The 60948-nt window shown below is 40.2% G+C and overlaps 2 protein-coding genes across 4 annotated transcripts; both read right to left on the bottom strand.

Moving 5' to 3' along the window:
• Positions 1-240: 240 nt before the first annotated feature.
• KDSR (3-ketodihydrosphingosine reductase) lies at positions 241-22414 on the bottom strand. Its single transcript, XM_066325995.1, has 10 exons — positions 22253-22414; positions 15140-15229; positions 13996-14052; positions 9064-9129; positions 8819-8914; positions 7663-7854; positions 5876-5959; positions 3378-3461; positions 1456-1557; positions 241-1094 (listed from the first exon to the last, which is right to left on the bottom strand). The coding sequence occupies exons 1-10, from the start codon at positions 22358-22360 to the stop codon at positions 975-977; spliced, it is 999 nt and encodes a 332-aa protein (XP_066182092.1). The 5' UTR covers positions 22361-22414; the 3' UTR covers positions 241-974.
• Positions 22415-37941: 15527 nt separating this feature from the next.
• On the bottom strand, positions 37942-56967 carry LOC136365472 (vacuolar protein sorting-associated protein 4B). 3 transcript variants are annotated; one of them, XM_066325982.1, is made up of 11 exons: positions 56814-56967; positions 54001-54112; positions 52461-52611; positions 51096-51163; positions 49300-49419; positions 48920-49076; positions 47315-47463; positions 47058-47139; positions 44783-45002; positions 42007-42144; positions 37942-40256 (listed from the first exon to the last, which is right to left on the bottom strand). In XM_066325982.1, the coding sequence occupies exons 1-11, from the start codon at positions 56838-56840 to the stop codon at positions 40155-40157; spliced, it is 1326 nt and encodes a 441-aa protein (XP_066182079.1). In that variant the 5' UTR covers positions 56841-56967; the 3' UTR covers positions 37942-40154. The 3 variants fall into 3 exon arrangements, with proteins under 3 accessions (XP_066182079.1, XP_066182069.1, XP_066182062.1); XM_066325972.1 differs by lacking the exon at positions 56814-56967 and adding an exon at positions 53675-53771 and having other exon boundaries at positions 54001-54106; XM_066325965.1 differs by lacking the exon at positions 56814-56967 and having other exon boundaries at positions 54001-54172.
• Between the last annotated feature and the right edge of the window lie 3981 nt (positions 56968-60948).

Genomic DNA, 60948 nt, shown 5'->3' with positions numbered 1-60948 from the left:
CTCTGCCCTAAAAAGCTACATTCCTGCTACTGGAAGAGCCCGGCATTTTAATTACAATTGATCCTAAAATCAACTACTGGTTTGGCTCATCATTTGCAGCTTTGAAATTAATGTGCAGAACAGTAGCATTAAGCTACTTTCCTTTCCAGAGCAAAAACTGGCAGATTAGGTATCTGTAAAAATTGTACATTGTTTCAATGGCTTAAAATGCTGAGTCACAACTGACACACTTGATATTGGTTTGATTTTTTGTTGTTGTTGTTCACAACATACTTCAAAGGCCAGAAGAGCTACAGACCCAATGACATCTCCTAGCATTTCTCTGTGGGAACGGGTTCTTCATCTCCCTTTAGAAAGTATGCATATATTAGACCATACTTTTTAATTACTCCCACACTGAGAAAGCTTGGATCATACAAACGTATTTGCGATCTTCAGGTTTCCACAGTCGTATGTTGGACAGAATAAGGAAAGCCGTCATTGACAGAAGGATCTGTAGATTGGCCACTGCAAAAGTTAACATTCTAAATCAAAAGCAGTCCCAAAACGTTAGCAAAAGGTACCAACTTGTTCAGGGGACTTTAATCTACTTCAGCCCGGTCTGTCATGGTACTTATTTCATCCATAAGCACCAAAGTGAGAAAACTTAAGTATTTGTCCAGAATTACCGCACATAGTCCATCCTCAAATTCTACTCTGCAGATCACTTACAAGCTCTCCAAATTCTTTCCAGCTCAAATCACCAAAAAAAAAAAAAAAAAAAAAGGTATCTAATCCTCATTCACACTTTTGCATAGTTTGGCATTTTCTGGATTTGTACTTTTGTTTTTTTTCTTTCATAGCTTTTGAGGGGACTCCTCTGTCACACACGCAAGTACTTCCAGCCTAAATCCTTCAGGAGCAAAACTGAGTCCCACTTGAGCAGCAAGCTGTCCAGGACTGCTTGACATTCTTCTTTCCACTCAAAGTAAAGATTACTCAGTTTTATCTGCACTTTCAGATTTTTCCCTTTGCATCATGCAGCGACGAACTATGCTGTCAAAACTTCCTAGGTAAAATAGGCCAATGATGCGAAAAATGCCCATGCAAACAACCTGGAAACAGAGAGGAAACAGCTTTCAATTCTTTTTGGATCCTGGATTGCACTATATTATTGAGTCAGAAAATTAAAAAGAAAAAAATGTTCTAAGCAGGCATGTCATATCTTCAGAAAACAAACTTACCAAACCAAGCTAACTATGCAACAGTTCAGGACTGAGTAGTAGGGAATACTCTTAGCCCACTCACCAACTTGCTGCTTCAGCTTGAAAATACTACTGCAGTTTCCTAAACTCAAGTGCCACAGTATTAACAGTCTTTTGATGAAAAGATAATCCATGTTTGCATAATGTTCTACATTTGGAAATTATTTTAAGCTATCAGAAATTATGACAACAGGTACTTCCCAAATCCTACCTGCTGAAGACCTTCAGTAATAGAAGTGACTGGTGACATTCCACTTGTCAATATTGACAGCATGTAACCATCTGATCCAACTGAGCTGTTGAAGTTCCCTTGCTGGAGGGAAGGATTAAGAAAACAAAAAGTAATTTACTCACTTGTGGCAAATCATGACATGTCTTATGTTAACAGCTACTCTTGATGGACACAGATAACTGGTATCACTAGCAACCAATATTTTAATGTAAAAAAATATTACCACAATTAAGAAACAAAATAATCAAAAATATTTTGGGCTATACAGCAACATTCCAAAAGGCATTCACTTAAAAATGGTAAAAGGAGCTAACTTCTTTTTAGAGAGAGTGTGCTAAATTACTGCAGATTTTTACAAGATATAAAGGCTGTGAATGTCTTCTTGAGGCATGCTTACTTGTATAGAAAATACATGACAGTCTTCACAGCTATAAGCATATTTCAGAAACAGAATGATACCCTAACTCTAACATCACCAACCCCTACTGTAACTGTATGACAAATACAGCTTGCCTTTTGTTAAAATTAGCTTGCTTATCATATGAGATTTGGAAAGCGGGTGTATTTCAAATGCTAGGTAGTAGGTTCTCCTTCACCTACATCAAGGATTTTTAACTGCAAGACACAGCTTGCTAAACTATTCAGAGGGGAGAAAAGGTGGGGGAAGACACCACAAAGAAACCCCAAACAACTTTAATTACTTAACAGTAAAATTGCAGTTCTACAACTCTTACTCCCAGGCTTCTCTTATTTGTTTCCATTTGACTTTATGCCAGAAAACAGACTTTCTGAAACACTGTGGGACTAAATCTATGGAATGTGGAAGTGTAAGGAAAAGGTGGAGTTCCTGAATCAGTTAGGGGTGAATCTATGCAAAGCAGTAGAGGCTATTAGAGCTGATTATTTCCCAACACACACCTAAGAGTACACAAACACCTTTTTGTTTCTATTTCAGTTTCTCTGCTGATGGCCAGAGTGCATAAAGACCATATCTGAACCAATTTATGATCCAAAGTGTAGAAAATATGGTATAGATATACCAGATGCTTAAGATGAGAGAGAAGATTAGTTTTCATTAATCACCAGAGGAGAACACTGTGTTGAGGTAGTACTTGCTTTTAAAACAAAATCAGACATAATTTTGTGTTTATGTGTTGTATTTGTGCAAACACTGTAAAACTTCACAACTGAACACCTGCTGTAGATGTAAGCCACGTTGAAGATCCAGAGCATTTGGAACTGCAAAGTAATTGCAGATTTTAGGATGCAATGGGTATGCTTTATGATCATGAAATTTCATGTTTGTTTCTATTCTGAGGTGCTTTACTAGCACCTCAGAATAGAAACAAAGCATGGAGGAGGCATTCCCTAGCACAAAACATTGGAAAAAAATCCTCAGAAAGGCAGTATATTAAGAACAGCATTTTATGTATTTCAATCACTCATCAATCACATACTTCAGATATTAAAAGCCAAAAAAGTCAACTGCCTTCTTTCACTGTATAATTATTTTTATATGAACTCATCTTTAAGAAAAATAAGAGAGTACAACAAGCTTTTGAGGTTAGACAAATGGTATTTGATACATAAAATGCCAATAGAGTTTAATGGTTTCAAGTCAGTCATAATCCATCTTTGAGACATCGCATCATACTGATGCATCATTTTATTCTGTCTATGTACTTTTCAGATACTTTTGACTTCCGAGAGACTGTATAAAATCATTTGTGGGCACAGTGGCAAAAGAAGAATAAAGAAAAGAGCTCTTGTTCAAACCAACCTAAGAGAACTGCTCTGTGGTAATTGGATTTGCATTTAGCTTAGCCATTATCTTACAGTCTCAAGCATGTGATCCTAGTCTCTTCAACAGAGAACATGCTTAAAAGCTACCATTTACTTACTATGGCATCTTTCACTATAACTCTGGCGACTTGCTCTGCTTGGCAAACAGATGAGGTTTCAGAAATCAGCTTCGTCTCTAAGGGCTTTAACAGAAAAACACCAATTTAAGTTTGACTAAAAAACACAGGAGAAAAATACACGAATGTCAAATTTTGGGTTTGGGTCTTTTGTCACAGATGACATCACTGCTAGCAAGTGTCACCTAAAACACCCACTTAAACAAAGGTATAAGCACATTCATAAATAACAGTCCAATTTTACAAAGGGAAATGACGTTTCCTTGAGTAGTACCTCTTTGTATATACTTTATTACTACTATGAAAGTGAGTTTTTTTCCCCCAAGTATTTTATTTTCTGTAGAATCTATCAAAACACTTCAACTATTTTTCCTCAACCCTTACACTCGTTCATATATGGTTTTTTGCCAGAAATGATGTATAAGATAGGCCTGAAATATTTTAAGATCCTATAAAACAGCTTGCCTTTTTTTTTTTTTTCCAAGCCTACTCTAATAACTGGGACTAGTTTAATTCTGGATTATTTTTTAAAAAAGCACTTCTAAGGAAAAGTTGAGCAACTACAGGTTTCTCATCATCAATTCGAAGTACTACAGTAATTAAATTTCACAGAAAGGGGCCTATTTTGAAATACTTAGAATTATGAGTTCTGATTTCATTAACCAAGCTTACTGAATTTTGTTTTTTTAGTAGGTGGATTTTAAGGGTGGCCAGGGGCACATCAGTGTCTTTGCCAGCAGAAATCACATACAAAAGCCTTTTACATTAATTCCTACAGTGACATGGTTCATGTCATCAGATCTCCATTTCACAGCCCCTTACTTACTTTTGAGCTTACTGGCCAGCATCAAACAAATCTGAACGAGACACAGGGTTATGAACAGTAATTAAAACACTCTAAATCTGGGAAAAAAATAGCAGCTGCTCAGGAACAACCGCTAAAGATCATGACATGATGGGAATAAGGCAGGCAGAAAACAGCCAATAAATGCTCTGGCTACTCAGCTGGCCAAGGCACAGCTGTCACTTGTAAGGCAGCTACCTCAAAAAAAACCCCAAAAAACCAAACCAACAAACAAACAAACAAAAAACCAAACAAAAACAACCACAAACAAACAAAAACAACTTACTGATTAAACACAAGAAAGCTGTAACCTAGGTCCTGATGTTTTCTTTTACTATATTTGATGATTACAGATAAAATTGAGATGCAAGATAGAGGCGTATGTTCTAAGTAGTATTAAATATTAATATTAATTCAGCAGTATTAAATAAATGCAACAATAAATGAGTATCTGAATTGTCAGAGCAATGCAATATTGCAGAGATTTAAGGTACATTATCATGCTAGGAGCAGGTCATCCAAAGAGGTCCTGTAGGCTAAAACAAAGGATAATTCTCTCCTAAAAAACAAGACTTTTTTGACAAATGAGAAATCTCTCAATCTCTTTCAAAGAGAAATCTTAGATGAACAGTACATTTTGCTGGTGCCTGCTGGTTCCCTGAAATAGGCTATTATGAAGGAAAAAATCCTAGAGAATATGCAAGCTCTACAAGTATCTGCAGATGTCTAATTCTGGCACTTTATGCGGATGTGTGGGAGTATACATTTAATACAGAATATCTGTATCAAGAAATGATGAAGTAAGAATTGTGTTATACAATCCCTACTGATTCCTATTCAAAGGGTGAAAGACAAAATGGAATTCAAACTCAATTTCCAATTATACGTGATGGTGCATGTTGAAAAGATGATAGCCTTAGATACCAGATTTCTAGGTCACAGTATGCAAATATAAAATAAAGAAATGTTTTTCTGGTTACCTGATGCAGTAAGTCTGAACAGGGGGCCTGAATGTGATTTTTAGAATTGTACTTCACACATATGGACATGGAAAATGACAAGAGGTGACTAAAGGTCATTTTGACTTTCACTTTTAAGGTAATCCAAATGAAAAAGGCCTCCTGCTGCTGACACATCTTTCTGAAAAGTGATACTGCCATTTCCACTATGAACACAGTGTGAGAAAGAGTTTCTTTTCTACTGTAAGATGACAAAACAGCCATTACTGAACTGGGTCATTACGTGCACTCATACAACACGATTTGGTCGCAGGCTCCACTGAAGGAACTGAGGTTTACTTCAATCCATCACATCTATTACAACAGCCACACATTATCAAAGATATAAAATAGGAATATTATTTTTGGTTAATTAATCTTTAGCATCAAAACAAATGGAGATTTTACAGTTTAGCATCCCACACCAATACTGTGATTGCGTGCAGGAATACTCTGCAATACTCAGATCTTAAAGGCAAGTATTAAAGCCTCAGAACAAGAAACTACACAAAATTATCCCACAAGCTATATAACTCGGAATAGTTCAAAAGTGGAAAAATTCGAGTGTTTAAAGAGTACTTCTTAAAATCTTAATATGCTTTAAAAATACTGATTTCAAAAACTGAAGGACAATTTACCTTTGTTTTACTTTCTTCTGCAAAGCCAGGAGTATCAGTGTCTGGAGGATAGGCCACTGTTACGTAGACATTGTAAGGTTTTACCTGTGTTTTACAAAAACATTGTCTTATCTTAATACCGACAGCCTTTACATGTCCCTCATAATTTCATCAATTTCGCTTGTAATTAAGAAGTTCAGCAACCATGAATTCAAATTGCTTCTTGGGTTAAGTACTCACAAATTTCAAGACTTGCAGCTTTGTCAACTGAGAAACAAGACAGCAAAGGTTTTTAAAAGGTGGTTGTGGTGCTTTTTCTAATAAAAGTCCCTAGAGACTTTGCAAATTATTTGATGAATCTCAGTGATTTAAGACATTTAGGGAGAATATCTAAGCAGTTTACGTCCATAATTTTACCAATTTCAATTTCTAAAAGAAGACTAAACCACTGTCAAATAACAGTTCCCAACATTTACAAACACAAGGCGAAAAAGGCTTTCACCGAGGTAAAAAACCAAGAAAAGTGTAAAATTCAAATTTGTTATCTTTTAAGAGGTAGTCTCAAGGCTTTTCAACTCATGGTATAAACTTGCAAGAGGTTGAAGTCTAAGGAGACAAAAAATATTTGCAAAATGTGAAGGAAAATGGAAGTCTTACATCAAGGATTGTATTTAGTTATGTATTTGTATGTACGTGTCATAGGATTACATCACTTAGGGAAATCCTATTCAAACTGCTACAATGCAAATCTGTACTCCAATACAAATAAAAAAAGCTTTTAATGAAAATATTCAGAGGGCTACAATAAAGCAAAATGTTGTAAAACACTGAGCATTTTTATTTATATCATGAAACGTTCTATATTGAAAACACTTCCTGAAATACCACACCACATGCCCATAAATGCCCTATTTTTAGTCTTGAATAATTCAGTCTTCACAAAAGTATCTGTCACCAGTCTGAAGAAAGTCCCTGCACTCACACTATTCTATTTGGCAGACCAGAAATTATTAGAGGCAGTTTAACACTACATTTTATTCCTGTTCAAGGCATAAGACAGGGACTATGCAAGGGCATGGAACCAAACAAAGGCATTTTATATAAAAACACTTAATTACTCAAATATACATTCTTGACAGGAAAATGACAAAAGTAATTTTCAAATCAGTTTTATCTGTCTTACTACAACGTATTTAACCACCTTGTTCCATTGAATAATGAAAATAGTGTTTGCTTGGTTTTGGTCTTAAACATAAACTTAGATCACTGCAGGATAAAAAGCTCATATATATCAAAATATACAAGGGTGAATCACTGCAAACCCTTTTTTTTTTTTTTTTTTTTTTGGACAATCCTCTAATTCTACCTTCGAGTTTTACAGTTTCATATGGTTCACGTACCACTTACCATAGACTCTTAAACAAACTGGCAATCATTGCATCCATGTCATATCTTCAGTATCATTTTGCACTTAGAACCTTGAAGAAGGCTTTTAATCAAAAGCCTTAAAAATCTAGTCCTTTTAATTAAAATGAAAAATTTAAAATATGTCTGCACATGTGGTCATACTCAGTTTTAGGAACAGATTCTATCTATTCCATCTTATGCACCCGAAATCAGGTTAGTTTTTTCAAGCAATGCAGAGCAATAGGATTGTACTGCTGCCAAATGAGGGCAAATAACACACAGATATTAGCAATGCTGCACAATATAAACTCCCCCAACCTATTTAAATGAAAATGTCCTGTGGTGGCAGTTGAAAGAAAATTGTTTATAATCAAAATTACTTAAAATTATTGCACACATACCTCCATTTGCAGGGCTTCAGCCAACCCTCGAAGAGCAAACTTGGTTGGAGAATAAGCTGTATATCCAAAGAGGCCTAACTGCCCAGCCTGGGAGGATACAAACACAATCCTTCCCATCCTGCGCTCCTTCATGGTAGCGATCACTGCTCGGCTCGGGTAAACACTGCCCAGGTAATTCACTGCCATTAGTCTCTGCACAAACAAGATTAATGCTTGGGTATTTGAGCCACAGATCCAGAATTCTTCAGCTGTTTGCTCTTATTTATCAAAAAAACCCCCTTATTTCAGTCTGCTGTAACAATCAGCTTCACCAGATCTTTTTTTTCTGGCAAAAGAAACAACTGTTTTCTATTCTACAGCTTCATAAACTGTTTTATAGCTAAAAATCTCACTCCAAGCCAAAAGAAATCCTGTAAGTCTTAATAGCATCCAGGATACTGATAATACTGTGAACCAGATGGCCTTGAAGGAAAAAAGAATAATATTTCAGGGAAAAGCTAACCTGAACGGCCTCCAGGAAGCAATCCATTTATGCATGATGCATGAAAACATACTGAAAGTTTAAAGAGCTTTCTAAAACAGGAAACAGGAAAAATGCTATGTATTTTCATGTTCCAGAGATTTTATTCTTTGCCAGGATAAAGGGAAGTCTTTAATTTCATTCTCCACAAGAACTAAAACACAACTGATAGCCTATACAAGCAATAAAATAGATGCAAATTTATGATAAAATTATGCCCATTTAGTACTTTCAGATGATTCAGCATTATCTGTAGATGAATGGAGGCCTGAGGGCAAAAAGTAACCAAAATATAGGTGTTTTGAGGTTTCTTTTTTGTCTTTTCATCAAATCAGCAGCTTCTCAAGCTGAAACAATTTGTGCATCTCGGAACTGAACACTGAAAACAGCTGCATTTTTCCTAAACAGGTCAAAAATATTTTTGAAAAGTCTTCAACAGAAAAAAAAAAAAAGGAACTCTGAAATCACTAGGGAAGAAGTTAGAGGCAACCCTTGCAAATTTGAAGAGATTCTCACAGCTGGCACAAGTCAAATGTAACACTGTTCAAGTCTGCAGACACAGGAATGCAATCTAATTGTTAGAACGGTTAAATAAGAAATTATCATATGATGAAATAAAAAAGTATGCTCACTCACTTCAAAAGAATTCACTTCAATATCCTCAAATTTTCCTGTAACTGATGTTCCTGCACAGTTTACAAGCATGTCAACTGGCCCCAACTTCTCCTGAGCCTGGAAGAGGGGACAGAGGTTAAGATATTCTTTATCAGAAAAAAAGTCTTCCTGTATCACCATACCAAATAAGAAACTATTTCCAAGAGAAATAAAACACACAAAGACAGGTTTCTTAAGGTATGTAGGTGAATCAGTTATTTCCTCACCTGTTTTAGAACGTTCTCCACCTGTTCGTAGTCTTTAGACACATCAACGGAAATACAAAGTACAACCTAGAAAATAAAAGCAAAAGCACATTTTCACAACACACAAAGTCCAGCGATTGTTGACTTAGAGCCTTTCAAAATGAAACAAGGCCCATGTCATATCTTTTCCACAAAAAAAGTATTTTTGACAAGATATTCTGCATTTCTTCCACACTGGTGAAAGCAATTTCTGCTACCTCCAAGCTGCTCCCGCTCACACGCAGGTTCTAGTATAATAAAGATTACATAAAGAACAAATAAACACTTCATGATTTTCAAAGCAATGACTCATGTGCAAAGTACAATTTCTAATTTACTGTACTAAGACACACCATTGACTGAGTTATTTACATGAAGTTTAGTAAAAGCTATTTTAACTAAGACAATCAAAACTCCCCAGTGACACATTTAAATTTCATCAGAAAAATATAAGTCAAACCATTTGTATGGCTTAGGCTCATCTTTAAAGAAAAAAATGTTTTTTTCCACCTCATAGCAAGGCATGGTTGCAGTGCTAACTTGAAACGGCAGAATCAGCACTACAAAAAAAAAAAAAAAAAAAAAAAAAAAAAAAAAAAAAAAAAAATCTGTTCCAAAATTTAGAAAGCAAGTGTTAAAAACTTGGTAATTTTAGCACTTGCAATGCACACTACCTCCTTGTTTCATGATTTATTTTTTTCAAGAATAGTAGTAAACCTAGTTACATAATATTTAATTAGGACACCTCAATGACAAAATGAAAACAAAAATTCTATGAGAAACTGACTCATTGCACAGTGTCATAAATATCTCAAAATGTGAAGGCACATGTACATATTTACTCCTTGTCTGAAAATCAGACATTAAGGGGTTTGGCTTGAAAGATACAGAACAATTAAAATAACCAGGGAAGGAAGAAGCAGAGGGGATGGGTGGGCAGGCAGAATGAAGTAAAACAGATGACAACAGATTATATGGTTTTCTTGCAGCTAAAAAGATAGGCCCTGTTTTCCTTGAAAGTTACTGACTGCTTTCAGCAAGACGGTCTCAGGTTCTAGGTTTTCAAGCACCTTCAAATCAACTTCTGGCCAAAGAAAGCACTGCTTCTTTTGAGTTACCACTTCCAGACTGTAAGACTGCAGCAAATACCAGGTATTGACAAATATGCTACTCTCTCTGCTAAGCCATCAACAGAACTCTGGGGCAATTCCTCATCTTGAACAGAAAAGCCATCTCCTATTGTAATAACAGGAGGGATTCCTGAATTCTTGTTCCAACTTCTATCCTTTCTGTTACTTTGGTCAATTAATTTAAAAGTCAGAGATGAAATAAAACAAAGTCATCAGTAGTTTGTAACAAGTATGCTCATGACCACTTATCATGGAGCATATGGGCAAACACACACACACACAAAAAGGCTCACCACAGTGTAACTAACTGCTCTGGCAGCCAGTGATTCATCAGTCCTGCCCCTGGTCAGACTGTGACACTTCTTAGCTGCATAAACACAATCTGCCTGCCTTTCCTGTACAGCAGGTTGGCTATTCCTGCCTCCCAGCATCGTGTGTAGTTGGACAGCAGAGTAAACTTGTGGCACAAGTTATTGGCAGGAATACCCTTAAGGCATTTATTACATTTTGGAAACATTCATATTTTTCATAAGTTTAAGAACAAAAACAGCAGCTGAACACAAACAACACTGAATTATCATTTGGCTATCTTTGCCAAGATCACTAAGGAGATTAAGTAAATCACAGCTCTCTATAAAATTGGACCAATTTGTTAATTTAACAGATTGCATAGATTAGTTACACTGTGAACAACACACTCGGGAACTACCACAGCTTTTACTGACTACTATCACCTTTTATAATTCACCTCTTTGCTTCTATTATCATACATTCTTTCTGCTACCATATACTAATTACCTTTACTCCAAAATATGGACCATAGATCCACATCTAGGACACAGAATATGCTGCCAGGAGTAATCTTATGCCCAGCTCTGCTCATCACATTTTGTTCTAAATATTGTATGGTGTTGGATCATTGATAAAGCTTTCCCCAATAAAGATCAACTCAACCCCCAGTAAAGTAACTGAGAATATTCTAGATCAGAAAAAGCATTTAAAAAATACTGGAAAAAAAATTCTAAGGGTAAGGATTTTGTTCCAGTGCACACCTACATCGGCAGAGGATGCACCATCAGCACTAAATCACATGCAAAGGTGAAACATTAAAGGTACATATAGGCCAAACTGTCAATGCAACTTGGTTTCAAGCATGTATCCAAGAGCTGAACAGTGACAGCACATGCCCAAGAAAAAAATAATCTTTCTGAGGATCTCTGCCTCTTAGCTTGACATGGGACCATTCAGTGTCTTCAACGACACAGTCAATGAGATCTGCAGGAAGCCTGCAGATGACACCAAGCTTGGTGGTGCAACTGACACACCTGAAGGACAGGAGGAACAACGTGGACAAGTTTGGGAAGGGGGTCCTTCAGAATCTCATAAAGTTCAACAAGACCAGGTACAAGGTGCAGCACCTGGACTGGGGCAATCTCCCCCACTGATGCAGGCTGGGAGATGAACTGACTGAGAGCAGCCCTGCCGAGATGGATTTGGGGGGGCTGGTGGATGAGGGGCTGCACATGACCCAGCCCAGAGAGCCAAACGTGTCCTGGGCTGCATCCAAAGCAGTGTGGCCAGTAGGGAGAGGGAGGGGATTCTGCCCCTCTGCTCTGCTGAGACCCCACCTGAAACACTGCATCCAGCTCTGGGGTCCAAGCACAGGAAGGACATGGAACTGTTGGGAGTAACTCCAGGGGTGGCCACAGAAATGACCAGAGGGCTTGGAGCACCCTTCCTATGAAGACAGGCTGAGGGAGGGGTTGTGCATCACGGAAAAGGCTTCAGGCAAACCTTACAGCTGCCTTTCAGTACCTAAAGGAGGCCTACAAGAAAGCTGAAGCGGGGCACATAACAACAAGAAATGGCTTTAAATTGAAAGTAGGTTTAGATTAGATATTTATTAGGTAGAAATTCTTTACTGAGAAGCACTGGCACAGGCTGCCCAGAGAAGCTGTGGATGCCTCATCCCTGGAAGTGTTCAAGATGAGGTTGGATGGGGCTCTGAGCAATTTGGTCTCATGGAAAGTGTCCCTGCCAAGGGCAGGGGAATTGGAACTAGGCAATCTTTAGGGTGCCTTCCAGCCCAAACCATTCCATGATTCTGTGATCAAGAGTCTGGATATGTAATCTATATCAGACATCACCTTTCTCTATAGCCTCTCAGTAATCTTTCTGTACTGCTTCTCTGTTCATCTACTGTGACTTTATAGCTTTTCATCTGTTGTTCTGGTGCCAGCTCTGCCCCAGACTCCCTGCCTTCTCCAGTTCTGCTCTTTCCATTCAGATCAGTCAGGCTTCCCTGAGACCACATTCCAACCCAACAACAGCTACGGAGGAGCCAGCCTGCCCATCACCTCCACTGCCAGCTGCTTAACCTGGCTGCAAACCTGAAACTGCTTCTGCAAAAAAAGTCCTAGTCAGTGCACACTGGAGCTTGCTCAGCCTTGAAGGAGCTTTTGGAGATGCTCCTGAAACTCTTAGGTACATCTGCTGAATAATAGTCTTTTTAAAAGTCCGCATCTATCAAGCTAGGACAGATTTTAACAAGAATATCCTGACACAGTGTTTGACAAGGGATTAACAGTAATCCTAAGCTTGGGAAACTGCTAGAGCAGCTAAAAGAAAATGGTTATCAGGTTGGGTTTTTTTAATGGGCAGAATACAGCTTCTCCTCACCTCAAATGGCTTAGATTTTCAAAAAGAGTTCATCTGAGAAAGGCAGCATGCACAGAAAAAAACCCCCAAAAACCAGCTAGAGCTGTTTGACAAAAGCATAAGGAAGCAAAGACAGAATCTTACCTTAAAAATTGAGGTATTAAAAATTTTTGTATCAGCTGCTATACAAACATTTTTGCCCGCAAATACTCAGCTTTTTTTATTGCTTCTTTTCAACAGAATATCTAATTTATCAATTAAAATCTCTAAAGTTCTTGAAAACTTTAAGTTTTCAAGTGTAAGCAAATTATCAAATTGGCTGGGATTGAGGGCCTCCCAAAAATTATGGACAAAAAAATTGCTTCTATTAGTGATCGTGAAAGGAACTTAGCTATTAAGTTCCTCTCATGATCAACAAAGTTCTGAAACACAAAAAGTCAAAGATGTCAATAGTTTCCCTCTCCTCTTCATTATTAGTAGTGAGAAAAAGTTATTTCAATATTTCACCTCAAGGTTGCATGTTTTCAACCAGCAAACTTAGCTCTTCTAAGCTAGTATTTCCACAAGCTCTAAACCATTGCCTTCATGCACAAGTGCATTATCTATTCAGCAAAGAAGCTTCTATGTTTAGAAGTCTCATAACTTCACAAATTTAACTTGTGTAACTGGTACAGTAGTTTGTCAGGAAAAGGAACCAAAGTATGATGTAGTGAAATAAACCTGGGAACAAGCAACTAAACTTCTTTCCCAAGATGAAAGATATTTATGAATTACAAAAAACATGGTATTCGAGGAAAAAAAAAAAAAAAGGCTCTTCCAGTTCATTTGCAAGAATAAAATGCTTATCAAGTGACAGTAAATTGCAGCTATCCAAGAAAGCATTCTACACCTACAGACGAAGACATCTTTTTCTAAGAAAAGCAGGCTAATGCACTGGCAAGGCAACATCAAATCTAGCAAGAGCTCAGAACATCTCATGTAAACAGACTGGCATTCCTGAATCCAAATACTGAGTCCTCACTCAGTTTTGTCAAACATCTTTGTTTTAAAGGCAAGACCAGTGAACTGTGCTCTAGTCACTGTCTTAAACAAAACACACAACAGCCCCTCTTGGCAGTGACCTTACCTGCTTGTCATTAACAGAGTATTTTTCTATTTCCTTCTTTGTCTGCAACAGCTTGTTCTGAAACGGACACAAAGACAACTGAAATGCAGTTCTGAGAGCAGTATTAGTCCTCAGTACTTCAACACGGCTTAAAAACATTCCCCAAAGTTATCCTCAACTAGTTACAGCATTTTACTAGCATTTTGAAGACTTACAAAGATATGAAAACATGAAATTTATCAAGGACTCACATCTTTGTTTTTCACTTTGTGTTCTAAAGCCAGTAACAACTTATACAGATTTAATGCTTTTCTTTCATGCTACAGAGAGCACCTAAGACTCTAAGCATTGATTATTTTCCATTATTTTGGCTCTATTTTATATTTATGTGATATTACATAAACAGTCCTGCAGGATAATCACTGTCATGAAATCATCAAACCCCAAAAATCTCGTAAATTCAAAGTGTAATAATCTATTCAAGAAAAATTATCTTAATTCTGACTATATTCAAGGTTATGTAAAGTAAGTTCTCAGGTGTAAGTGGATTATCAAATCAGCAGGGAATAAGGACCTCCAAAAAATTAAGTGCTTTTGTTTCCAGAATAATTAGGAGTTTTGTAAAAAATAAAACAGCCTGTTCTGAAAACAGAGTAATTCCAACTAAATTCTGAATACCTCTTGTTTAAAAAACAACAAAAAACCAACAAAGCAATGATTTTTCTTCCAAAGCTGTCTTGATGAAGAGTTTTTCACTACTTAAAAAATATGATCTAATGCTGATTAGACACAGTATAGTTTGTGAATTTTAGAGATGATTAAACTCCCACATGTCACTTACTGTACAGAAATTCTACAGTTTCAACCAATATAAGGGTTTTCCTGATTTTGTGCTCTGGCACAGATCTAGACAATGTTATAACAAATGCTAATAACAAAAACAACAGCACTGGCGAAGTGTTAAGGCAAGCTAATCACAAATTCCATGTTGGGCTATGCTTCTTAAAAAGGCAGCCACCTCTGCTATTCAAATGCATTAATTTGAAATGCTTAGGGTCCCCTTAAAATATACACTGAAGAAGTATGAATAATCATCAATTCCAAAATTATTCCCCCATACAGATTTTGTGAACAGTGTAGCCAGTAAAATTACACATACACTTACCTCATCCCTTGCAATCAGTGTTATGAAAGCACCTTGCTTATAGCATTCAATAGCAATACATTTTCCAATTCCACTGGAGCCTCCAGTTACCTAAAAGTTATTTGAAAATATCAGTGTTAGTCCACTGTTCTCATCCCTTCTCACACATGTATGAGTCAAATCACATGAAAATTCTAAAAACATTCTGAGGTTAAAATATCACCCGATGAGATACGAATACAGGAGAAGCACTAAAGTTAGCTTACTTATGGAGTATGAATGAAACATAAGATCTGAACAGATCAATGAGCCTTTGTTTCTGCCCTAAAACCAGTTTTACCTCAGCGGTAATTTTTGGTAATTTCTGTTGTCAGGCACACCTAGACCATGCTCACGTGGGTGCTCTCACATGTTCCATGGGCTATTTCTAAAAGTGTGTTGTTAAAAGTTTGAAATCACTCTTAATACCATGATAATGCCATTACATACTGCCCCTTCATACCTGGCCACAGCAGAAATTACTTGTAATACCAGCTATTGCAGATTGTTTTCTTGACATTGTTGAAGATGTCAACATGTAAACATAAACAGAAAGCACCATCTTTCTTATCAAAAGAAAAAATAGCATTAATTCAACAGTTAGCCCTTTGTAGTGTATTTTTCAGTACCCTCAATCTGAACCTTGAACTGGCCCCATTCCATCCTGCTATTTCAGTTTAGTGGGGATGACAGCACCTAAACCTCCATCACTTTGTCTTCTTCCTCCAAGCTGTAACACCTGGATAGTCTTGTATGCAAACAGGAGGTTAATATTTTGTAAATATTAGACAAATACAGGTTGATGGCTACAATCCTGCATCATATGCTGCAGAAAAGTACCTTGACAAATCATACCAACATACAGGTGAAGGTCACCTTATCACCTCCCTCACTACTCTCAATAAACCTACTTATGAACTGCCTGTGGAGCAAGATGTAGATGACAATCCTGACCTCTCTTTTTGACTAAAATAAAAATGTCTGCCTGACATCTTTAGATGACTTGGATCAGTCTCAGTCTGCATGTGCCTTCAGTTCCAGGACACTGATATCTTCCTTATATACCCAAGTTATTTGAATTTTTCCTTAAACAGCATATTAGAAGTCATATTGAGAAAATATTGGAACAAAATACCCAGAAGCAGTTACTTTAAAGAAAAACATATTGATGAAATGAGTTCAGAAGAACTGGAAGAAGATGAAATTCAGATTTCTTTGGACATGATCACCTTTTGCCCTTTATCAAAACCTTTCCGAAGACTCCAGCGAATGGTTACCTCATTCATTTTAAGAAAATGGAGGTATCGAGCTAATAAGGGTAACAGCAAAGATCCCAATCTCTAACTACACGTCCTATCAAAAGCCTTGTGTTGTCTCCTCATTAGGCAATGTCTCAGTTTTGTTTTCAGAGATGCATTATCCTCAAAATTCTTTCCACTCCCGGAGGCAGTAAAGTCAGAAGAGGCAGAACTACATTCCCATGAGTCACTAAACTCTTCTTTCATTTGAGTATTTTACCACTAGCTTTCAAAAACAGCTTAGTGCAAATAAAATAATCCCAGCAAAGATTTACAACACAATCCACAGTTTCTGACTGGTTCATCTTAAGCCACAAATGGGCCAAGAATGGGTGTAGCACTGACAAAGACTAATTTTGGCTCTTTAGGCTTCCTCTGTTATTAGAGAGAACTGCTTTGGATTAACTTCTAACTGACTCTGCAAGATCAGCTTCACACTACCCAAACCTCTGAGGATAACTCCAGGATGTGTGTCCTGTTCTAGAAAGGCAAAACCCTGTCTGTAGTACTATGAACCAAGGGTGACAGCTTTCAGAGTAAATAAGTCTGTAAGAGAGCGAGTGTTAATTATTGATTTGGAACTTCAGCAGAACCACAGAATTAATTTACTGCTTCATGAAGGAAAGAAGTAACAAATACACTGAAATTCTTAAAATAGATTGTAATATTTCAATACATATCTGAAAGGATTAAAATAGTTTGATACATTCAGGCAGATCCACAGTAAGTGTGAGATCCTTCTACAGGTCAGCAGCAGGTACACAAGCACTAATCAGTGGGCATGGAAGACTGCTCCAGTTCCAGTTTTTGGTGAGAGCTGGCTGACTACTACCAGCACAAACTGGTGACTACCAGGAGTCAACTACACCACTGCTTGAGGAATTCTCTGCAGGTGAAGGTACTGGCACCAAGCCTCCAGCTTGTCAAACAATGCTAACGCTCATTTCAGAAAGACAATGTCTGAAGTCATGCAGGGAACAGAAAAAGGAAGTCTTTATTTACAGTCACACCCAAGAACACTGGATAGAGCTCATGTCAGATTGGTCAATGATAAAGTGCAATATCAATTAGCTGGGAATTTTAGCATTTAGGTGGGAGGCTGCTAAAAGCACATGGGAGGTTGTTACTAATACAATCTTTAAGGAGCATTCACCACAAGTGCTAATGTAATAGAAAAAAAAAAAATCCTCAATACCAGTGAAAAGTTTGCTCTGTGCTATAATGAAGTTAATGTAAGCAAATCCATGAGGTCTGTTAGGTATGTTCCTAAAACACATTCAGAACTAGCAGAAGAGCACACACCTACTCTGTTATAGACAGCATTATTACAATTACTTACCCTTCTGGCCAGTGGTTCTACACTGCTACTGCATTTCATTAATTCCGGACATTTGGGTTACCACAACCCCATTTTTAAAATTTACTGTAGCTCAGCCTCAGAGGAGTTACAAAAATAAAAATCTGGCCACAGCAACTCAAATGACAATTAGTATTTTGACAAGAAGGCACAATTAAAACTTAGCATTAATTCCAATGTTCAGAATGCAGTACTACCAGCCCTTGAGCAGTGTTACTGAGCTGTTTCTATGCTTAAAAAGAACTCAAAAAGGTATCAAACTAGGTATGCCAAAAAGTGCCTGGCTCCAACTTCTTGAGCTATGATCCTTGATAACAGAGTTAAATTTTTAAGAATCATAGGATTTTTTTCCCCCTTACACGTGGAAACGGTAGGATGAGGTAGAGAATTGATCTATTAGAGCTTCAAATTTGACATACTGGAAATTCACTTCAATAGATGAGACAGTTCAAAACCCAATTAACTGAACTGTCATTAGAAATAATCAAAATCAAGACTTGAAATGGCATCTCCAATAGAACTCAGTAACTTTTACTTAGAACTGGATGCAAGCTGGTTTCATGTTTTTAGATAGTGCTCTGATAGATGGTTCTACTGAAACAGAAGCATTCTACTGAAACAGTGCCTTTAATCTGCTCTAAGTGGTTAGCAGGCCTGACTAGACTCAAAATGACCAATTGTTGAACCACTGGGATGTGTCCAAACCACAGATCTTATCATCCCAGGGCAGGGGTGACAGTGCTGTGACACCAAGATGGGCCTTCCTTAAAGCCAACCACAGTTACCGGGCCAGGTTCTGCACAGAAGTGGGGAAATTACCGGACCAGAGATGACCCACATGCAGGAGGGTTCAGCATGATCATCCTGAACTACATCCACATGAAAAAGGGCTCTCATCAAACTGAATGGGAGACAGTCCCAAGCAGATAACACCTTTCCATTTCCTGCTATCTCTAATCCAAATTCTGATAAACTGCATTCATGACGCTGAGACCTCAGGGGTTTGGGTTTTTCTCCGAAATTCGACTTGGTGTTAGAAAGATTAAGGCTGAAACAAGGGGAGAGGATTAGCATTAATATTTCAGCAAGGAGTTTTTAAACATCACTCAAGAACTTTTGTAGAGAAACTTAAGAGATAAAATGTATAAAGCAGGTGTAACATCCCTGACAAAGGGCAATTAAATGTGGTCCGAGTGAGCTCAATGCAAATACAGCAGAGGTGACTGCCTTAGCCTATTTTCATATTCCTGCCTACTGTTACAGCCAGCTACCAAAATACTAGCTTATTCTCACAGAATCCATGACATGTACTAGTCTGTAGCCTGGGACCAAAGGATAGAGATAAAGCCACTGGCAAAATAAGCAATGTATGAAACTGCCTTCTGAATCTCAAAGCACAAAAAATCTTGGCACATGAAGCAGCATCTCTACAGCACAAAAATAATTTTTACACCCTTTCTTTGAGAATGTTTTCCTAGTTATGCAAGAAGTAAGACAGTATTAGGCATGTTAGAAGCATTTTGTTTGAAATAAACTAAACCTAATGCCTGAGCCAATTTAAGAGCAGAGAAAGCCCTTACCATTTAATGGTGCTAGCTGGTGTAAAGAGAATGCACAGCAGATAAGGACGGGGTGGGGAGAGAGGGGGTGAGGAACCCGCAAGGTTAGACGATGAGTAATTTGGAGCTCTCTAGACTCTCACTCTGAATAGCACTACTTTTCTAAGAAAAAGAGATTCTTATAATTCTATGATTTCTCCAGAAACTATGTCTCGCCTAACATGGCAAGCCCTTCCATCATGCAAATGACTGTGGGAGAGGACAAAGGGAAAAGAAAAAAAAAAAACAACCCAAGTTTTCTGATTCAAATTCCTATCCCAAATGGCAGCCAGAGTAAGTTATTTAGCCATAACTCAGTTATCTCCTAAGCATAACTGCTAGAAGTAAAGAAAAATAATTTTTCTGAAGGATTAAAAGTGAAAAGAATGCTGACTTCAGTCGAAAACTCAATAACTGGTATGCAACAGCCTCTGAAATTGCCCAATGACCTTCCTTCAGAAGCGTAGCAGATAGTTTCATTATACTTTCAATAGACCCCTGGAAAGAAATGTTTCTAGGGAAGACTGACATTTTCTGCCTCAGTAAAGCAATTTAATCAGGTATATTTTGAATTTAATCAGGTATATACATTTATAGTGTGCGATGACAATCACCTGTCCTCTTGAAAGGGCTCAACCAGCTATTTACACAATTTGTAGGTCATTATTCTTTTACTTATTTCAGTAGTGGGTTTAACTGAGGCCTGATACTGAAACAGATTTTGATCTTTTTCTGTGAGAAGACTTCGGAGAAGCCCTTACATAATGTTATGGTGCTTAACTATTTTCACGAACTCTCAGTCATTCCAGTAGCAGAGAATGTTCACTCCCAGCATATGATTAGAGAATTCACTTTACACACACAACATGAAAAGTCTTCTTGAACAGTATTTCTCATTTACATTACCATCATCCAATACTTTTCCTTATGCATGACATCAGGGAATCTGAAACCCACAACTACCAGTGTCCAGCATTATTAACAGCATCTACACATCTAAGAACTCGTGACCTCCAAACCAACTGTTCTATATTTCTTTAGTTTGCATAAACACTTCAGGAGCATAACTGAAGTCAAAATAAAACAAGGTGACATCAATAAAACTGTTTGCCTGCAGATTTTTATTTGTATCATCAAGTTGGATATATCTCACAGCCTTTTTCTTCATCCATATATTCACAGAGTTAGTTTTCTAGTTGAACTTTTAAATTTACAAGATTTGCAGGAATACTGTTTTTCAGATTTCCACTATTACCAAATTGAGCTTAAACTGCAAACTAGCAACAGTGGTTACAGGGAGGTTTCTCCAACAAGAACAGTCTCATCGTTTTCCATGTGAACTTGTTTAAATGAACCCTTCTGATTAGAACAGCTGGCACAGTAGCTTTTAAAGAGTTTATTCACTATACAGAATGAACAGAACTCCCTGTAATCACTGCATAGATAAATAAATAAAACCAACCAAAATCCATTTAACTTTTTATGTTTGCTATTCTTTTTCTCCATAAAAGTCACAGAAAGCCCGTAAGTCTCCTTCACCTTTGCCTCAATAACCATTCTCCTGCAGGGAAAGAGCCATAACCCAAGAACCTTAATGCAACCTTGAACACACCTCACACAGAATATGATGCTGTAAAGCCAGTTACAGCACTCAAGTTAACACCTACTGCATAAAGCAACTTGGGAGCACTGTTGCAACTTGGAAACACCTTAATCATTCCGGGGACAGCTCCATCCTCCAAAGAGGAACTCCAAAAAATAACAATGAAAAAACCGAACCAAAGCTACTCACTTACAGTAAATTTAAACAGTTAGCTGCAGCTTCTCTGCACGAAACATACCCCGAAGATTTGGAGATAAACTAAGAGGGCTGATTCTAGGACCCTGAATCTTTTGAATTGCTTAACTCATTCACTGTCATGTGCCCAAATTCACTATTTTCTGATCCCTCTGAAGGCACCTGCGTATTATTCCCCTTTCTTCTGTCCCCCTCTTCCCAAGCCACATATAACTCATATCACTCATATAACTTCCAGTGATGTACTACACATGGACTCTTTCAACACTGTGCTCTTCCAAAGACTTCCTTCTACCAGCCTGTCAAAACACTGCTCAAAGACATCTACATCTATGTGTTTAAAGATGAAAGGGTGCCCAAGTGTCATCTGACCACTTCCTTTGTATTGGTTTTTCCATTTCCTCACACCTGACTCGGTTTTTCAGACCAAGGAGATTAGAGATTTGGCCTTTGGTTTATGTGCGTGTACAGACACCACTACGCTAAAAGAAAAAAAAAACAAAAAACAACAAAACCTCGAGGTACCCGGTGGCTTGGAGAGCACAAAAGGAATGTCTCAAAAAGCCAGCGCTGAGATTGGAAGATGGTGACTCAGACCATCGCCTCAAGCCAACCGGGACACACAGCGGTTGTCATGGCCATCGGACAGGTCATTTCCTTATCACCCGGCACTTGTGGCTCCCGGTGTTTGGGTAGCTCGGGGTGCCACCGCCAGCTTTCCACGATTCCCCTCGGACCCGTGGGCACCCCCAAGGCTGGCGCTGCCCTGCTCCCGCTCCGGGTGCCCAAACCTCCCTTCCCCGCTCCCGCGGCGGGATTCCCGCAGCCTCAGCCCCCGGCTGCCAGCGGGGCACTGCCCGCAGCCACAGCCCCCACCTCGGAGAAAGCGCCTTCCTTCCCTCCTTCCCTCGCTTTCCCGGAGCACGGCCCGGGAGCCAGCCCGGCGCCGAGGCCGAGCGGCAGCGCCCGCCCGCTGCCTCCTCCCGCGGCGGAGCGGGACGGACACCGGGCCCCCGCGGCCCTCCCGAGGGGCGCCGCACTCACCACGACGTGCGCGCCGGGCAGCTTCAGACACTTGGGGCTGATAAGCGGCGACACCATGTACAGGAGGAGGACGAAGGCCACGATGAAGGCGGCGGCCAGGAGCAGCATGGCTTGGGCTGCGCCGGCGGAGGAGGGGCGGCGGGCGGGCGGGGGTGCCGAGCCCGTGGGGCAGGCGCTGGGGCGCGGGGGTCGCGGGGCCGCCCGTCCGCTGCCCGTGCCGCGGCGGGACCGGCGGGGACGGCGCTGCCGCGGCGGGAGCGAGCGCGGCGCGGAGGAGGCGGCCGCGGGGGGAGGGGCCGGGCCCGGCCGCCGCTCCGCCGCCCCATTGGCTGCCGGGGCGGGGCGCGGGCCCCAGCGCCGCCATTGGCCGGCGGGCGGGGGGCGGGCGCGCGCGGGTTGGCGGCGCGCGGGGCCGGGCGCGCGGATTGGCGCCCGCGGCGCGGCCGGGGTCAGGGTCGGAGGCAAAGGGCGGCGGGAGGCGGCGGCGCGCCCCCTACGGGACGGCGGCGGTGCGGGCGGGCGGCCGCCCCTCTGGGTCCCCGCCCATGGCGGCCTCTCCGCGGGGCGCCGGGAGAGCCCGGCCTTGGCGGCGGTACCCGCGGCACGGCAGCGTGAGGGCGGGCCCGGCCCCTGGGCCCGCCGCTGCCGCCCGCCCCGAGATGGGCGGTGCGTGCCGGAGCGCCGCGGAGCGGCCGGCTCGGAGCTCGCCGCGAATGCGCCGTCCTGGGAGGGAAAGGGGAAAAAAAGCCCTGCCGCTGGTTAATCATAAAATCATCGAATGGCTTGGGTTCCAAGGGACCTTAAGGATCATCTCGACACAGCTCCTGCCGTGGGCAGGAACACCTTCCCCTAGACTGGGCTGCTCAAAGCGCGGCCTGAGCTCTGCCAGCCACGGGCCATCCACAGCCCCTCTGGGAAACCTCTTCCAGTTCGTCACTTCACCACCCTCACAGCAACTCAGTTCTTCTGTGTATCCGACCTAAATTTCCCCTCTTTCAGTTTGCACCCGTTGCCCTTTGTCCTATTACTACAGTTCTTGACAAAGAATCCTCCATCTCTGTCTTCCCTGTGAGTTCCCTTCAGATACTGGGAGGTTGCTCCCAAGTCTCTAGACGAACTCCTCGTAGAGAGTATGAAGCATCCATTTGTACACAAACTTGTTAATACATTGCCTGAGGTTACCAATTGACATGAGGAAAATCGCGGAGATGTGTCAAACCGTTTCTGCAGTGCGTACTCGGAATGGGATGAGGGCAGAGAGCATTCCCTTCTACGGGAAATACCGTGTGTCAGTGAGGTAAAAAGCACAAATCCTTTATGCAAGGTAATAATAGACTTTATCACGGCGTGTTTTAAAGCCTGTTTTACATCATCGCTCCAGTAAAAACAGATGCAGGTTCTGTGGGACTTGGTTTGCACAGTGGCTGAGCTCCACTGGGTTCTGCTGGCTGCAGTTGAAGTTCATGCTGCTCTCTTCTTCTAAATCCAAATTTTTTTTCAGCATGGTGTTCCCTGCTGAGTGAAACTACAGGTTTTTCATGTTATTCACGTTAAAAGAAGATAAAAGCACAGTTTTCAGCTTTAAAGCAGAATATTAGAACAAACATTAAAACAAACAGAAGAAAAAACCCAGAGCAGTTTGCATAAAGAAATTCCATATATTTGACTAAGATATTTATTTAGCATATTTTCATTTAAATTATAATTGTTTGTAACTTAAAAACTCACTCACATTACCTTTTCTTGCTAGTTAAGATGCAGACATTAGCTTGTACAAAATAGCCCCCCTCAAAAAAAACCAAAACAAAATAAAACCAAAACCAAACCAAAACAGGAAAAACTGAAATCCCCTGGGCAAGAGGGTGTGCAGAAGGGCGTTGAAAGTAATATTGTAGAGGAGCAGAGATTAGAAGTAGTGAGTAGGTGGAAATGGAAACAGAGCTGTGGGCAGGGATTATGCAGTTTTCAGGGTGAAAACAAAGGACCTGAATTTGATGCAGTAAAAGGATGAGAAAACCAAGGATTAGTCTTTAGAGGGGATTGACCTGGAATATGTCTTTGGTGGCATTTTGAATCCAGTCCTTCAGAGGTGGAGGCACAAGGAAGGGACACGAAGATATTGTGCATAATAAAATGGTAGCTGCTAGGGTGGCATCAATAGAAGTTGAGTAGTGATCCATCTAAGAAAAGTGTGTAAATTATGTAGATAGCAGAAGTCTAAATAGGATGTGGACAGGAAAAAGCAGCAACCAAATATGTTCATTTCCTCTTTTACGTATGGGACAGTCTATATGTGCTGTCTTTCCAACAACATCAAATTGACACAAAAGAGGAGATTAATCAGAAAATAACTTTAGACTATTTCTAGACTTCCACCACAAACAATGTTGAGGCTTTCAAAACTCAAATGTCAGTACTATAGAGATAGAGCAAAGCTGACAGAAGTAAATCTGTCTTTCACCATATAACTCTCAGGATCAAGGCGAGGTGAGGATGTGAGTGCAAAAAATCATCTGCACTAAGCTCCCAGTAAAAAAAAGGTTAAACATTTGTAGGGGGCCTTTAGAATCCTTGAACTTTTGATATTGCCCTGCTCAATTACAGTTAAATGTTCACAGTTTACTAGACTAATGGGGAAGTTCCCTTGTAGTAGGATTTCATGGAAAAATCCATACTGCTTTTTTTCTTCTGGCTAAGAGGCCACTTCAGCAACCTTGGATTTGACAGTGCATCTGTGATAATGTTTGCTTTTCTTTTGATCTCTGCATTGCAATGTGGCATTTACTTCTGTGCGAGAAAGGCATTCAAAGAGGAAGACCTTATGAACCCCATACAAACTACCAATGAATTCCCCAGCAAACCTTTTTGATTCTTTTAAATAATGCCAGTGGAAACAGAAGTCTGCCCTCCCCAAGTTACCTGGTTTGTATTCATCTCACATGACCTCGTTCATGGAGGAAATGCATTCCTGGCACAGGGGAATTGTTTACAATAGAGCTGTTTTCTCAATGACTCTGAAGCTGGAAACTGAATGCTAACATAAACACCATATCACCACTCCAAACTGCAGTTATACATAAAGCAATACTTAATTAATCTGACCTTCATAAATAACATCACAAAGTGTATAATTTTCAAGAGTGAGCCGGCCAATGTCTGTATATACCCTGAGGATGGGGAGGGAGGAATGGATAAAACATACTCATTACTTTGCTAATTAATCTGTAGAAGAAGCTTCAATACAACAGTGATGTGTTTAGAGAAGGACAGGGAATACAATACGAGTAGATGAAAGCAAAGTATAAGAGCTGTTGCAGCTGTGGTTTTCTGCTTCCTCAAATTCGTTAATTTAAATCTTTCAACAGAGTTTTGCAGTGACAATTTTGTGGGTTGAGAGATTCAATATGAACCAAAGTGTGGCAACTGTAGAATCAAAGTTGTCATTTAAATGTGGAATCAAGTTTGTGAATTGGTAATACTGCAGGGCAAATAGCTGATATTAGAAATGTCCTTTTGATCTTAAAAGATAAATGCTCCCAAAACACATCAGCGTGTAAAAGAAACATGTCACACTTCCAGAGGCCTTTGGGAGAAGGGATGAAATTTTGGAAGAGCACGTAGCATGGTTGCAGCCTCCAGCCTCTGGAGTCACTTGTGCCTGACTTTTCATCAATTGATTTTTCTGGTTGTGTTTTCTGCCTATTGGCATGGGCAGGGGCAGACCAGGATCCCACAGGCTACACTGTGATAAAGCTGGAGATGCCTTGGTGTGATTTCCATCCAAACTCTCCTACTGAATTTAGAAAAAGAAATAGCAGTGAGAGAGTAACTTTCAGGGCCAAGCAAAATAACTTTTTTTCTTCTCTCTTTCTAAAATAACTTGGTTTCTTTTCTAGCCTTCCCCAACCCTCCTTTTTTTTTTTTTTTTTTTTTTTTTTTTTTTTTTTTTTTTTTTTCTTCTTTCTTTTTTTCTTTTTTTTTTTTTTTTTTTTTCTAGCAAGCACAGATGTGGCACCTAACAGCCCTCTTAAGAAATTAGCAGTAGTGGTTACAAGAGATAAGAGCCATGGCTGTAATTCTGGGATTCCTAGGAAACTCAAGGTTTTAGAATAATGGGAGTGTTAATAGGTGGTTCCTGTCAACCAGCTTTCATGATCCCTTATCTCTTGAAGAAGAATAGGAAGTTAATAGGAACACAAGAGCTACTGTATTCCATCAGAAAAGGGTCTATCTAACATACTGTCTGTCCCTATCCATTGTCTATAGAGGATACTTGGGAAAGAGGAACGAAATGATGGCCAGTATATGGTGGTGACAAATATGGGGTGACTTAAATGTGTATCACACCCAGTTGTCTGCTTGGCTGTGCTTTCCCAAACCAAAAACTGGCCCTCTGTACAACAGCTCGTGTGCTGGTGGTCGTGCTGAGAGATTACAGAATTGTCTTTGTCTTGCAGGGTCACACAGCTCCCAGGGCAGTGCTCAGGCCGCAGCACCCTATCCACGTACTCTCTCTGCTGGAAAAAGGTCAGCCTAGTCCTGTGGGTCTCCCTGGAAGGAGATTTCCTGTGCTGCTGCACTCTGTGTATCTCCCAGGAGGCGCTTGCTTGCGGCAGGGCTGGATCCCAGCGCTCACAGCCGCCAGCCCTTGCCGCGATGAGCGCGGGCAGGGCTGATGGCCCAGGGGCTGCTGCAGAGTCACTCCCCGGGGTTGTGTGCACACAGGTGCCAGTAGGCAGCCGGGGCTCAGGTCGAAGCGGGGCTGCCTGCTGGGAGCAGAGGAGGTGTTGGTGCCTGATGGTGTGCTGCAAAAGCAGGTGACACGTACATATATAGCCCCGGCAGCAGCCTGCTCCCCCAGGGCGGCTGCAGCTGCTTGGGAAGGAACGCTCTGGAAACAAAATGCTCAAAGCACTGTTTGAGTCAGAATTTTGTCTTCACACTGTACTTCAAAACTTATTTAACTCCTTGACATGTTTGGCATAGTGTTAGAAAGAAAAAAAAAATATTCAGAATTCACTACTTGTAAATGATGAACCATTATACATTATAATTTTTATTTTATGCTGACGAAGTAACCGTACTGATGTTTTTGCATCTTGAGCACTAGATCTATTGAAATAAAATTAATGACAACTCAGTAGGAAAAGCAAGTATTTACTCTATAATTTGAAAATACATAAATTAAACTTGGGACCGAGATGATCTTGAACTTCATTTAGTGTGTGTTTCTTTTCATTTAGTACACCTACTTATACCAGACTTCACACGGGAACAATTTGCTGTTCACACTTGGACATGAGACTCCTTTAGCTTGCTAAATATTCCTAGGGATGCTGTGGATTGTGGGTTGGAAGAGAAGGCTGAGCAGCCTACCTTCTCCTCAGGTGGCATGGAAAAGTACTGCTGAAAGTGAGCAGGCACAGGCACAGGAGGGAAGAGGCTGTGGCTGGTCCCTGCACTGAAAGATTCAGAGCTAAAGGATACTTAATTACCTGCAAGAAGTGAATGCACACCTTTTACACAGGGACATCCACTTTGTCTCTTGATATGAGCACCCACTCTCAACTGGTCTTATCACCTCAAAAATTATATTTAAGCAGATGATTACAATGCAAGTTCATGTTACAAGATAGCACAGCTGGTATTACAGATAACAGCAGTTGTCTGACTAGATGAAGCTCCAGAGACACCAGCTGTGTGTTCACCTGACACTGTAACAATACCCCCAGTGCCTTTCTGCCCCTTCCACCTTATTGCACTTATCCCCTGGGAACACTCTGCTGGGCCACAATCATTGAACATGTACAGGAAAATGCACTATAGGATGCACAATTGTATAGGATTAGAAGTGATGCACTGAGGAGTTTGAAAATGCAGCTCCACCAAAATCATCGTCCTTTCAGGTGTAGAATGATTTTCTCCACTACTTACTGTACCTTGAGTGCTGGGTAAGGGGATTCTTTCATTCCTGATGAAAAGCAATCCTTTTTCGAATACGCAGACATGCCATAGTCTGTATTGGAGAAAGCTCAGTGCGTGTGTTTTGAAGGTCTTAATCATAAAATTGGTCTGTCGAGCCATCCTTACAATCAACAGTATTTCAAGATATGACATGTGTCAGCCTTTTCTGGAGTTGCTTTGGCTTTCCACACCTTCCCCTTGCAGCCTTCCTCTTGCCAGCACTGCCGCACAGCCTTTCCTCCTTTCCCAGCAAAATCAGTTGCAGCTCCTATCCTGCAACAGTTCTCCAGCTGGTTGCAGCTGCCCCCTTTCCCCAGTGTCCTAAGGAAGAGCCGAACGTCTGAGTGCATAAACCAAGGACGTGCTGACCAGAGGGATCAAAAACATGCGTTGCCTGGGAATCTGTGCTTCAGGGGGATGGAAGAGAAGATACCAGTGCTGTGCTTACTGTGGGGTGACACACACCTGCTGAAAAATGGATAATGAGAGAAAGGAAAGAGGCTTGAGAGCCCCCCTCCCCCTTTGTTTAACAAACTCAGGAAAGAGTAATGTGAGGATTGCCACAGCTTCACCTTCCTTTGGCCTCTATACTCATCTAGAAAATCCACAGCTGCTGCAGTTATGGTTTCTAAGCTCTTATAATGATACTGTGACAGAGGGAGCTTTAATACAGAATTTTACTCATGGGGAAGTTAGTTCCTTGGTCACGCTACTTTTCTAGGTTTTCAGGTAGAAGCTCTAGGCGGACAGCTAAAGGAGGAAGCCTTTTCTGGCTGTTTTCAACAATGCCCCTTAGGAATTACCATTGAAGCGACTGCATTGCTTGCTCAGTGTTTGTTTAATGTTTTGCATTTTCTCAGAGACAATCTTTACCTATTACTGTCATCACTACCTTCCTGGATATGTATTTTCATGAATGCTTTCCCTTTTTAGCCAGATAGGGAACATTTTTGTAGTTAAACTTGCAGCAACTTCTGACCTATGTCTAGTAAGCAACTTGGTGATTAAGTTGCTCCACCCAAGCTGCTAATGTGTTTTTCAAAAATAGGAATAATTTTCTGCTTTGTATTGTGCCTTTGGAAACACCTCCACGTAATCTTTAAAGATTGACAGGTCCTAAACTTTTGTGATTCTTCTCTGCTTCAAAACTAAGCTACCAGTTATACCACCCCAGTTAAGCCATGTCTATTATGCACATGTTGATATGACGCGATGTTGTTACAAAAGGCCAAATTAATAATTTGCAGTCTTGGTAGGCCTCTGATTTTCTCAAAAACTTACCTGTTGTAGGTGATCCTAGGCAGTTGCTGGGCTTGCAAACCACCACATTGCTCCCCAGGTCTTCTTTGTGCCTCTCACTTACTCTAGAAGTTTTTACACCTGCTTGCCTTACCCCACGTTGCTGAGTGGGACAGCATCGTACTCTCCTATTGCTCTTTGTTTTGTAGCTGCACTCTTAAAAATACCGGAAGAACTGAAATTACCTCCTCCAGGTTCATGCCAGGTTCTCTGTCAAAGTCATTCAGACAACTTTGTTTGCTCAATCTTTTAACATGAATTAAGTCTGTTTCCAGTTCCAGGTAACACACAGGATATTGACAGCACTGGCAAGAGGCTGGTGTTTATTTCTTGAATGACATTATGCAACCTCTGCCCTTGCCATCAGTCCCTGCTAATTTAACTTTGGCACGCACTGCAGAGAAGCTGCTGCTATGCAATGGAAATTTAGATGTCTTGTACTTTGCTCTGTTTCCCCCCTCTAAACCAAGAAACTAGTACAAAACAGGTTGCTGAACACAAGCAATTCAACCATTCCCCCCTACTGCACTGCTACCAGATACATCAGAGTTGCTTGTGCTCCTCCAAGTCTGTCTCCATCCTCTAACAGCAGCACAACCCATTGCCTTCCTGCTGCCAGCCTGGGAAATTACAGTGTGTACAGATGGGCCTGTCCCTTTGAAGGGAAAAGCAGAAATCAGAGACACTGTCAGCTTCTGCTTTGTTGGATATAAACTTGCTTTGCTATAAACACTGGAGAAATATCAGAACATAAAGAGCTTTGAAACAGGATTTAAAAAGAAATCAATGCTTTATCTTCTGTTTGAGAAAGGAAAAAAATGGTGTGAAGGACAGAGGGTAAGTCAGACAAAAAAACCAAAAAACCAAAAAATCAAACAAAAAAACCCCACCAAAATTTTTTTTAAAAAAAAAGTGAAAACCCTAGAAAATTAGTCAAAAGCAACAGCAAAGAGGCAGGCAAAAATTGCCAATTAGCATTCACATCAAAGGAAAATTCTCATCAAAACCTTTTTCTTTTTATAAGAAGCATCATGCATTTCCAGTATGTGCTGCAGTGAAGCGAGCACGCTTTACACAAAAGAAAGCCCAAGAGAATAAGCCAAACAGCCTCAAAGCTTTGTGGAAACCATTTTACACAGTTGACAACTAGGACAAAACCCCATAGGAGCCCTGAGTGTCAGCATCGCTGCCCTCGTTCAGCAGTCAACTTCCATCCTGTGCCAGCTCCAGGGGATCTGAAGCACAGACCCTACACGTGTTCCCGTGGATTCATTTGCCCCACATAGAGCCTCAGGCTGCCCAGGACAAAAAACAACACTATGTCCCACTGCCCTTGCAAGTACCACTTGCAAGACCTCTATCAACCAAAGTTGGTAATCAAAATAATTTCTACACTGTTTCCATTATGAAATTTTTATTTGGCTAAAGATCAGGAATACCAGTTGTAGGTATTTTCAAAATGTTAGGTTTTAAAACTGTGTCGAATTATTTCTTTTATACAAAAGTATGCCTGTGGTTTTTCCAGGGGAAAGGGGGGTGGTGAGAGTGGGAGGGGGGGGAACCCAAATGTAACAAAAAAGAAAACCCAAAAATAATACCTATAATGGCTCTCTAGACTGCATGCAAAGTCCTAAGTAATACAAAACTTTCAAGATGAACATATTTTAAAAAATTAAAAACTAAGACCACAGAAAAGCAGTCAGATTGGTTGTTGTGTAACTTGAATAAAATTTTGGATAATTCTTTGATGAGTTTAAAGAAATTAACTAAAAGAGAAACTATAATTGTAAGATGAAACAGGAGATTTCTAGTGGAGAAAAGAAAATGTCCAAGTTGTAAAGACAATTGAAATGGTGTTAAAAACACTCAGCTTGATAATGGCATAAATTAATGTCATAATATTCTCTTAGCTAAGAACTTCAATAGCAGAGAATGTTTTAGAAGGTGACATGAAAATTTCCAGTTCGGAAAACTTTGGTGAATGAGGTCAAGAGAAACCCTTGTACTCGCATTTTTTTTTTTTTTTTTTTCTTTTTTTTGTATTTATGTTTTCAAAATCTGGTTCTGACATCCAAGATTTATTATGTTTAAGCTTTTCTTTAACACAAATCTTAACTGAACCTGGAATGGTAGAACATTTAGGTCACAATAACAAAACAGATATAGAAGCTTGAAAAAGTCTCTTAGTTAAATGTCAGAACCCAGAGTGCACCATGACATATTAATTGACCTGAGTAGCATCCCTTGGATTGTGAATTTGGGTCCAGGACCATGTTTCAGGGCAGGCCAGGTGCCCTCTCCTTGTCGGAATCATGCTTGGAGGTGTATTTTCCCAAGTTCTGTCTCTGGATGAATAGTTTCCAATCAGGTTTCCAATCATGTTTCTGGCCTCATCTCCTGACTAGATTCACTAGGTGAGCTCTGAACCCAGTCAAGTATTTCAGTTTGTCCGGGACAGACAGTGCAGCCTGTCACCTTGCTCTGCTCACAGCTTTCAGCTCTTGTGCTATTGTGTCCTGGTTAGTGGGCTGGGATCACCCATGGCTTCCACCTCATCCTCCATCCCATGTGAATGGGTCCCACTCACTGACATTTAAATTCTAATTAATATGTCAGCATTTTTAGCATTAAAATCTGTGCAACATTTTGAGTATGTAGTTTAGTTACTGAAGATTTTAATACTAATGAACCATACAGCAATTTTGGTTTTTTAAAAATCTATAACCTACTGGGAGTTCTATTTGGAAGAAAAAAGGTGAAATGCAAAAGGTTTTTAACTATGGGCTGATGACTTCAATATCAGAGAAGGCTTATAATCCATGATGATATAGATATTTGAAAAAGAATTGGGAATGAGATCATCAGCTGCCAACCTGGGTTTAAAAAGAGAAAATCTTTTCAAAGTATCTGGAAGTGTTTTTGGAAAAGTTTTCAAAAATAAATCTCAGGGAGAGAGAAGAATGTAGTCTATATTTTATAGAAGAGTCTTTAAATTATCACTTGGCCTAATCTAAACCTTCAAAAGAATGAGCATTAATTTTAGCATAGAGTCCTTGGTCAAAGGTTTACTAGAAGAAAGAATCTAGATTGTTATAATTAGTCATATCAAGCTGTCTTCTGCAAATGTGAGTACTGGCAGTAGCTTTACTGAACACATTTGTTCAAATAATGGTTTCTGAACCTGGTGAAAGCTGTCATAAACATGGAAAGTATTTAAAAAATGAACAGACTGCAAAGTAACATACATTCAAGTTCTGTAAAGGAGCAAATATAGAATAAAACTATTTCAAAATCTAAAGCCATTCATGTTGGCAGCATCCAAGAGCAAGTGAAAAGAGTGGAATAAAAGGAAGTAAAAACATTTTCTAAGAAATTATATACATATTGAACATGTATTATGAAAAGGATAGTTCGTGTCAAATGCAGAAAATACAGCTAAAGGAATTGAGTTGAACTTTAGCCAACAGCAGTCTTCCAGACTGTTACTTATGGATTTTATCGCTTCTCTATGTGTATGGCCTGTGGGATGAGAAGCAGAATAAGTGAAAATATGTAGATTTAGAGAAGATGGCATTACAGTAACTTAATTTGGAGGGAAACAAAAAGAGGGAAATTTCTGTAAAATTAAGTGTCTGTAAAATGTCAGGTCTTTAAAATTATTTTCCTTGTGAGGTCTATAAAATTCTATTCAGAAAATTCTTTAGTTTGTACTGCTGTCAGGAATAGCAGACTGAAAGCTAACCTGCACCCTTACTCTGTCCAGATTGCAAAGGAGAGTACCTAGATGCCAAAAAGCAATTTGTCTTTCTTATGTTCTGTTTCAGGACTAATGTGAAGGCACAAGTGATGTGGATTTTTTTCCCAGAGAAAACTGATGGAAGTATTTTGGTCATGCTACATATATTTAAACTTTCATTAAGTAAAATGAGCAGTTTATGGGGATTAGCATTCTTTCTACTTAGAGTTTACAATTTACCTGCAGCTCAAACTTACCCACATACAACTTCACCATTTTTCTTGCATTTGTTTGTGACTGTAGAAGTGCTCTTGAAGGAAAGAGTGAACTCTAACTGTAAGAATTAACAAGTCTTTTCGATAAGTTAATACATGAAAAATAGGTAAAAATAGCACTAGCAATGATTAAGGGCATCAGTATCAGTTTTGTTTGCTGATGCATTAAGCTGAAATGCATTACATCAAAGGTTAAATTCTGAATATTAATTATCTCTTCACTGCCTCCTGAAGTGAAAATAAGGAAATGAATCTTATGCATTTAGCTCGCATAGATTAATACTGACAATAATGAAAACATGGACAGAAACTGAACTGCATTACCTGCAGAAATTTTTTCAGTCAGTGAAGTGACTCACTTTTATGCCTCCTTTGGTAATTACACAACACTAAGAAGATACTAAAAGGGACAAAGCATCAAAGGATAACCAAACTCATACAGAGGACTATTTTAAAAGCTTGGATCAACTAAAATGGAAAATATTTATTTATTTTCCCATTAGAAAGGGCAACTAATGCTTTAAGGTGTTTTTTACTCTTGTATTTAGTGTAAGATACAAGATGCATTCATACTGAAGTAGAATAGGACATTATGGAATAAATTCTGTCATACACCTTTTCTCTCCCTCTTCTTGACTACAAAGAGCAGTTTGGAAATGGAAGGTATTGGAGAGGGAGGCCTCCTCTCCTCTCCCTCTCACTTTGCCTCTCCCTCGTTCTGCTCATTTCTATGTGAGCAACACACAGCTTCAACTGTGCTTTTCATCTTAGAATATAAGACAAAACAGTGGCTTTATTTAGCATTTGAATCTCACTTAAAAGTATTTTGTATAAATTCCTCCTAAAAAGAACGTGATGGGCTACGCCATAAGACAAAAGTGTGTTGGTTTTGTTGAAGGGGAAGTTTTAAACCTACTTCTGCATGAAAGTCTTGTGTTTTACATTTTTAATCACTCCATCCTTCTGTGAACTAAAATTTTGCCTCCTTTCCTTATTATATTCTAAAACCCAAAATTACACAGAAGAGCAATTTGCAAGCAAAGAAATTGAGGTAGTTCCTTCAAGCCTTTGTTTTTCATTTGCTGAAAGATCATAAATTGTCAGTGTGCCAACTGCCTCTGCCCGCCTTGCCATACTCACCTCCTTGTCCCTCCCAGAAGCTGCCTGCCCTTGTTGTTGCCTGGTATTTTATGTCTGATGATATATAATTGGCCTAATATAAAATTTATATAGTTTATAGGCTCCTTATATTTCAAGTTGATGTAAAGTACATATGAGCTTATTCAGAATGATTCCTTCATGATCCAAAGAGGGAAATGAGCCTTCTTTAATGGCTGGGTAGTCTTAAAATTAAGGTGTTTTGTATTTACCAGTAACTTTCTTAGTCCTACTGTTGGAGAAGCAGAAACCTCATAAATGATCCAAAACATTTGCTCCAGCAAATGACAGTGTCTTCATAAGGGCACCCCTTCTGTCTTGAGGCTGGTGAAGGGACAGTGAAGACAAAGGGTGGACAGAAAGGTTTAGGCTCTGTCAGCAGGTCCTGTGGCTCCTGTGGAAACTTTGGCTATGCTGCAGCTAAACCAGCTTTGCTGTCAGGCAGGCACCGTGCCCTGCTTGCTCCCACACTGAGAGGGGACACGTGCATTGTGGGCATGAGCTTTTTGGGCTGGTAGGAACAACAACAACAAAGAAGAAAACATTTTAAAATTATAGTGACAGAGCAAGGCAGGACACAAACATATCAGTCCACAGCAAAACAAATGCAGGCATAAAGATTAAAACACTAGTAATTTCTTTGCTGTTGTCCATGGAGCAACTAATAGCTGTGATTAATTAGTTAAAACAGCATTAAAACTTCAATTGAGCTAATGCTCAGTCAGGCAAGAGCATCTCAACTGGCAATTTAAACGGGACACTTGAAAACTGTAATCACCTAATTTTTCCAGATTTTCTAAAATCTTACATAGAGCAAAAGTCTTGCTAGGTCAGAGCCTCCCTGCTACAGCCCATTCTCTAGCCTTCAAGGAGGAGAAGAAGAAGAAATGATAATTTGAATTAATATAGTTTTATTTTTTTCCTAACTTTCTATTGGGCAAACAATTCACCTGGCTCTGCCAGAGCCTAAGTCACAGCTGCAAGTAACAGTCCCCATCTGCCACTGTATTTCCTGAGTGAGATGGTGATACACTTTCCCAGCCCCTTGCCTAGCTGACTCGCTACTGGTGAGAGGTGGACAGAGAAGCAGCAGAAGGCAACTACTCCAGTGGAGATTTTTGTAACAAATTGCCTGTGGACTGTCATCGGGCCAACAGATTGAGTCAGAGGAAATTACTGTTTATAGTTGACAGAATGCATGTGACACTGAGCATGTTTGAAAGCAAAGTCCCTGCCTTGAATAGCTTGGATTTAAATGAGTTGAGGCAGCAGAGGAGGAGTGAGGGCAAGCAAAAGCAAGTCCTGCCAATTCATGTTACAGTGCCTGATAATAGGTCACCAAGCAGGAAAGAAAACTCTGGCTGCATTATCAACATCAGGCCTGTGTCAGGTGTCAGTGACTTATTTCCTGGAGATGTCTCAAAACACAACCAAAGCCTATTTAGAAGGGAACCTAGCTCCTGCTATGATGCAGACAGGACATTGTATTGCGTTTCCATCACCAATGCCTGAGAAATTCAGCTAAATGAACCCAAAAATGTCAAATATTTCTGCAAAAGATTAGGAGATTGTATATGTGGCAGGTACCATGCACAAGTGGCATGGATGGATGGAAATCCAGCATCCCTAAACTTGGGATATGACAAAGGAAAGACGTATCCTTGAGTGTTTATTCATCAAGCTGGAGCCCCTCAGCTGGGAAGGCTGCTAAGGTAAGTAAACAGAAAATGTCACAAACCAGAGACCTAATCGAAAAGCTCCCATCAGAAGGGTGTGTGTGCATGCAGAAGTAGGGAGGGAGAGGAAGAATTCTAATTAGGTCACAGGGACCAAAAGATAAAAACAGGACAATCTTATCTAATACCTGGGCTGTCACCACACAAATGCCAGGATGAGGATGAACGACCAATTAAAAGAGTTTTTACGCAGCTAATTATGATGACAGAGGATTTGTGGAATAAAACCCCAAGATTAGTATGTTAATAAAAAGCTAAAGAAAATTTGAAGGGGTAAGCACTGAAGCTACACCACAAGAGCTACAATAAAAGCTGCCCGCTCAAGAATAAAAGAAACAATGTTTTGATAAGAATTAATTATCTGCTGGAACAGCAGCACAGTATGAAACAAACAGTCCACTAAGTTCTTGCAATAGTTTACGTAAGTTACAGGAATGGCTTTAAGTCAACCATGATTACTAGGGTGAATCTGGTTAAGACCAAAAACATGTATGGAAGCCAATCTTGAAACAAGCTTGTCATTCTGGAGGAAGGAAAGAGTAAACAGCAAAATGAAGATCTTCCTGCATATTTCAACAAACTCAGAACTATTAAATAGCTTCCTGTCAAGATAATCCTCAGAAGAACAACAACAACAAAAAAACTGGAATATTCTTATTAAGAACACTAAATAAACACCAAAAGTAAATCAAATCAGCAGCTTCTTTGCTTCAGTTGACAAAAAGAGCAAATTCTGACTGGCAGGAACATGAAAAAAGCAGATTCCAGAGCATCTCCCTCAGCTACGTTTGTACTGCTCCACTGCTCCACTGTTAAAACAAAAGCACATGAGTATATTCAAAGACCAGCAGACTTGAAAAACCAAACCAAATGAACAACTTCAGAGATTTATGGAAAACCGAAAAGATTTGTATGCTTTTGTTATTCTAGACAAGGACAGAAAGGCAACACATAAATCAAATTAATCTGGAACTTGACATCAGTCAGGGAATGCAGGAAAAAATATAAGAAGTTGATTTTACTGAGCTATTCTAACCCTGTAATTATGTGCATCAAGAAATAGACCACAAATGGTAAGAAATCCAAAACTTAATGTCAGTGAGAAGAAACCATCTGCAAAGGACAGAAGCACAGAGAGAGGTGATTTAATTAAAAAATTACTTTACACACAGGAAGGAAAATGACATTTTTTCATATTGCAGTCAGAGTAAGCAGTAACACCAGAAGGTATGAAAAAAATTTGTAAGCTAACCAGCCAAAGATCAGATTTTGTTAAAAATGTACAACCAATTTGTCCAGTATTTACTGAAGTTTTGATTATTCAACGCAAATACAGCCTTTCATGAATTCTTTGATTTAGAGTATTTTCAATTAACAGTGATAACTAAAAAGTAATTTTGCATGCTCCCTCATTTGGCTAGTGTCTGCTATGGATATCTTGGCTAAGAAGCTTGGTCATATATATATATATATATCTATATCTATCTAAACATAATTTTACAAAGACAGCAAACCAAAAAGTTGCCCTTGTAGCTGCAATTCTAAGCAGCAAAGTTTATTTGGAATATATTTCTAAAAACAACTTTCAACATCAAATAGTAAAAGTTCTGTTACAGATGTCATCTGAGCAAGCAGCAAGATGTAAATTTAAAACATACAGTATATTTTTCTTTTGCATTAAAGATACGAGATCACACAGTTAAGCATATGGAAGCCCATGGGACAAATCAGCTTACCACAAAAAGGAAAAAATAAACCAAAAACCAAAATGTTCCTGAGAATTTTAAGATTGCAGGATTGCAGTAAGGACTCTCATTTTTTTAAAGATCAAGAGGCAAACTTCAGACAGTGGCTGCAAACCTCTGAACAACAGCCACACTTGTATGGGGCTCACTTCTAAAGTGTTCACAAGAGAAAACTACAAACGAGATCTTGTTGCAATGAGGATTAAGTTTACTAACCAGAGTTGCCTGTACCTACGCTGGAATTCCTGCCCTCACCCACTCCCTCTCCTGCCATCCCCCCAAAAGCTGACAGAAAGATTTACAACCCACTCATTCACATTTACACATTCTGATGTAAGACAAAGGTAAAGCTATGTAACTGAAGGATTTTGGAAAAAAATGCTTATCATGTTAATAAAAAAAAGCTCAGCACCTTGCAGATCAAAGAATATTTAACTATTTTGTTTGGCTATTAAACACAGAAAAAAAAGTCTACGAAGACAATAAAGCAGTAAAAACTTGAACATAACATTGAAGAAATACTCAAATAACATAGCAGATGTTGTACTACAACAGTTTACTTCATTTAAGTACAGAAAATGTCACCCATCCTATGATTTATAAAGTACGCAAAATATGTATACATAAAAGAAACCAAACCCCATCAAAAGATGATCATTTTTGTGCATATGTACATAGAACATACACACCTAAAATGTGCAAATTTCTTTTAATGCAAGTTAAACAAAACATTTGCAGGATAGAGTTGTACAACGATAATGGAAGATAGAGTATTCTAGATATCCTAATGGTGTTTCGTATCTACAGCCAGTGCAAACTTACAAGGCACAAACTCAATGCTGATGCTGTAGTGTTTTAAGTTACATTCAGGCACATCTCCATTTGCAGTTCTGCAGAAAAAGAGCAATGGAAGTGCTACTTCTATACTAAACTGCCAGCTTTCTCTCCCAGTTTAAGCACTAAATTGATGTATCCTATGTATGCTACAGTTACCAGTGGGGTTCTGGGTTAATTTATCACTGGAAAGGCTGTGGCTAAAACATCTGTTCTAATCTCCTTGCATGTGAAAGCATGCTATTTCCCAAAACACCTCCCAGACATTCTCCAAAGACTACATATACCTTGCCAGCCTCAACACGTGGGATCTTAAGAGGACATTACTAATGCTTTTTTCTAACTTTAGTCAAAACTTCACCGGGAAGAGAATCCAGAGTTTAAAAACCAAAACAACAAATCAAACAAATCCAAACAACCCCCCCAAAACAGCCAGCAAAACACCTTCTGAGTTACTTGCATTTAACAAACTTGTGTTAAATTGCATAGTGACAGTGTGTACCAGCTAGTAAAGAGTGTAAAACAAAAGCTTGCTGTTTAAGGCAAAATTTTAACACAGCATAGCAGAAAAAAGCCAAGTAAGAGGTCCATCAATATTTGTCCAAAGTACTGGCCAATGTAGTCTTATCCTCACAGTGTCTTCTTTCTCACTTTAACAGCAAACACTTGCATTATGCTTGATTAGAAAATTTTGTTCCATTTTCCTAAATGAAATGAGAGCAATTAATATGTATGCTGATTGACTGATAGTGAAAACACCTGACAAGTATGTTCTCTCCCACTCCTTGAAAAGGTTTTTGATCTTACTGGGAGCTTAAAACTCACTGGTATCCACGTCTAATATACTATCTAAAATGAAACTAGTAATTTAAAGCTTTCTAGTATTTATTAGACATTACCACATCACTTTGCTGTCTCACGCTAAAATTGCATTTTCGTATTATTTTTCAATAGAAGACATTTAATAGACATCTGAGGAAAACAATACAATACAAAAGCTTAAGGGTCTTTGCAAAGATATCTTCTATTCCTTCTGCAAAGTAAGAAAGGGGTGATTTTATTGGCATTTATTTGAAGTGCCATCAATAAAGACATGAGAATACTTTAAAAAGAAGAAAAAAACAAAAGTTCTAACGCTTCACACGTATCTTTGGTTTAGCCTTCCTGACCAAAGTCTTCTGTAAACTTCTTCAACTTCTCCAGGTCCTGTTCATTAACTGTGGGTTTTGTGCTAGCAAGCGACCTGAGCATATCGGCCTGTCAGGGAAAAAAACAAACACACTTTCAGAAAAAAAGTACAGTACCACTGCTAGTAATTTTGTTGCCAGGACAAATATGCATTAAAAAACCATAAAAAAGTTCCTATTAACACAAAACTTCAAGTAAGCCTCAACACTTCTGCACAGAGGCTGCCTTTTAACCCTCTGAATACAGACAATGGTCAGTGAGTTTTCCAGTAACAAAAGCACAACCTCAGTTTTAGGTTCAAGCCACTCATCCATTCAAGTTTTATTCATCTTTTTTAAAAAGAACTGAACCTCCTTTTTTTTTTTTTTGGTCAGTTACTGTTTTCAACCCATGATTAACTACAGCAGATTAAGTGGAAAATAATAAAAATAAGTGCAATCAGATGTTGCCATGTACTTTTCACAGTCCAGCAATGGAGAACAGCAGTTTGTGATTCATCTCTAGCAAAGTTTTCCTGCTCATGACTGGTATTTTCTGTCTCTTCAATTCAGTCAATTTCCTAGATAAATATTTAGATGCTAGGAAATTGAATTTAGAAAAAAAATTCATAGGTCTATGAAGTTGAAGGCAGCAGTTAAAATACACTATGAATAAAAAGGGGAAAGAAAACCAATCAATTCCCAGCCAAGGGCAACTGAAAAAAGTAGATTCCCAACACCTCATATTACTATAAAATTATGGATAAATCCAAAAATTAGTATAATGATTTTCCACACATGATATTTGTCTCAGACCAGAGGCACCCTGCTCAATAAGAATGAAAGCCTTATCTTTTAAGGACAAGAAGTGATTTTGGACACTGAAACATCTGCCTGTAGTGCATCAGAGCCCAGGTACCATTAGGAACACACAAGGAACTGCTGTCTTTAGTTCCAGGAAAGACTGATTAAAAATCCAATTAGACCATGCAGGGAGAATTAAAGGGCAGGCCTGCACCTGCATAAATCCTTTTCTGCTTCCTCAGTATGCAAATACACACAGGAAATTCTTTTCTGAAATACAGTGATGGTTCTATTTAAAAAGCAGTGCCTGCGATCCCCATGAAATCCACTGATTTCTTTCATTCCTTACAGAACTGTTTGCACACAGGTAATAACAGCAGCACAGATTTTTTATTAAGTGCTTCTCATAAACTTGGTACTTAAATTCAAAATGTTCTTCTGCTACTCTTGGCGAAAAATACAAAATGAGTTTCCAGCAATTATTTTTTTCTCTAACCAGTGAACTGAAATTGAAAACTGTCTTACATATTTTATTCCTTAGGCCAAAGCAAGTATTTTCAAATGCACAAAGAAAATCTTCCTACATTTTGGTTTTTATGCTTGTATCTATTTAATGGGCAATATCTACCTACAGCACATCACTTCCCAATTTACAGTGAACATAATTTTCCATTTCCCAGTATTAATGCCACAGTGATGAGAAGAAAGTGCATCATGGTGCAGGAACCCCAAAGGTTTTAAATTAATAAAAGCCAAGTGAAAGAACAGTGCAAGAGCCAGATATTGTCTATGGATGAAAGGATGGCAGCTGCATACTAGCAGACAAGAATAAGAAATGCTTATCAGGGATAGACAGCTGTCTTTTTCATAAGCATGCCATACTGTAGTGATTTATGTTGAGAATTCAAATGTTATCTGGTATGTCTAGCATTTCTGAAAACAAACATCTCACCCAATTGTCCTGAAAAAGACTCTTTACCTTAAAGCCTTTTTAGAGTTGTGCAAAACAATAAAGAAATGCTACAAAGAATACCCACCATGGAAACTTTAGGCTCCAGTAATTTATCACTTGGGACCTGCATCCATGTCATTTCTAAGGCTTCAGGATCACCTGGAGAGCAAGGGGTGTATAAATCTACCAGCACATTTGGATTAGACAATGATGGTCCTCTTACCTAAAAATAAGAAAACACTCAGTTTATAGGAGGTATTTTTTGAAGACAGAAACCAGAAGCTGAACAGCACCCCAAGCAAAAACCATTCCTTGATTTTATGCAGATGCCCTACCCATTGGGAACACATGTCCTGTGAAAGAGAAACTGTACAACTCTGCTGGTATTATTCACCTTCAGAACATGCAGCTGAAGCAAGATACTTAAATTCACATCAGGTCAAATCCCAGAAGCCACATCCTCTTAAAGCTGAGGATTTCTGTGGAAAACTGACATGCCAGGAAAGCTGCTTGGTGAAGACCACCCTTCCTGGTCCCTTTAGGCGTTCATTCATCACTAGTTAACAGCTCTCCAAAGGCTTCCCAGTGCTTTTCGCTCTGACATCCCGCGTTCCCAAGCTCCCAGCACCTTTCCCGGCGCCACCTGAGCAGCGCTCCGTGGAAAACAGCGCCACCAAGCGGGAGAACAAAACAGCCTCTTTCTTTTTTCCCCCCAGACAGACAGACAGACAGACTGGCCGAAAAAAGCTGCCCTGGGTGCCTGTTCCGTTTCTGCAGTACACTGTCACCTGCAGCACCACACACCCACGGGGACTCGGAGCATACGCAGAGGCTGAAGGACAACATACTAACTGGCTATGGGCAAAACTGGATTTGCTATTCCAAGCTGTATTTAGAGCAAGATGCTGGAGAGCAGATTGTAATATTCAATCTGCACTCTGACAAACCTGCATTATCACATATGGCAAGGAAAGGTTTACAGTTAATTACTGACAACTGAGGAAAGCTCTGCTGAACGGAGGCAAATTGCCTGTTATACCACAAATAACAACGCCAAAGTTTTGCTTATAAAAACACAAAATTGCATCCAATTAAAGGATTCACAATAAGGTGGAATCAATGTGACTCATGTCAGAGTGTTCAAAGTATTGCAGTTGTGAGGTTTTTCCTTCCTTTTTTTTTTTTTTTTTTTTTTTTTAAGCAAAAATGGGTAAGATGGAAGAAGTGCTTTTGAAGCTGTTCTGCAATCTGTGACAACTGAGGTTATTTCATTGCTCCATGGCAAGCTGAAACACGCCTCAGTTTGTTCCAAATTCGAACAAAACGCTAAAAGCTAACAGCCCTTTAGCCAGAACTGCCATTGTCATGTAAAATTAACAACAGAGAAACACTTCAGACATCACTGCTTAAGGGAAGGAAACATCTAGAAAATCCTTGATATATCAAAGTCACTGTTTATTTATCAACAAATACAGCTTACATCACATTGTTCCTGTGACTTGTCCCCAGAAGTTAACTTCCTGTCCTCTCATATTCTGGACCATACTGAATTTAAGTGTGTCTTTCTCTTTGAATCTTAAGCTGAATGAGTTCATTGGAAGAAACCACACTGAAAAAAAGGAGCCTATCTTCAAAGTGAATGTAGCTGTTCTGTTCAGGGCCATTAACCCTTTTATGTGAGGTTGAGTTACTGGTAAAAAAAACCCTGTAATTGTAACTGAGATGACAAAGAACTGCTGCCAACACGACATACACGGGACTCTACACCTTAGGATCTGAAGTTTTTCCTACCACACCTGCTCTTTTAAGAAGCAACAGATTAAAACTTCCTTTTACAGCAATTAACACCTCTGCAGAATATCCTGACCCACCTTCACCCAAGATACATGAATTTCTGCAAAAATCAAACTTTGCACTAAAAATATTAACAAATGTATCTTTAGTATGGGTCCACTTTAAAATATGCTACACAGCAAAACGAAACTTCCTTCAACTGATACACACTGTATGTAGTTTAACCTCAGTTTAGAACCATTGATATTATCACTTTTTTTTCCCATTTAAGAATTTAATAGTTTACAGGGAACAATTAATTTGACTGAACAAGGCCCATCTGTGCAAATTCTCCAAGGGAAAGACTTCCCAGATTTAAAGGATTTAGACTGATAGTAAATAATGCCAATTGGTTCTCATTCAGATAAATTTTCTGAGATTCAAATATCGGGAAGAAATATTTCTTAAGTCAATATGAAGCATGTAGAGGTAAGTGGAAGATAAGACAAACAATATAGTTTGAAAAGCCTCTTTGGTGTGTACCTACATAAAAGGAAAGTGATTTTTACATTACAGCAGTGTAAATGAAACACAGACCTTGCTCAGTTGTGTTGCATCTTTACTACTGTAATTGATTCAATGTTTCTAACCAGAACTCTACAAGAACCTTAATTTTGCAGTTTGACAAATATGCCAAGTAAACAGAATGTACTTAAGTATAATCCATCTGTTCTCAAGTGGATGAGGGATGCATTTATTTTTTTCCCAGCATGTTAAGAACCACTTAACTTGAAATAGAAAAAGAGCACCTCTGTAACATTGCCATTTAAGTCAAACTGCAAACTGAATGCTTTTAGCACTCTCTAGAGACATTGAGAGTGAGAGCATGAATATTCAGAAATTAGCTCCACCAGACTTATGATAGGACTAGAGGGGGGCTATGGGGAAAGGCAGAACAGCTCTCCCCAGTCAATAAAAGGGACATTCATAAGCATGCAGTATTACCCAAGACCAAATTCAGTTTATCTGCAAGGAATTTTCAAATTAAGACTGATCTGAAAGATGAAATAATCTGAATAACAACTTACTTTCTTAAAGTGAGTCGCTGATTGCACTTTTCTAACAGGCTGCATCAGTGCATCACGGACAATGATGCTTATATCTGCACCAGAATAGCCCTCAGTTCTCTTCCCAAGCTCTCGATAATCTGATTCTTCCAGGACATTTGGAGTTGACCCAAGGTGAAGTTTGAACATTGCAGCCCTGGCATGGTCTTCAGGTAAAGGAATATAAATACGCTTCTCAAACCTGGATTAAAAAAGACAGAAACAAAGCATTCCCAAGATGTCAGCTCATGCAGGTGCACCGTGGAGAAAGCTCATGCAAATGAGTTTGCTCCAAGCAATATTAGAAAGAAGCAGTTTCAGTACAACAAACCTTAAAAAAATAATCGGAGGCAAATATTCAGCAACCTGTTCTCATAAATAATACTTTAGTTAGTATAAGCTAACATCCAGAATGTAACAACTGCTTCCTTTACATTACAAAAACCATCTCTTTAGACTGATGTTTTTCCTGCAGTTTGAGTCTTAAAAGAAAAAACCTAAGAGGAAAGAGTCTTTAAGTGTTGGAGTATATTTAAACAGATTTCACACTCAAAGAAAGAACTGCCTGATAACAAATTCATGCAACAAATTTCCACAGTCTCCAACTAAATTAAGAAAACACCATAGATGGAAGTAAACTAGAAGTCATTCTCAAGGAAACATTCGTAACTGCAGTTCCTCCTTTGAAGCAGCATCTGTTCTCATAGTGGAGATTACCTCCCACCAACAAAGTAAGAGCAATTCCAAGTTCTGCCGAACACAATTAACCTGATACACATGACAAAGTGGCCCAAATCCATGAAAAATTAATTTTATTACAGCCATTGTTCTACAAGTTCCTTTAAGTTTTGTGGACAACAGCTAGGAAATTTCTCTTTCATGTTGCTGAGAGAAAATGGTTTGGGTTGAGAGGAACCTTGAAGATCATCTGCCACAAGCATGGATACCTTCCCCTAGACCAGCTTACTCAAAGCCCCATCCAAATTGGCCTTGAACACTTCCAATGATGGGACATCCACAACTTTTCCAGGCAACCCATGCCAGTGTCTCACCATCCTCATAAAAAATTTTTTCCTTATGTCAAATCTAAACCCATCCTCCTTCAGTTGAACAACAGCCCCTTGTCCTGGCATTAAAAACCCTGGGAAAAAAAACCAAAAACAAAACCAAAAAAACGAAACAAAAAAACCCCACAAAAACAAAAAACAAAAAACAAACAAACAAAAACCCCCTAAAGGAACATCTCTCCACCTTTCTAATAAGTTCCCTTTATATAGTGAAAGGCCACAATAAGGTCTCTCTGGTTCCTCCTCTCCTCCAGGCTGAATAGCCCCACTCCTACACCCTGCCTTCAGAGGAAAGGTGTTCTGATCATTTTCATGGCCCCCTTCTGAACACACTCTATCAGGTCCACATCTGTCTCTTACTGTGGATCCCAAACAAAGCTGGAATTTCAAGAATGACTTGAATTTTTCAGCAACACCTTCATTTCTAAATCTGGCTCACACAACACTAGTCATGCAGATGGGAAGTGACATCTGGAGATGACCTGGTCCAACCCCAAACCAAACTGACGTATTGCCAGCTTCAATTCAGTACATAAATAAAAGTCAGCGTCAGTCACAAAAAAATCCCCAATGATTCTTAAGCCAACAAATATGGCCATTATCCAAGCTGTGTCCTCATCACAACATAATCCTATTTGTCACATAACTGTATTTGTCCTCTGCTTGCTCTGCAGCTCAGAGAGAGATCCAAATAATCAGGTACAGGCAAGTCCTGTATCTGCAAAAGTCCTTTATCTGCAAAACAGCAGTCAAAAATCACAAGTTATGCCTGACCAGAAGAAAAACATGGCGTTTCTCCATCAGATTACACTTCCATAAAAGACCTCAAGCTACTCACCAGTTTGTTAGCAGCTGAAGAGGAAAGCTCTATCCCCTCTTGCCCTACTGAGGTGTGTATTTTCCAACTTGGTCCCCCAGAAAACCAAAAAGCAAGCAGAAAACTCCTCTGCTTCTTCAAGCATAATCATCTAGCCAAGAAAGCAGATAAACTACAGGGCCAATACGAGAGTGAGCGACCTCCCTCTCTCTAAAGGAGCAAGTGACTATCAGTTTAGATAAGTCCACGGAATAGAGTTGCAGAACATTAACAGTGTCTGCAAACATGAGCTGGATGAACACCTTAAGCACTCTCTGGCTGAAGGCTCACACCAGTTGTGAACTGCACACCATGAAAAAAAAACCCATCATACCTTCTCCTGATAGCAGAATCCAAAACCCAGGGTATGTTTGTTGCTCCTAAGACCAAGATTCCTTCATTGTCAACACCAACCCCTATATCAGGGCAGAAATAATTTCACAGTTTAGACGATAAACAGAGACTGTTTTAAAAAGTCACCAAAATTTAATGGGGTGGAATTGCAGATATTTTTAGTGTTCTAATGCAAGCTACACTTAAAAATACAAGTCTTAATTTCTCTGTCTGAATTTGAAAACCAAATAAACTTACCTTGCATCTGGACTAGAAATTCCGTTTTTATCCGTCTAGCAGCCTCGCTTTCATTTTCACTTCTTGACCCGCAGAGGGAATCTATCTCATCAATGAAGATGATGGAAGGTTTGTTTTCTCTGGCAAGCTGGAACAAGTTTTTCACTAATCTTAAAGAAGGAAACAGCTTCAGCTATATTAATAATTACAACAGGAGAAACACATAACTTCAGATTATGATATGGTCATTTCCTTTAGAGAAAACAAGGGGAAAAAAAGCATTAACATAAAGCTACTCAAAACCACAACATTCTTCCAGCTCCATGACTCAGAATTATACTGAATGAGAGAGCCTAGCATCATGAAAAAAATTAGAGTGCTCCAGGCATGATTTTGCAAGATAAAGCCCTTTTTCAGTTCACACTTTTACATGACAGCCTGGACTATACAGAACCATCAATTTAGAAAGATTCAAAAGAAATAGACTTTCTCTTAACGTTTCTAACTTAAAATAATTCTAGAGATTTTTTTAAGAAATAACATGTATCTTTATACAACTTTACTTACGAAATAATTTTTGTATGACAAGAAATAATAGTTTCAAATCAAATAAACAAAACAACCCATGTACAACTAGCTATTTCTCAGGAACACATTTTACTAGTTTAAAAAAGAAAAATAAATAGGAACACACCGGGAAATTCTTCGTATTACGGCCCTAAATCTCACACAATAGTCTCAAATCAAGTCTAAAGCATAAAATTTAATGCCAAGCTAGTCTCCAGCTCTGAATTCCTTTTGCAACAGAAGAAAAGTAGCTTAAGGTTTCCAGCTCTCTGGAGAAAAAAATAACTCAGTTCAAACACTTTATCTAATATCCTTTCTTTCTCATTCTATCAACTTCAAATAGTGTTGCTCAGTTGTCCCACACTTCAAACTACTAAATCATGGTTGTGACAAGCATGCTTATCATGATACGAGAATCCTTTCCCTATAAACCCAGAGCTTTTTTATTATTTCAGGAAATCTCTTTTGGAAGAGTAGATGGACAAATTCCATCTAATAGACAAATTCTAGACTGCAGCCAACATGTCACTCCTGGTCTTCTGGCTTTCTGGTCTTCTTCATGCATCACACAGTAACAAATGAAGAGTTAGCATAGGGACCCACAAAATTTCCTTTCATGGCTGCTCCTCTCCTCCAACTTATCTTTGCAAGTCTCTTATTTCTTTCAGATTTTGTTTGAAATTGGGATGAACATAAAACCCATCTCTGTATTAACAAAGAAATGCCACACAGCTGCTGGGACAGGTGATGAGTGGGGAGATGCCAAGAAGCAAAGTAACTCAGCACTTCAGACTGATACAGTATACAATCACAGATGAATTCAGGAGGGAAATAAGCTCTGTGGTGCTCCCAAAATCCTTCTGAGCACTGAAGAGAGCTTCTCAAAATGCAGCACGTAATGGTATCTTTACATGGCACTGCAGCATGAAGCACAGAAACACCCAGTTCTTTTTTAAAAAGACAAGACCATTCCCTCAAATTCTTTACAGCAACTTATCTCACTCTATAATAATTTCTTCTTGACAATGTTTTCCTGGACCTTTGGCAACTCCAACTTACTTTTCACTTTCACCTAACCATTTTGAGACAAGGTCAGATGAAGATACTGAGAAGAAGGTAGAGTTGTTTGCTTCTGTTGCCACAGCTTTTGCTAAGTAAGACTTTCCTGTTCCTGGTGGTCCAAATAGGAGAATTCCTCTCCAGGGTGTTCTCTTGCCTGCAAGAGAGAAACCAGCAGGTTTCAAAATACAATTTTCTGATTATGCTCCTCTAGGGTGCTCACAGGTTTTCCACATCTACCCAGGAAACTTCTGTCAGATGGATCAAAATCTCTGTGTTAAGAGATCAGCTTAAGTCTGTGACACATTGGCACAACACACTTCACAGGCCCCAGTGCCAGTCCTGACTGGCCAATAGCAAATAAATGCTGTAATCCTGACCTGTAAATAGGTGTGGAAATTTAATGGGAAGGATGACTGCTTCTTTAAGTGCCTCTTTGGCACCTTCGAGGCCAGCAACATCACTCCATTTGACATTTGGTCGCTCCATAACAATTGCTCCTGTAAGAAAAGATTGTCTGAGTTAGTGAGGTACATATCTTTTCACAATTACAACAATTCCACTTGTTGAAAAAAGAAAACTATGCCCACGTCTATACTGAATAAAAACAAGGCATTCTAGAAATCTGTTCTTAAAAAAAAAAAAAAACAACAAAAAAAACCCACTGAATTCCATTAGTCAAATGGATGTTATTTTTACAGAAATCTGTCACTTTTTTTAAAAATCACAATCAACCATGGAAAACCAGAATATTATTATAGTAGAAGTTCCTGGCATTATCTCATCATGAAACCACCACTGCATTTCCCAAAATATTTGAAATTTCATTTTAAACAATGTAGCTGTACTAGCTCAGGATTTTTTAAGATTCTACATCAGATGAAGTAACTTGTTGGTATCTCCAGACATGCAGCAAACAAATGGATCATCTAATGGAACCAATGTTTGAGAGCTAGGGCTGAAAACATCAGAAAGATTATATGGATCCTGCTTAGCTAAAGAAGTATTTTCTTAGTCAAGGCACATTCAAATTTTTCCACCAAGTTTCATCTTCCTCACTCAGTGACTTCAGCCACCTGAGCTGTAATTTAGCCTTCTCCTCAGACTGCTTAGTCTGACATGCTAAAAATTTTGTGTCAACTTCTTCCAGATGGGAAAACCTGGAACTCAGGCAGTAATAGATTTTTAGATCTATAATATTAGATCTTGTAATCCTAGCCACTACTTCTACTATCTGAGGTCAGATTCATGTGGGAAGAAACAAAGTCTGTATAGTGAGAGACAGGACAGGAGTTCAATGCTCATCAAATTTCTGTCACTTTTAAAAAAACAGCAAAGTGTCCCTTAAACCTGTGCATAGGATTAAATAATGTGCAGAGAAGTAGAAAAAGCCAGCACAGTTTTCCATAGTGATACAACAGCTCCTAAAATTAGACAGGCACAAGATCTGGTAAATGCATTTGATCTTTGTTACAATCAAAAACAGGAGAACAATGAGGTTTCTTCAGACCCATAAGCACCTTCTGGTAGGGAAGTTCTTAATAGTTCTTCATTATTAAAGGGAATAAATATCAAAAAGCCTTCGTTTTACTGCACACCAAACCGATGGTAGTTGCTATATGTTGCTTCACTGACTGTGTTCTGTATTTGAGCTCAAAAACCCAAACTATGCTACTGAATTGGGACAGCATCATCATTGCATATAAGAAAATGCTGCCTGTTATTATAAATGGGCAAGAATCCCTGTTTCTTACTCCTAAACATGAATACCAGTCTTTTTGTGAAAGCAGTCCTGCTTACACTGAGTATTTGTTTCATCATTTCCTTAGCCTCTAGGCAACATGCTAGTGCACTTTAGAGTGAAAATACTAAATCAGTTTAGCCAATAGCTACCCGGGATTTTGCAACTTCTGTTGGAAAATGAGAGCTTGATAGGTGACACAATTTTAACATGAAGCACAGGGTGCAGGAGATACATTTCAGCATAGTCACTATAAATTCATGGCACACAAGTCCTTTTACTTCCATAAAGACTATGCTTTTGCATGTGAATATTACACAATAGCTGAGCCACTTACAGACGTTTAAGTTAATCCATAAAATTTAGACGGCCAAAATGTAGGAACTTGCTTAACTGAAGTGATCCCTATTTAAAGAAAAGGATGCTTCAAGTTACCTTGAAGTTGGTTCTGTAGCTTCTTTTTTTCAGGGTCCTCTGATTCACCTTCCCCATCACTGTCATTCCTGATTTGGAAACAAAACGTTGAAATACAATAAGAGAGATTGCTGTCTTAGGCTAAAAATCAGAAAGCAAAAAGCAGAAAACCCATCAGGCTGAGGAATGAAAGAAACACTGAGATGCTTTCAGACCTCTACAGGTTTACATGATTGTAGAAAAGCAGAAGTACACTTTTCTATGATTTCTTTCCAATTCACCCTCCTTTACTATTTCACCTTCCTCTTATGGGTGTGAGCCCTCTTAACACACTTCTGTGTGCTTTGAGCCAGCTTTTAGGAAACACAGCCCTTATATCCAGCAACAGAGAGGTGCTGGAATGGTTTGTTTGTAGACATTGGCACTTCTCCTCTATCTGGACATGCAACAGGACTTGGCCAATTCAACAGGACTTGGCCAATTCAGGATGACATCTAGTACTACAAAACTTTCGTCTCATCAAAGCAAAGGAGACTGGAAGTTAGAGAAGGAAAAGAGACTGGATAGTGAACAATTGGAGTGGAGGTCAAGAAAATACATGTAGCCTTTGTGGTATTACCATTTCCTTTTATTATAAATAAGCAGAAGATGGTACAGCTCAAAAAATAAGGCTGATGACATGAACTGACATTGAAAAAGACTGAAAATCTTTAGCAACTTTAGCTGTTCAGGGCTCCTAGAAAAGACAGTCCCACCAGAAGGTATAATCCTGAATCTTTCCTTTCCCCTATCCCTATAAAGGCAGCAGCAAATGCAAAAGAGGCTGGGCTTGTTTGGGTGGCTCTGCTTGTTCAACTCTCTGATATGCAAAGTTGAGTTCTCTCAGATTTGTTTAATCTAAGAGAAGGGAAGCAGGGGAGAGACCAGGCAGCACCAACACATAAGAGGGATTCAGTCCACCTCACAGAACTTTACCCTACACAGGGCTTTTCACCTCTTATCAAGTTTGAGACAGATCAAACTTGGTAACCCCAGTAATCACCAGTGTGAAATTATTTTCTAGTTACTAAGAATTTAAATGCAGAAAACCTTTAAAGGTCATCAGGCTCCTTGCCACTAAACCCAATAATCATTGGATACAGCTGTTAGTCTGAAGCAGCTTTCATTCTTCAGTGAATTTCCTATGCAAATGTTCACATTTCAGTAAACAAGCACAGAAATGCTTGTGATGGTAATTCAAGTTATTTTTATTAGCCCACTGTATTTCAGCATTAATAGTCATCTGAAGCATTTCAGAAACACAAGTTAAAATGATCTTTGAATAGCTGAAGTTTAGAATAAGCTGAGCTCAGGAAGTATTTTGTTTTACCTTCTCCAAAAACATACCCTTTTCCTTCAGCTGGACCAGACTCTTTAACTGGTTTTGGTGCAGTTTTTTCTCTCCTTTTCAGATATTCTTTCAGCTTTTCTGCTCGGTCCAAGTATTCTGTACATTTTGCTCTAATGCTTTGTTTTGCTTTATCACCCTGCGCTTCATCTAAGAGTTTGAAGAGAAACGATTCTTTGTTAACAGCAAAACACATGTGCATCAATCAAAAAACAACACAAAAAATCTGTGTGCTTTAGCTCTTGTCAGTATACCTCTCTAAGGGCTCACCACATAACCAAACCTCTCAACTACCTATTTTTCCACTATACCTTGGAAAGAACTGACCAGAAGGATGACATCATGTAACAGAAATCAAATATTCACCTGAACATCGCCTTGGCTTAAAATTTGACTCTAAAGGATTAAGGACAACAGCATTGGAGGCATTTCTGTCAGCTTTTCAAGATGCTAGACATTGCTTTAATAACTGCTTTTCTAAAATAGCTAATCAAGAAGCTGCTTGTGCTAGGGAATTTTTATTTAGAACCATACTTGATTCTCCCATAGCCTGCTAATTTTAAAAGATAAAGAAACATTACATAAAACATCTGAAAGAACTAGGTGTGTTTCAACAGCCCCGCTGTTTCCATAACCACCATTACAGTATTTCAAACCAAAAATCAAAATTTAACGTGTCAGGCTCATGAACTAAGTTTCCAAAAGTACATTAGTATAGTTAAAAGCACAGAAAGCGGTATTCTGAGAAAGTCTGTAAGATTTAAATGGACAGGAAGTGATAAACACAGATTACCCTAATAATAAAGGACTATCAAGAAAACTACTCCTTACAAGTCATTATGATGAGTAAGTGTACTTTTGTCAGGCAAGAAACCCTAACTCACTTACATTAGGGCTGCTGTACCCACTTAAAGAAAGCCCACTCCCTGCATACAAACACTGAATGTGGCACAAAAGGTACACACAAGTGTGAAAAGGCATAATGAGTATATGGAAAATGAAGAAAAATTATTACATACAAGTCCATCTCATACATTTTCTCGGCCAAGATAAACAGTAAGACTATGACATTAAGGAGCAAAAAATGTCAGCAGAGAGGCTTCAGAAGGGCAAGCAGCATGAATTAAAGGAGCAAAAAACAGTCTGCAGATACAGCAAAGACTTCATGTGTAACACGGTTTTCAGCACAACAGAAATACAGGGATCCCTGTACTTATTGTCATATTTCCTCGTGCAGTGGCCAGCTTGAAACACTGCTACAAAAGTCCAGAGGAGAGACAGCAAACACCTGCCTCCTGTCTTAAAAAAACCTAAAACAAAACACAAGTAAAAAATAATCTGATTTCTTACAAGAACGGAGCAAGCACACAACACAGTAGAGGTAAAAGCTGCAAAATATATGACCTCAGTCAAACTACAACTAGCAAGTACCAACTGTTGATGAGAGCAAAAATTTAAATACTGATGTCAACATAAGAGATTACTCTTGTGCAATCTGACGACTAGGCTCTGCTTAATCATCCAACACATCACACTTACATTTGACAACGTGGAGAAAATACTGCACAGCATGTTGGTACAAGCGGAAAGCTTCCTCATAGTTTCCTGCTTTATCTTCTTGCGCTGCCTTGCTAGCAAGGTCTATTGCTTTCTGTAACACAAACAAAGAATTAATTGCAGTACAAGAGCATTTTCCATGATCAGAGACCATTTAAGATGTTATTGTTCTTTGATGGGCAGTTTTTCTGCTCTTCACTATTTACCCCCTCAAAGCTGGAGGCAACTGATTGTCTTAGGTGGTGTTTTGTACAAGACACAATATTTCCATCCTTTTATAAACAGCAGGATTTACAAACTGCTGAAATTTACTAGCCCACAAAAAAGTGCAAGTGAGAAGAAAAAGTTTCTGTGTACCAAGCTGGAACTACTACTATTTTGTCTGTTCAGTCTGTCTTACCAATCTCTTGCATTTATTATGGAAAGATTTGGAAATCCATTATCAGGCTTGGTTTTTTTTATCACAGACCTAGACACATTGAACTATGATACAGATGTGCTGTTTAGGGTGTGGTTTAGGGGTGCACTTGACAGTGCTGGGTTAATGGCTGGACTCAGTCTTTTCCAACCTGAACAATTCTACGATTCTATGACTGGTGACGTATCAGTAAACCCTGTAAACAGCAAAGTCAATACAGGAAGTACTTGATAACAATCACTGAAACTAGCACTATGACTCTTCAAACATCATGCTTGGAGACATCCTCAAAGACCAGTTGCTTGGCTTCTCTAGGAGGATTTAGATCCTGGATATCCTAGCAAGAAATTCTAATTATCACTATGGTGGGAGAGGAGAAAAAAACCCAAACCAGACAGAGGACCAAATCTCAAGCATCAAAGAGTTCTATGAGAAGCTATGAATGGATTTTTACTTTATTTGTTCAGCCAGTTTCAAATAAATCTGACTGTGATCTAAGCCACAGCATTGCACACACTGCCCCGTGGATTTATAGTATCACCACTATTCCCTTGCTCTTAAGTGCTTATTACTTTTTATTACACTTTCCTCCGTGGAATGCCCATACCACTTCAAGACAATTAAAACGTCATTTTGACCATTGGTTCATGTAATTTGAAAATAAGCAGTCAGCTGGAGTTAACCAACACCACCTAAATATTCTACAATCCCTCACCTGTTTTTTCCCGTGTGGTTCCCTTTCCTAAGCATTGCTAGTACGCTCAGGATGATTATGTAATGTCAGGGAGCAAGGCTGGGAGGTTGGACTGCAGCAAGGAATTTCCATTAGACATTTCAGCATAGATACTCTTGCCACTATCTACACTCTGCTGTTTCAGGCTGAACAAAGCTAGTACACAATAGCCATGAAAGAAACCGCAAAATACGGCATTCTGTTGCTTTGTGTTACTGTCTTGGAAGCAAAGATCATCGCAACAGATCTACCTGAAATCAAGGGTATTAAAAACAATAAACAAATTAAACAGACTCTATGGCTCTGTGCTGGCAAGTGCTGGAGCACTGTGAGCATCTGTTTCTTTTCTTTTGGAGAGGCCAGGAGCAGGCGAGCAGTTTCCCAGGTATGAATGGACAGCTGCCTCCTTGCTGCCCATTTTACGCTGACTCCCTTATGTACCTCTGTGCACCATTCAAATCTAGCAACAGAGCAAAACTTAACTCCCCAAAAGTTATTTTCATATTAAAGTTCTTAAGTGCCATCAGTGACTTTAATTACCATGTGGCAGCCCAGTAATTCCTGGAGCCAGTACAACACACACAGTGATACATACATGTGACATTAATTCCAAAGAATAAGTGGCAAAGATCACCTGCTAAAACAGACCTGTGAGAAAACATGGCATGTTGCAGACCTGCTCCTCTAAAGCAAGCAAAAGTCTGCACGACATTGCCTGGTTTTTCTATATTTATTATTATTATTATTATTATTTTTTTAACAGCCAAAGACAATTACCTGGCTATTAGATTCTCAGCTCTTATACTTCATTACATCAGCCTGTTACTGTGAAGAACACCACTGCTATCAAACAGAAAACCATTATAAGAAAGTTGTATGAACTAGGGCACAGATGACCAGCTCTAACTATCCCTGAGGCGCAAGTCATGTTTTATCACGCCATGGGTTTATAGTTTGATGAACATCACCCAAGGAAAGAATGTCAGCTTAAAGAGGTGTCATTCTTCTCCTGCTTATTATGGACCCTATAAAATCTCCTCTAGCTTTGCCAGTGCAAGCATCACACTGCCGGTGTAAACACTGCACAAAAATGACCACGGTTCAAACAGCCGAAGAGGAAAAAGGACTGTTTGGAACGCATTTATTCCAGTTCGGGCTCTGTTTAGGCGGCCAGCCGCAGGACGGACTGCACCCCCGGCCGAGGGTTAGCACAAGCGGAACATCAGAGCGGACAAGGGCTTCCCACAGCCAGCGGCAGCCTTACGGCAGCACCAGCCAAACCACGCGCCCGGATGGCAAGAGGCACCGGCGCTTCCCGGCGGGCACTAGGCCCCGCTGCCCGCGTCCCGCAGGGCCGGTTCCCGCAGCCACCCCCCGTCCCGGGACCGCTGCCCAGGCTCTCACGGCCCGGGGCGGCGAGGGCTGCCCCCGAGGCTCCGCCAGCCCGAGCCCAAGCCGAGCCCCGCGCCCCTCGGCGGCGGTGCCCGCGGCCCTTCCGGCGGTGCGGCTGCCGAGCAGGGGCGTTCGCGCTCCCCGGCCCCGCCCGCGGCCCCGGCCCGGACACCCCCGGCCCCGCTCCTCCTGGCGCCGCCCCCCGCCCGCCGCTCGCCGGGCCCGCCCCGCGCCGGGCCGGCCTCGCCGTACCTGCAGGTTGCCGGTGTTGGCCGCCATGGCGGAGCGGCGAGGGGAGGCAGCGGGAGGAGAGTGGCGCGGGGAGCGGGCCCGGCTGCCGGTGGCGCAGCGCCCCTGCCCCGCCGCCCGCGGAACCGAAACCGCGGCCCCGCCGCCGCTTCCGCACCGAGCGCCGAGCGCCGCTTCCGCCTCCGCTTCCGGGCACGCCCCGAGCGCCCGGCCCGCCCCCGGCCCGCGGTGTGCTCCCGGGGCCGCGGTGTGCTCCCGGGATCGCCGTGTGTTCCCGGGCCGCGGTGTGCTCCCGGGCCGCGGTGTGCTCCCGGGCCGCGGTGTGTTCCCGGGCCGCGGTGTGCTCCCGGGCCGCGGTGTGCTCCTGGACCGCGGTGTGCTCCCGGGCCGCGGTGTGCACCCGGGCCGCGGTGTGCTCCTGGACCGCGGTGTGCTCCCGGGCCGCGGTGTGCACCCGGGCCGCGGTGTGCTCCTGGACCGCGGTGTGCTCCCGGGCCGCGGTGTGCCCCCGGGGCCGCGGTGTGCTGCCGGGATCGCCGTGTGCTCCCAGGATCGCGGTGTGCCCCCGGCCCGCAGTGTGCTCCCGGGATCGCGGTGTGCCCCCGGGCCGCGGTGTGCCCCCGGGCCGCGGTGTGCTCCCGGGCCGGTGTCTGGGCTCGGAAGGGGACCTGGAGAGCGTCCAGTGCAACCCCGCTGCCAAGGCAGAGTCACCCCGAGCAGGTGACACAGGATCCAGGTGGGGCTTGGGATCTCTCCACAGGAGAGTCCAGGACCTCTCCGGGCGGCCTGTCCCAGCGCTCTGCCGCCCTCATCGTAAAGAAGTTCTTCCTCGTGTTGGGGTGGAGCTACCTGTGTTTTCGTTCAGGACCACTGCTCCCCATCCTGTCACTGGGCATCACCCAAAGAGCCTGGCACCATCCTCTTGGCACCTGCCTTGGAGATATTTGTGTGCATTGAATAAGATCCCTTCTCAGTCCTCTTTTCTCCGGATTAAACAGGCCCAATCGTGTTTAATCAATCATGACGGAGTCATGAGCGAGTGTCACTCACTCGTGGGTTAGTAATGAAGATCAGGTGACGTGCGACGCTTACGGAGTGGGGAGGAGGAAGTGACTCAACACAACCAGTTACAAACCAGTTCTGGAAACCCAGCTTGCTGTATGGATGGGCGGACGTCTGCTAAATAAGTGCCACACCTTCCCCTCTGGCACATTAATTCCTTTAGAGCAAAAAAGAGTATCTGGCAAACTTAACTGTAATATATCCCATTCTTCCAAGTACCTCCAAGTTACCACAGTGCAGCTTTGGCTTAATTATTCCAGTGTAGCTTTTTTGATTTTATTTTGTAATAAAAGTCTGCTGAACCTTTTTGATATGGTTGGTAGGCTGTGTACTCTGGGCACAAGGGAAAAAGGCACATCCACAGTTCTCCCTGTACCAGGGAAGGTCGTGATGAATCTCTTCATTAAGTCATCTGGTTGGCAGTTTATTTTGGTAATTGTCCTCACAAGTTGAAGATGCTTTGGTTTATTTTTAGACATGGTCAGTAACAGCTGTTCTCCTTGGATTGACTGCAAATGTGTAAAGACATGATGTAGGAAAGATTAAGTCATGTAATCAGTCTATTTGGTAAAGAGAGTTTGGCTCTAAAGGCAACTGAAATTGGCCAAAGTGGAAGGAGAGATGATGATGTCTAAAGGAACCTTATAGCTGTGTGATCAGAAGGATTCAAGCATAGCATCAGTGGTGGGAGGGGCCCAAGAAAGCTAGGTTAGATATTGTATATGCATTTATTTATTTTTTCCATCTTCAAGGGATGAGCAAAACCATCCCTTTCACTCTTTCATGGTTGATTATGCCATCATGAAGCCTTCAGGCTACTTTTAACCTCCTTTTTATTTGAAACAGGATACTTTCTTGGGGTATCGTTTCCTTTATGGCTTTACCTTCTCATTGTGATTAGAGTAACAGAGTATTCTCAGATACATTCCTGATGCTAGTAATTCTGTGTAATCTGTACCTATGATTTTTAATTCTTAATTGTTATATTTAGGTTTTAGACCGAGGCCTAAAACAATAAGTACCTCATAAGAGTGTAACTATGCCTCTCCAGTCACACTGAACTAGCTTCTGAAACTCCAGAAAAAATGACTAGTTTCTGCAAATGTGATTAAAGAAAGTAAATCAGAAAAGGCACCTCTGTCATTTACAGATAACAGGCTAAATCTTGCACTCCTTACTTAAGTCTTACTCATACAATATTCCTGCTATAATTTGACTTTGCAGCTAGTTTTTCCTGAGGAAAGACTAGATGAATGCTGAGTAATGACATCAAGATTATTTCTTGAGAAGTTAATGAAGTGTCATGTTTAAGGGCATTACTTCAATTTGAGGGACAAGTACAGTCACATTATCTAATACTTCCCACTGCTGAAGTTCCTGTGTTACCATATTCTAAGAATGATTTTGTACAGGCAAGTGTAATGAAAATAAAACATATTAAACGTGTTAATATGGGTACCTGCTGGCCTCAACTAAGTTCATCCCATAACTGCCCGGGGCATTACTGCTCGCATTGCTATGGCATTACGTGGCACAGGCGCTGAGGATCTCCTGTGTTTCCTAAGGCTGAGTAAGCTGTTGTGGGGAATGCTTCCTGCTGCCATGCCTTGCTTTGGAGGGAAGGGGCCCACAGTGCACGTTGCCTGGACGCCTTGGGCCAAGAGTAGGTGGACACGTCAATAAAACCAGTCATGCCTAAGGCACAACCAGGTGTCGTATCTTTCCACCATGGCAGCTGAGGGGTGGCCAGGGATGACTAATGTTACCATCAGGGTGAGATTGGCATCAGCTAAATGACACCAGAGCCGTGCAGGTAAGGGAAGTCACTGCCATAGAGACCTCAACAGTGCAGACAGACGAGAAGGCAGGAAAGTATAGACTTGTTTTCCTGTATTTCTCTAGCTGATGAAATGATGCTGAATCTGCTTACATCAATCTGATCTAGGTAACAAAGGCTGTCAATAGCAACACTAGCAGGTAAAATTCAGGGTGTCCAAATTCCTTTGTGGCACCTCGATCCAGTTTGATGTACACATAATGAACTCATGCACTTGGGACAGCACCTGCAATGGACTTGTGGTGCAGCTGTGTTCATTCTCTGCACCGGGAAACATGCTGGGCTGAAAAGCAGGAGCACTTCAAGCCATCAGCTCTCTTTGGGAACCTTTCTGCCTGTTACATAGTGCTTGTCGGAGTCCTGCTGCTGTGGTATTCCCAGGTGGATGGCTGCCATACATAACCACTTTGAGTAGCACTGAAACCACAGCAGCCTTCTGGAGGAGAGCTGTGTCCTGAGAGCTCTTATTCCTACAGCACTCAGTGCTCTGGGTGCAGAGAGCGTGTTGTGGATCTATGGAGCCTAGGAGGGAAAGAATTAAAGCTCTATTCAGGATCAGAAAGACTGATATTTATGGCATTTGAGACAAGAATGAGCTTCAGGGCAAGGCTTAAAGCATTGGGTTTTGAGGAGTTTGTGGTCCTCCAACTCTGCCCCATCTCATGGGCCTGAGGTGGATGGTGACAATATTTCCTGGCGTAGTACAGTAATGGGTCTGGTTGTGCCTACCCGGGGAAAAAAACATGAGATTTGTCACTTCTGAGCTAAACTCTTCTTATTTCTTAGTTATGTTAATTTTCCCTCTACTTCTGGTTTAGTTTTTGAACTTGGATGTTCAAAATATGTAAATGCACATTGATTTCAAATCACGTGAGCATATATACAAAATGTGTTGTCTTCTGGACTAAGTTAGTTTATTCCAGGTAATGGACCAATTTAGGATGTCTATTCCTGTAGTTCATAGTGAGGTTAATCCAGCACAAAATGAAAATAGCCTAAAAAATGATTGCAGGTACAGCTCAGGGCACTTCTTGAAACCTGTTCATTTGGTCTTTTGACAGAGTCTATAAATAAAAATGTAGCTTACTTTTTAAAGTTGTGAAATATACAGTCCACTGCTACTACTATGTTTTTTGAATGACATTTAGCATAGCGAATTTCAGGACATTTTTTCCTACTGTTATATGAGTACCAGCAGAAATTGTCATGAATAAAAATGAAATCTGAAACAGTATTTTT

This window comes from Sylvia atricapilla, chromosome 1, assembly GCF_009819655.1.
Source record: "Sylvia atricapilla isolate bSylAtr1 chromosome 1, bSylAtr1.pri, whole genome shotgun sequence".
In the NCBI taxonomy this organism is placed as follows: domain Eukaryota; kingdom Metazoa; phylum Chordata; class Aves; order Passeriformes; family Sylviidae; genus Sylvia; species Sylvia atricapilla.
Note: the sequence above shows the minus strand (reverse complement) of the source record. Positions and strands in the feature narration are given on the sequence as shown.

Coding starts and splice junctions, on each gene's coding strand:
- LOC136365472 (XM_066325965.1), bottom strand. CDS start 54,172: ATGGTCTCTGATCATGGAAAATGCTCTTGTACTGCAATTAATTCTTTG. Junction 52,612..54,000: donor TTTTCTCCACGTTGTCAAAT/GTAAGTGTGATG, acceptor TCAAACTCTTAG/ATGAAGCGCAGGGTGATAAA. Junction 47,140..47,314: donor ATTTCTAGTCCAGATGCAAG/GTAAGTTTATTT, acceptor GCCCTGATATAG/GGGTTGGTGTTGACAATGAA.
- KDSR (XM_066325995.1), bottom strand. CDS start 22,360: ATGCTGCTCCTGGCCGCCGCCTTCATCGTGGCCTTCGTCCTCCTCCTG. Junction 15,230..22,252: donor TGCCCGGCGCGCACGTCGTG/GTGAGTGCGGCG, acceptor AATAACTTTTAG/GTAACTGGAGGCTCCAGTGG. Junction 1,558..3,377: donor TTATAGTGAAAGATGCCATA/GTAAGTAAATGG, acceptor CCTTCCCTCCAG/CAAGGGAACTTCAACAGCTC.